Source organism: Benincasa hispida, chromosome 11 (assembly GCF_009727055.1).
Source record: "Benincasa hispida cultivar B227 chromosome 11, ASM972705v1, whole genome shotgun sequence".
Lineage (NCBI taxonomy): Eukaryota > Viridiplantae > Streptophyta > Magnoliopsida > Cucurbitales > Cucurbitaceae > Benincasa > Benincasa hispida.
This window is the reverse complement of record NC_052359.1, coordinates 10,067,409-10,139,497: the sequence shown is the minus strand read 5'-3', so window position 1 is coordinate 10,139,497 and position 72,089 is coordinate 10,067,409. Positions and strand designations below refer to the sequence as shown.

At 31.1% G+C, this 72,089-nt stretch overlaps 3 protein-coding genes across 3 annotated transcripts; all 3 read right to left on the bottom strand.

Annotated features, from left to right (window-relative positions):
* Positions 1-16,769: 16,769 nt before the first annotated feature.
* On the bottom strand, positions 16,770-27,389 carry LOC120090512 (subtilisin-like protease SBT5.4). Its single transcript, XM_039048226.1, has 11 exons — positions 27,293-27,389; positions 26,493-26,602; positions 26,300-26,397; positions 24,952-25,116; positions 24,755-24,857; positions 23,172-23,709; positions 22,121-22,218; positions 21,188-21,433; positions 19,980-20,094; positions 19,574-19,787; positions 16,770-17,442 (listed from the first exon to the last, which is right to left on the bottom strand). Exons 1-11 carry the CDS (start codon positions 27,374-27,376, stop codon positions 16,892-16,894), a joined length of 2,322 nt encoding a protein of 773 aa, XP_038904154.1. The 5' UTR covers positions 27,377-27,389; the 3' UTR covers positions 16,770-16,891.
* Positions 27,390-29,729: 2,340 nt separating this feature from the next.
* Positions 29,730-45,665, bottom strand: LOC120090550. Its single transcript, XM_039048275.1, has 22 exons — positions 45,582-45,665; positions 45,208-45,326; positions 44,737-44,834; positions 42,459-42,623; positions 40,773-40,875; positions 39,426-39,951; positions 39,227-39,324; positions 38,237-38,597; positions 37,942-38,155; positions 37,042-37,580; positions 36,691-36,823; positions 34,378-34,463; positions 34,171-34,280; positions 33,978-34,075; positions 33,664-33,828; positions 33,210-33,312; positions 32,593-33,130; positions 32,409-32,506; positions 31,976-32,221; positions 31,533-31,647; positions 31,232-31,445; positions 29,730-30,348 (listed from the first exon to the last, which is right to left on the bottom strand). The coding sequence occupies exons 1-22, from the start codon at positions 45,663-45,665 to the stop codon at positions 29,807-29,809; spliced, it is 4,755 nt and encodes a 1,584-aa protein (XP_038904203.1). The 3' UTR covers positions 29,730-29,806.
* A 5,031-nt stretch (positions 45,666-50,696) lies between these two features.
* On the bottom strand, positions 50,697-56,493 carry LOC120090549 (subtilisin-like protease SBT5.3). Its single transcript, XM_039048274.1, has 5 exons — positions 56,358-56,493; positions 55,982-56,043; positions 55,021-55,118; positions 53,372-53,406; positions 50,697-51,238 (listed from the first exon to the last, which is right to left on the bottom strand). The coding sequence occupies exons 1-5, from the start codon at positions 56,491-56,493 to the stop codon at positions 50,697-50,699; spliced, it is 873 nt and encodes a 290-aa protein (XP_038904202.1).
* Positions 56,494-72,089: the final 15,596 nt, after the last annotated feature.

Sequence of the window (72,089 nt, the reverse complement as noted above, 5' to 3'; positions counted from 1 at the left end):
AACAAGTAGCCACAAAGAATTAATCTTCTTCTTCCTGTCTTACAACATGTGTTCCTCCTTGCTGTCGAGTTTTTTGCTTCCTTACAGAATCATTCAATGTGCCCTAATAAATGACATCTTCTACATTTCACGCCTGACCTTCTCCAGCATCTGAAATGTGGATGATTCTGCTTCCCACAATGTTTGCATGTACTACTAGCATCCTTTGTAGCAGACTCTGAGCTACTGTTGCCACTTCCCTTCTTCTCTCTTCCACCTTCTCTGTAACACCTCAAATTTGGTTAGTAATGTAATTTTAGTAATTTCTTTTAATTGAGGGCATTTTTTGAATTTTGGACTTTAAGTGTAATTGCAGGAATTTAATTATTGACGTTGAAAATTATTTATGTTGGAAACGAATGGCTAGAGTTAATTCTTTTTTAAAGGAAGGGAATTTAAAGAATTTATGTGGATTAAGAAAAGAATAAAATAAAATAAAATATATATTTTTTTATTTTTATTCTTTCCTTTTCTTTTTCTTTCTTTTTCTTTTCTCTCTCCCCACGTGTCTCTCCCCACAATTGTGAAGCGTGGCCGACACCCCTCCCTCAAAATTTTTGCCTCCCTTACTGAATCCCTACCTTCAATCGTCATTTAACTCAACCGTTCATGACCACGCCGCTCGCCATTGCGTCGACCCCCCTTCGGCCGATCTCGCAAGTCAACTTCTCCTATCCAATGCCACTTCTCTGCGCATCACACGCCATCCATGAGCCGACCAATGCCGCTGCAGCAGTCGTTCCTTTTGCCAGACACATTTGCACCCAAGCCGCTGCCGCTCCTCTCCTTCAATTGACCAGATCTGCGTTGGATTCACTGCTAGCCGTTAGCTCCGCACGCCGGATTCCTTCTGTCGTCGCTGTCGTTGCTTGTTCCGTCATTAGATTTATCAATTTGGTTAAGATTTCTGTTGTTTGGTATTGTTTTCAGTTGATTCTTGACTGCCTATTTACTTTTGGCACCAATCGATTGAAGCCTTTATGTTTCAACTTTGGATTCATGTTCTTGAAGGTATTGAGGTGCTGTTAGGTGAAGTTGGAATTGTTTCAGCAGATTTGGTGCGCCTTATATCACACCTTGGGTGAGTTTACCTGGATTTATTTGGCGATACTTGGAGTATGTATGATTAGGCCTTGGTTTTAATTTTAAAACTTGGTTGTGTTCTTATGTTAGGGTCTTACTTGGAGTTGCTTGTTTCGTTTGGTTGTCTGATATTATCTGTGGATTTTCGATTTAGGTAAAGTTAAATTGAAGATCTTTAAATAACTTGGTTAATTGGAGTTAGACCTAAAAGTTTAATTTAAATATTGGATTTATTATTTTAGGTCTTGTTTCAAGGTCTTGCTTGGAAAAGGAAGGATAAGTTTGCTTGGGTTTATTTGGATTTAATTTTGAGGTAAGTAATCTTATTACTGGAACTGCTCATGGGCCAGACACTAGATATATACTAGCATAATAGACGAATATCATAACAGAACGATAGCATGATAAACGAATAGTATAGTATGACCGATTTATGTTCTTGTATGAGAATCTGAAAGATTTATTTGTGCATGTAGATACTTGCATGCTAGTAAGAGATGATACTTGATTCACTAAGGTTGTATTTGATATGAGGATATTGAGGCGTATATGCATGTTGTATAGCCATGATGTTGAGGTGTATATGTATGTTATGAAACCATATTGTGATAATTGTGATATTGGGATTGTGATAATGTCTTTATCGATTAGTTAGATGCCCACTAGGTATTGTGTTTCCTTCGGGATTCACCAGATTGTGTTTACTTCGGGATTCACCAGATATTGTGTTTCCTTCGGGATTCACCAAATTTTGTTTCCTTCGGGATTCACCAGAGGTTGTGTTTCCTTCGAAATTCACCAGGGGTTATGTTTCCTTTGGGATTCACCAAAGGTAGTAGGCATATTTAACTACAGTAGGATAGAAATCAGTTTTTCATGTATGTATGTGTCCAATGAGGACTAGATAGTTTTTATGTTCCATCAGAGGTAGGCATCTAGAAGACATAGATGCCTAGCCTGACCCCAGTAGTGGGGTTACTTACTGAGTATTTTATACTCATTCTTTCTCATGTTGTTGTTTCAGGTAAAGGTAGAGATGCACCGACGATTGACAAGCAGAATTCGTGATCGAGCCACTAGGACCAGTTTTATACTTCCGCTCATGAGATTTAGATTTCTTTTCATGTTTTGCTTAACTTTCAGTTTTGATGTTTGAAACTTACTATTAAGAATTGTTTTCAGACTTATTTATTAACATTTATTACTTATGGGTACCCTATTTTTGTTTTTAATATTTGAATTTAATGAAGGGCTTTTGAACTTACCTTATTTATTTAGCATTTATTTCACCATAAAAAGATGTTGTTTTAAGTTCCATGCATGCATGTATTTAGTAATGGCCTAGCTTGAGTCCTAGGGGGTTGATTCGTTACATTCTCCCTGCTGCACTCTAGCTTTCAATGCCCCCTCAATGCTTCCTTCTTGTCTCATCAACCTCCTATGCTCTTGTACTTGCAAAGCACTAACCATTTCTATCACCTTGAATTTTGAGAGGTATTTAGTATTTTCTAAAGAAGCAATGGTTGCTTCATATCTCTCAGGTACTGAAACTAAAATCTTCTGAACAATCTATTATCAAATAAATTGGTTCCTAATGTTCTTGCCTTGTTAGCAATCTCAATTAACTTATCTAAGTACTCTTTAATGGACTCAGAATCCTTCATTTACATTCTCTCAAATTCTTTCACCAAGTTCAACACTTTCATGCTTTTAATCCTCTCATCACTTTCATACTCACTTTTGAGGAACTCCCAGATCTCCTTTGCCGACTTCAAGGCCATAATTCTGTTGAATATGGCGGGAGACACAGCTGCATATAGGCAAGCTCGAGCTTTTTCCTTCCTGATGACCCTCTCCTTGTGAGTTTTGATCTGATGTGTTGTTAGGTTATCAAGAAATGGAGCAATCTCATAGTCTTACTCAATTGCTTCCCAATAATCACAATCCTCCATGTAGGCTTGCATTCTGATAGCCCATGCCTGGTAGTTTTCACCATCAAACACAGGTGGAGCCAATGAAGAAAAATTGTTTAATCCTAATTCCATCTCTAACAACTCTCATAGGTATCATTTAGTTTCTCTGAGAGATATTTCACTGATTCTCACTCACATATCCCTTAAGAATTGAGGGCTCTGATACCACTATTGTTCTAACTAATGAGAAGGAAATGAGAAAAATGGGAACTGTGTAAATTTCATTCTAGAAAACTCCATATAAATATATATCTTAAGTCTAAAAATAGATTCCACAATGTTAGCAACTAATCCCACTAACTCCACAAGAATAGGAACTTAGACTTGACTACAGCTAAAAATAACTTCAATTATTTCCTAGAAACTAGGAATTGACTAGACCAACTTAAAAACTAATTTGCAGTTTTAAGTTACTAACAAGTTCCTTTTTCCCTTCATCAAAGAAAGAGATGGAAGCCACGTAAGAAAGAAAATTGTAAAGAAACAAAAAAATAACTTGTGGACGAGATCCATGATTTTGGACTCATGACAGCCACGTTGGTGGTGACTGGTGACATGATTAATGAAAATCATATACCGGGTATACGATTTTTATCACATCCAAAATCACCCTATTTTTATTAATGTTTGGTCTTTAACTTTATTTCTAAAATTTATTTCTTCAACCATTTTATTTTTTAAATTCTTTTCTCTGGTATCCTATTTTTATCATTATTTTAAAAAATTATATTATTCTTGAACTTAATCTAAGAACCATTTATACCCTTTTTTTAATTTTCTTTCTTTTTTGCCCTTTTTTTATTATTTTTTATTTTTTACTATTTGATATATTGGAGATTTTCAAAAACAGAAAAAAAGAGGAAAATATTTATACAAAATAGTAAATTTTAATCATCTTCTCGCTTCCCCCTCTTCCTCCTTCTCTATCTTCCCAGCCTCTCCATCTCCTTTGGATTCAAACCTTCCATTCCTCTATCCAAAACCTTCATAGCCTCATTTCTCAATTTATCCCTAATTTCTTTAACCCATTTCAACTCCCTATCAATGACATCAATGCCTGCAAGATCAAACTCATTGCAAAGGCTCAAGATTTCATAGTGCAAATGGGTGACCTTAACAAGATCCAGCTTTCCCAGCTCATCAGCTGATGTAGAAGCAAGGTCCCTAGCTTCTTCAACAAACTAAGGGCACAGATTGTATGTTGAAAAAGCTCGATAATTTGATAAAGATTGGAGAACTGAATAGTCTTGGTAGAAACAACATTTCTAGGTTCAAAAAGCTCATATCAGACATGATGGACGGTGAATTTGAGGGAGGAGACACCAGATCGAACAGTGGAGAGGACATTCTTAGTGCGCTTGAGAGATGAGAGTTAAGAGAGTAGATCATTGTGGTGGGAGAAGACCTTACTGCGAAGTTGTGCTTGAAGCGAAGATGGATGGCCTTCTGAAGCTTCTTGACAGTAGAGGTCGACGAGTCGGAGGAGAGAACAGTGGAGGAGAAGGAACTGATAGAAGTCTATCAACGTCTACCAATGATAGAAACTGGTACCACTCTATCACTGATAGACGCTGATAGTGTTGAGGTTGATGCCCTAAATCTCGTGGATCCTATAATTTGTAATTGAATTGTACAAACATTTTATTTATTTAATAAGATATGAGATGTTTTATTTATCATCTAGTAGCATTAACCCACAAACCAATAAACTAATATCCAAGGTTAGTTTCTATATCTTAAACATGTATGTAGAGACATACAGGTGGATCATGTTTAAGTGATAACTTAAATGGTCTGTAGTAGATGGATAAGGCTGAGTATCTTATCCTGGTGACACTATCAATAAAACCCGCATTGTAGATATTACAATTGTTGTAAAGTGCTATAAATGAATTGATCCTGGTCATTAATGTGGAGACATGTGAGCAGAGGTATTCGATACAAAGGAGTTTGTATAAGACCGAACCACGAAATAACTAGTTTCATTATATAACACCGTTAATAATAGAGACTTACATTTCACTAGGATGACCATAGGTGATATAACCTAAATCCTGAGCAAGTTGTGAACTCTTGCCTATGAAGATGATTCTTTGATTTGTATGGGTGAGAGTAGCCAGATCGCTGAGTCAATAGCCTACCATTTTGGAGATTCGTCTGATTGGGGAGTTGAGAACACAGCTACATAAGACGGAATTCACTCTTTCCCTGATGTCGGGGTAAATAGATAAAATACTGCTCCCCGAAGGGCTGATTTTGGGGCTTGAATAATGTGGCATCACACCATCTCTTGGGTTGAGAAGGGTTTGGTCATAGTTGAACTACGACTTATTATTCATTAGAGGAATCAGTGGTACTTAAAGAGTTAGATGTAACTATAGAGACAAAATGGTAATTTTGACCCAGCTGTACTTACGAGCAATTTGTGAAGGGTCACCGCGTTGTTTGGTTATATCCAATGGACACAAAAATATATCTATAGTGTGAAGAGTGCAGTTGTCGATCTTTAGTGAAGTGACTGGCAGTTAATGAGTGTTGAATTGAATAATTTAATTAAAGAAGTTTAATTAATTATTTAAGTATCATTGGAGCTTCAATCTACAAGTCCATAAGATTCCCTCTGTAGCTCAACAAGGGCTAATGAGAATTAATTTTGGATTAATTTGAATTGTTCAAATTAATTGAGAGAATTAATTATATATGATATAATTAATTTAAATTAATTACATGTGATATAATGTATTTGATATATTATAATATAAAGTTTATTTAAGAGTAAATAAATATTTGAATATGCTTCAAATATTAATTATGTAAATTTGATTCATATAATTAAATTTAATATAAATATGATTTATGTTAAATATGATATTTTATTGAGAGAGTTCAAACTATAGGTTATATGTTATATTAGATATAACATATAATTGTATATGTTATATATTAAGGTAGTTAATGTATAATTACATACATACATACATACATACATACATACATACATACATACATACATACATGCATATGTATGTATGTATGTATGTATTATGTATATATATACATGTATGTATGTATTATGTATGTATATATATATATATATTAATAAATTGAAATCCGTTTTAATTTATTTAATTTTTTAAATTTAGAATGTATCCCCCTAATGTCTCTTTCAATCCTTGACGTGGTGAGGTGTTCAATTTTTTGAGGCTTTCAATCTTCTTTATATAAGATCTTAAGTGAGACTCTCTGGATTTTGCTTAAAAGATCATACAGAAGAAAATTGATCTTCCTCTCTAAAAATCTCTCACTCTCTTCCAAAAATCTCAGAGCTCACACCTCCTAAGAAATTCTCTATCCAAAAAAGAATACAGAGGAAACTCATGGTGGTGTTTAGGATCGTGATTGTTCATGATCGACGTGGAAGGATTTTGTGAAGAACTGTTCTTCAAGGGTAAGTCTTTCTTGAACTCTAACCCTATTTCCCTCTTCAATTTCATGTTGTAATTTTTCTGGATTATGCATATTGTGTTTTGTAAAATTTTTGTCATGTGAAAAAATAAAATTGGGCCGATCCTCATTTCCACTATGAAAATTCACAGTTCCTTTAAATAAAAGTCTATCAGTGTCTATCAGTGATAGAAACAGATAGAAGTCTATAATTGATAAAGGCTGATAAAATTCTATTAGTATCTATCACTGATAGAAATTTATCATTGATACTATCAGTAATAGAAACTGATACAAGTCTATCACTGATAGACGCTGATAAAAGTCTATTAGTGATTGAAACTGGTATAAATCTGTCACTGATAGAGGTTGATAAAAGTCTATCAGTGTCTATTAGTGATAGAAACTGATTGAAATCTATCATTGATACTATCCGTGATAGAAATTGATATAAGTCTATCAGTGATAGATGCTGATAGAAGTCTTTCAGTGTCTATCAATGTTTTTTTTTTGCTATTTTTGTAAATAATTTAACATTTTTTATATTTATGAAAATTTCTTTTGATATATATTTATCTAAAAAATTAAATAAATAAAATTGCTCAATTTAGTTAAAGGTATATGGATTATAGAAAAAAGAAAGAGAATAATAGAAGTACCAAGAAATTTTAGAACGTAAATGTTTTAACAAGGGTGTACTTGTACATTAGTAGTTGAGTGTGTTAACAACCAAATATAATTTTTTGAAGGTTGTTATCAAATGTAGTGATAGACTACTATTTATGTCTATCTATGTCATGATGGATGCAGATAGTAGTTTATCGCCATCTATTACGGTCTATCGCAGATAGACGATGATATTTTACTTTTGTTTGTAAATATTTTTAACAGTATTGTCATTTAAAATAATTTCACTTTTTATTTAATTATTTATCATTTAGTACATTTTCATAGGAGATATTGATGTTGAAAAGTTGTAAGATTTTGTGAGATTTTATGTTTTAGCTTAAAGTTTTGGTGAGAGTATCTATATTTAAAAAAGAAAAAATATCTATATAATTTATTTTAAAATTGGTTCTTTTCGAACTTAAGAAAACATTAAACAAATCGATCAATATACTAATGATAGGACAAATTTTGAACTTTTTTTTCTTGAAATTTTAGAGTTATCTTAACAACAAGGTATTAACCGTTTATGTTCATATACTAACAGTAAGGGCATTTTTAAATTTGTTAATAAAAGTTTTGAAAGTTCAGGAGTAGCTTTGAAACAAAGCATTAATGGTTTCCATCTAAAACTAACCATAAGGTATATTTTAACTATTTTTGGAAGTTTAAGGTTATTTTTGAAATTTTTGAAAGTTTTCGTATATTTTGACACAAAATATAAAGTTCAAGGATTTTTTTTATATATAATTTAACGTAACATTTTTTGTCCTTCAATTTTAATTTCAATATTTTTAATGGTGGTAATTATTTTGAATAAATCTTAAATTTTGTTTCTATTTCCCTATTACTACTTTTTTTTTTAAAAAAAATATATTTTTTTAATATAATAGCGAGGGAGAGAATTCAAATAACCAAATGCTTGGTTGCTACTTGTTAACATATGTTGTATGTTAGTTGAGTTATACTCGTTTCGACATGAGAATACAAACTTTTAACTTTAAGAAAATGAGTACATCTCAATTATTGTTGAACTATGCTCATATTTTATCAATTTTTTTTTATCACAATTTATTAGCTAAACATTAAAATATATCAAGTAATAGATGTAGCAAAAAATTTTAGGACTTAAATACTTTAACAATGTTGTACTTGTATATTATTAGTTGAGTGTGTTAATAACCAAATATAATTTTTTTTAGGGTTGTTTTCAAATATAGAAAGATTAACCAAAATATTTACAAATATATGATACACATGGGTAGCAGTTTATAATAGATAGATTGTGATATTTTACGATTATTTGTAAATATTTTTATCAGTTTTATCATTTAAAATAATCACTTTTTTATTTAACTATTTATTGTTTAGGTACATTTTAAGAGGAGATATGATTTTGGAAATTTGTAAGATTTTGTGAGATTTTATTTTTTAACTTAAAGTTTAGGTGAGAGTATCTGTATTTTAAAAAATATATATCTATATAATTTATTTTAAAATTGGTTATTTTCAAACTTAAGAAAACATCAAACAAATCGATCACTATAATAATGATATGACCATTTTAAACTTTTTTTTTTTTTTTGAAATTTTAGAGTTATTTTAGCAACAAGATATTAACACTTTATGTTCATATACTGATAGTAAGCGTATTTTTTAAATTTGTTGAGGTTTAAGTTTTATTTTTCTTTTGAAATTTTTGAAAGTTTACAATATTTTTGAAACAAAACACTAATGGGTCGTTTGGTTGGCAGACTTTTTACATGAGAATTGATATAGGTATCCAATTCCATGTTTGTTTCACAGTTTTCACCCATGTATTCTCATTTCCCACATATAATTGTTTTCCATTCCCTTAAAAAATTATAGGTTTTCTCATTTTCCACATATAACTTCATTTTTAATAATAGTAATTTATTACTTTATTGTTTTTTTAATAATCAAGTAATTTATGGAGATTAATTTTAATTTGATCATTCATTATGAACATATAATTATCACTGGTTATTTATAAGAAATTAATTATTTATTGTGATTATTTTTTATTACTCTGTTCATTATAAACATTTCATATTTACAAAATACTTTTTAGTATTCTTTATTAATATATCATATTTTTATCTCATTTTCTTCACCTTTTATATAATATATTGTCTATTTAAATATATTTTCTTATATTATTTAATTAAAAGTAAAATTACTAATGTTGAACTTAATTAATAATAAAAATGATTAAGTGTTAGATTATAATTAGTATGACGTTCATTAAATGTATTAATCGCTTAATTTTAATCATAAATTACTCAATCGTCAAATATTTATAATTAAAATTATTATTGATTCATAATTAATTAACTTTTTATTGATATACTGAATATTATTTATTCTTTAAATTATTAATCTATTACAATTATAATAAGATTTTCATGCTTAATTTCATAAATTAAATACAAACACAATTTATATTCAATAAATTATTAATCTATTAAAATTATAATAAGATTTTCATGCTTAATTTCATAAATTAAACACAAACACAATTTTAGTTCACAAAATTCTGATAACAGAACAAAACATAGTCATTCTTGATTCCCATAATTTTATTACCACACATCCTTAATTCCTGGACATTGAGAAAACCTCAATCCAAACGGCCCCTAAGGGGCTGTTTGGTTTGCGGGTTTTGCATTGAAATTGACACAGGTATCCAATTTTTGTGTTTATTTCCCCGTTTTCAACTAGAATAAGCTATTCCTAGCATTCTTATAGATAAGAGTTTTCTATTTCTTTCCAAAAATATGAGTTTTCTCTCTTCCCCTATCTATCTGCTTTTCATTTTACATATAATTTTACTTTGAATATAGTTAACTAAATAATTAATTAATATTAATTTAATAAAAAATCAATAATGATTTATTAAAATATTTACGTACCTTATTTTTATAATAAATATTTATTAAATAAACGGAATTATTTTTTTACATAAATTATTAATTTATTAACTAATAATATCTTAAATATATTTAATTAGTAAACTGGAATTAGTTAAAGTTAATTAGTATTAAACTTCATTTTTCAATAAGCATAATTTATTACTTTATTGTTTTTCTTCTTCTAATAATCAAGTAATTTATGGAGATTAGTTTTAATTTGATCATTCATTATGAACATATAATCATCACTGATTATTTATAAGAAGTTAATTATTTATTGTAATTAATTTTTATTACTCCATTCACTATTAACATATCATATTTACAAAACACTTTTTAGTATTCTTTATTAATATATCATATTTTTATCTCATTTTCTTCACATTTTATATAATATATTGTCCATTAAAATATATTTTCTTATATTCTTCTAATAATCAAGTAATTTATGGAGATTAAGTGTTAGATTATAATTAGTATGACGTTCATTAAATGCATTAATTGGTTAATTTTAATTATAAATGACTCAATCTTCAAATATTTATAATTAAAATTATTATTGATTCATAATTATTTAACTTTTTATTGATATACTGAATATTATTTATTCTTTAACTTATTAATCTTATTGTCATTATAATAAGATTTTCATGTTTAAATTTTGATAGCATTTCCATGCACAACCAAACATAATTATCTTTGGTTCCCAGATATCCTATTCCCAAATATCTTATTTCCAGACATAATTTATTTTCAGACATTTAGAATGTAACGACCTGACCCCTAGGACTTAAGTTAGGCCGTTACTAAATACATGCATGCCTGGAACTTAAAACGACACTCAGTTATGGCGAAATAAATGCAAATTAAATAAGGTAAGTTCAAAAGACTTTCATTAAATTCAAATACTAAACAATAGTAGGGTACCCATAAATCATAAAGGATAGTAAATGAGTCTTAAAAATAATTCTTAAAGTAAGTTTTAAACATCAAAACTAGAAGTTAAGAGAAACATGAAAAGAACTTTAAATTTCATGATGCGGAAGCGTAAAAACTAGTCCCAATGACTCGATCATGAATTTCGCTTGTCCATCGTCAGTGCATCTCTACCCTTACCTGAAACAACAATATGAGAAAGAATGAGTATAAAATACTCAGTAAGTAATCCCACTACTGGGGTCAGGCTGGGCATCTATGTCCTCTAGATATCCACCTCTCATGAAACATATAAACTGCTCTAGTCCTCATGGGACACATATGCACATGAAACAAGAAAGAGATTGAGTCCTATCCTATTGTAGTTAAGTATGCCCACTACCTTTGGTGAATCCCGAAGGAGATACAAACTGGTGAATCCCGAAGGAAATACAAACTAGTGAATCTCGAAGGAGACACAAACTGGTGAATGCCGAAGGAAATACAAACTGGTGAATCCCGAAGGAAACACAAAATCTAATGGACATCTAACTAACCAATAAGAATATTTGCACAGTCTCAACATCATAATCATCACTGTACGAAACTATGACATACATATAAACCTCAACATCATGGCTCAACAACATACACATATACCTCAACATCATGGTTCTATGACATACATGTGTACCTTAACATCATCAGATCAAATACAACCATATGGAAGCATATACCATCTCATACTAGCATTCAAGTGTCTATGTGCATAAATAAATAATTCAAATCTCGTATCAGAACATATTTTGATCATGTTATACTATCAATCTATCATACTGTCATTCTGCCATAACATTCATTTATCATGCTAGCATACATCTAATGTCTGGCCCGTGGACAGTTCCAGTAGTAAGATTACTTACCTTGATATTAGGTCGAACTAAAAAGTAATTGAATCTTTGTGAAATTCTTGAATCCTTAATCAAGTCTAAACATAAACCAAGCTTTAAAATTAATAGTTAAAGCCAAATTCCAAACATTCAAATAATTAACAAAAATTTCCAGATAACCTTACCTAAGGTGTGGTCCAATTCAAATTCACCTTCCAAACCTCCAATTTAAGCCCAAATAATTAGCAAACCAAACTCTTTCATCTTTGAAGAAATTCTTGAATCAACCCCCTAATCATAATTTGAAATTAGGCTTACATGATTAAAGTTTAAATCAAATACATACTTCACTACCAATGTCGTAAATAAATTATCCACATGTAGCTTCGTCAAAAAATCACTTCCAAATGACTTTACCAAAATTTCTCAACAACCAAAATTAATCCACAAAAGGGTCATCAAAGTATAAAACTTACCAAGACTCACTAAAGCAAACTCCAACTTCACTAAACAATACCTCAATCACTTCACAAACTTGAATCCAAAGTTGAAACACAATGGGTATCAATCAATTGATGCCAAAAGTAAATGAGTATTCAAGAATCAACCGAAAACAAACCCAAACGGCTTACCCAAATTGATAGATCCAGTGACGGCAAAAGCAAACGAAGCTTGAGCAGTGGTGGACAGAGGTCATGAGGAAGAAATTGACGCGGCAACTTTGGGCGGTGTCGGATGGGCTTATGAACGTGAGGAAGAAAAGGGGGTGGGGTTTGACTTTTTATAAAAAAAAACAATAATAATAAAACAAAAAAAAGGAAATAAATATAATTACATTTAATTCATTTCCGTTTTATACTATTAAATTCCTTTCCGTTTCAAAAGAAAATTAATTCCTGCCACTAATTTCCAATTTGAATAATTTCACACCAACAATTAAATTCCCGCACTTATATTTGAAGTCCAAAATTCCAAAAATGCCCTCTAACTAATAACAATTACTGAAATTCCAAATAATAAAGTTATTGAAATTACATTATTACTAAAACAAATGTGTGGGGTGTTACATTCTTCCCTCCTCAACGAACTTTCGTCCTTGAAAGTTCATTCTTGAAAAAAAAACTCCAAGGTGTTACATAGAAAACCTTAAACCAAACGACCCCTAATGATTTACATCTAAAACTAACCGTAAGGTATATTTTAACTATTTTTGGAAGTTTAAGATTATTTTTGAAACTTTTGAAAGTTTAGGTATATTTTTGACACAAGATATAAAGTTCAAGGATATTTTTTTTATATATAATTTAACCTAACATTTTTGTCCTTAAATTTTAATTTCCATATTTTTAATGGTGATTATTTTGAATAAATCTTAAATTTAGTCTCTATTTCCCTATTACTATTTTTTTTTTAATATAGTAGCAAGAGAGATAATTCAAACAATAAACCTCTTGGTTGCTACTTATTAACACATATTATATGTCAGTTGAGCTATACTCATTTTAACATGAGATATATGAACTTTTAACTTTGAGAAAATGAATACATCTCAATTATCGTTGAACGATGCTCATATTTTATCAAGCTTTTAATCACAATTTATTAGCTAAAAATTAAAATATGTCAATTAATGGAAATAACAAGAAATTTTAGGACTTAAATATTTTAACAATGTTGTACTTATATATTAGTAGTTGAGTGTGTTAATAACCAACTATAATTTTTTAGGATTGTTTTCAAATGTAGAAAAGTTAACTAAAATATTTACAAATACAGCAAAATTTCACAAATCTATCTGCGATAGACCGCGATAGACTACTATCTGTGTTTATCTGCATTGCCTATCGCGGTCTTTCGCACATAGACTGTGATATTTTGCTATTATTTGTAAATATTTCTAGTAGTTTTGTCATTTTTAAATAATTTCACTTTTTTCATTTAACTATTTATCGTCTAGGTACATTTTTAGAGGAGATATTGATTTTGAAAATTTGTAAGATTTTTTGAGATTTTATGTTTTAATTAAAGTTTTGGTGAGAGTATCTATGTTTAAAAGAACAAAAATATTTATATAATTTATTTTAAATTAATTCTTCGAACTTAAGAAAACGTCAAACAAATCGATCACTATACTATTGAAAGGACCATTTCTATTTTTTTTTTTGAAATTTTAGAGTTATTTTAGCAATGAGGTATTAATAGTTTATGTTCATATACTAACGATATCTTTAAATTTGTTTAAGTTTAAAGGTTCTTTTATTTTTTATTTTTTAAAAGTCCAGAAGTATTTTTTTAAACAAAACACTAATGGTTTCCATCTAAAACTAATCATGAGGGTATATTTTAACTATTTTTGGAAGTTTAAGGTTATTTTTGAAATCTTTGAAAGTTTCCGTGTATTTTTGATACAAAATATAAAGTTTAAGAATATTTTTTAATATATAATTTAACCTAATATTTTTTGTCCTTCAACTTTAATATCAATATATTTAATGGTAATTTAGTCTTTATTTCCCCATTACTATTTTTTTCAAAAACTTATTTTTTTTTTAAACATAATAGCGAGGGAGAGAATTCAAACAACAGAGCTCTTGGTTGTTACTTGTTAACACATATTATATATTAGTTGAGCTATACTCGTTTTGACTTGAGAATATGAACTTTTAACTGTAAGAAAATGAGTACATCTCAATTGTCGTTGAATTATACTCATATTTATTCAAGCTTTTAATCACAATTTATTAGCTAAAAATAAAAATATGTCAAGTAATATAAGTAGCAAGAAATTCTAAGACTTAAATATTTTAACAAGATTGTACTTGTTCATTAGTAGTTGAGTGTGTCAATAACCAACTATAATTTTTTTAAGGTTGTTTTCAAATATAGAAAAGTTAACCAAAATATTTATAAATATAACAAAATTTTACAGTCTACCTGCGATAGACTACTATTTATGTTTATTCGTTTCATAATAGATATATATAGTAGTAGTTTATCACCGTCTATCGTAGATAACTGTGATATTTTGCTATTATTTGTAAACATTTTTAGCAATTTTTCCATTTAAAATAATTGTACTTTTTTTTATTGAACTATTTATCGTTTAGGTACATTTTAAGAGGAGATATTGATTGTGGAAATTTGTAAGATTTTGTGAGATTTTATGTTTCAATTTAAAGTTTTGGTGAGAGTATCTATATTTTAAAAAAACAAAATTATCTATATAATTTATTTTAGAATTGGTTTTTTTGAACTTAAGAAAACATCAAACAAATCAATCACTATACTAATGATAGGACCATTTTTTAACCCTTTTTTTAAAAATTTTTTATTTTAGTAACGAGTTATTAACAATTTGTGTTCATATACTAACAGTAAACATATTTTTAAATTCGTTAAAGTTTAAGATTTTTTTTTGAATTTTTGAAAGATAAAGGAGTATTTTTTAAACAAAACATGGTTTCCATCCAAAACTAAGGTATTTTTTTTAAAAAAAAACTATTTTTAGAAGTTTAAGGTTGTTTGTGAAACTTTTAAAAGTTCAGGTGTATTTTTGACACAAAATATAAAGTTCAAGAATATTTTTTAATAGTGTAACTTAACATTTTATATCCTTCAATTTTAATTTCAATATTTTTAATGGTAATTATTTCAACTAAATCTTAAATTTAGTCTCTATTTCCCTATTATTATTATTTTTTTCAAAAACTTATTTTTTCTAATATAATAGCAAGGGAGAGAACTCAAACAACAGACCTCTTGGTTGTTATTTGTTAACATATATTTTATATATGTCAGTTGAGCTATACTCGTTTTAACATAGGAAGATAAACTTTTAACTTTAAGAAAATAAGTACATCTCAATTATCGTTGAACTATGCTCATATTTTGTCATTCTTTTAATTACAATTTATTAGGTAAAAATTAAAATATGTCAAGTTAAAAAAAATATGTTTGTAGTCATTTAATTTAATGTTTTATTAATGCTAAAAATTAGGATGATTGAAAATGAGATCGTTGGGAATCAGAATATTACTATACTTATGGTTCTGTGCATGGGAATGGAATAAAAATCTTATGAGATTAATTATGATTGCATTTAGTTTTGTAGAATGCCAGAAAAAATACATGTTTAGTCGTTCGATTTTGGATCTATTTTCTATTTGGTCCAAGACATCGAAGTTGATAGTATAACTACTATGTCAATTGAATTTTTTTTCAAAAAAAGAAAATAAAAACAACATGTTACAATTTTATCATTAACGTCTTAGTTATATTTCATTTAGTCTTTAAGTTTTAAGATTTATACATTTAACATTAAATTCGACTAAATACTTACTTTCAGTCTTTAGTGTTAATATCTATTAATTATTTAGAAAAATTAAAAAATAATGAATAAAGTTTCATTATTTTTTTCCCCACTATTTAAATTAATTTTAAAACTTTTCATATATTATTTTAAATTAATTAATAGACACTAAAGGTCTTTTTACTTTCTGGTGGACAATAATTCAATTCACATTTCTCAACTTCAATTTACTAGATGTTTTGCAAGGATGGTGATGCTATGGATTTTTTTTGGACAAAGCATTCAAAATGTGGATCGACTAAAGTAACATAGTGGTTGTATTATTAACTCTGAAGTGAAATATACATCTCAAAAAGTCTTCGTGTTGTACTTTTTTGATTTTACATGTACTTGGCCTCAAGTGGCTTTATGCTGCAGTTTCTACAAACAAATTGTTTCAAAATATTTCTTAATTCTCTCTGTTGTTTCCATTACTCTGTTTGTAAGCCATAGAAAATAATAATAACAATAAAAAAAGTGAAGCAAAGAGAAATCCATTATCATTAAACATAACAATACACTGTGAACAAGACAAGAATTTCCTAAAGGATGTGCTAACACAAGTTAAATTTGACCCAATTCGACCTAACTCAATCCAGATCAACCACCTACTCTCACTACAATCGGACTTTTAACACGATGGTTCCCATCAGACCATTCAATTCTCCCAAACACATACATTTGACGAAAATCATTAGGCACACTACTCTTCAACACAACTCTAAAACTCTTCTCTTCATCAATTCCAGTGAACTTCAAACTAGTCGGCTCAACAAAAACCGAAACCCCTGGTGGTGCGTTGACTTGTACGACATACGTGCCTGGACTTCCCACATTCTTCAATCTCCTTTTGATCTTCACGACGGCCTCCGATTTCAGATCCGGTATCGAGATCGACGGGTAGTTCAAATCTGTTGTTTTGAATGATTTTGAACAAACAAAAGAAGTGTCATTGGAGAATTGTTTGATTTGTGTTTTGTTGTAGCCTAAAGCACATAGGTAGTTCAAGTAATCTTTGGTGGAAAGGTCATAAACAAGGCCTGGATTTGCTGCTTTGTTTGGACGAACATGGCCTGCACCATATGCAAATGCGTTTGCTTTCTCTTGCTTTGTGCTCAGTATTGGATTCAAGTCATTGGCTTTTGTTCCAGCTGCCAAGGTTCAAGTCAAATGTTTCTTAATGCAAAATTATGAAAATACCCAAAAGTAGGGGTGTACATAGGATGAGTTGGGTTAGGTTCAGGATATTTTTTGGACCAACCTGATGGTTAGGTTCAGGATATTTTTTGGACCAACCCGAAAATTCAGGTTGGTTTGATTGGCTACCCAAATGACCCAAATAAAGTTCTGTTAAAATTTGGATTGAGTTGGGTTGTCGGGTTATAACTTATTATTATTTTTTTTAATGAAAAATATGTAAATTTATATACAACACATCACTAATAACTAAAATCTCATAACATTAAGATGCTAAATAGCAAATATCTATGATATTTATTGTAAACTTTAAACAAATACAAATAACATAACAATTTTAAAAGAAAAGTATTAAAAATTCTAAAATTAATCAATACAAAAAAACCAAACTTTAAACAAAAAAGAATATATATATATACATATATAATTCGGGTTGAGTTGGGTCAACCCAAATTTTTTTTAGCCAACCCACAACCCAATCCAATGCAATAAAAATAGAAAAATTCAACCTAATCCAATCCAAGAACAAAATTAACCCAATCCAACCCAACCCTTACATTTTAGGTTGGGTAGTCCGGATTATTCATGTTGTCGGATTATTTGAACACCACTAACCAAAAGTTTAAAATGTTGACATCGACAGAAATATCGATAAAATGTTAATTTCGAGGCATGTTTTTGAAAACATTGTAAAAACATAAAACTAAACAAATATATTTAAATTAATAATAACCATTTTAGGTTCCTTAAACAAGTTAACATGTTTATTATTAATTATATGATATATAGTGACATTGTGTTGCTTATTTTATTATATTTCATAGATTTTTCTACGTATAACAAAAATGTTGATTTACCTCTTATGTCGATGTTGAGCATGTGAAAATATCATATCGAAAGTCGACAAAAATTCAATACCATGCAAATATACAATAATCCTACCATTTTACTAGCCTCCTCGAATAATTTCTCTATACAATCGGTAAATTACAAGTTTAATTAGTCCCTAGAACATTGAAAATAGTTTAATAGATCTAAACCTTATAGAATCAAAGTAGTATATGTAGTGATTTTATAGGCTTTGCCCTATATCTATATTGGTTTATGAAAATTTTATTTTACCTCATTATTGGATTCAACATAGTATGTTAATCTAAGTAATCATTTTAGATCTTTGACATATTCCAAGTTTTTAAAAATTAATTGGTCTTCTATTGGATATAAAATTTGGGCCATTTGGGCCTTTTTTTTATAAAAAAATTATTATTATTATTATTATTATTATTATTTGTATCTAGTAGAGACTCTAATTTTAAACAAATATCAAATAAATCAGGATATTATTGACACAAAATTAAAAATTTATTAAATTAAAAGTTTAAGGATATATTAATCATTTTAAAAGTTTAGAACATGATACAATATTGAAAATTTTAAAAGGGATTTTTTTAAATATTTAAAAATATTTACGTTTTTGGACTTTTTTGCTATAAAGTGTAAATATTTTTGGGATTTTTCTATTTATAAAAATTTTCCTTTTTTTTAAAACCAAATAGAAACAAATTTGACAATTTTGACTCCATTTAATAAGGTATTTAGTTTCCAGTTTTTGAAAATTAAGTTTCTAATCACATTATCCACTTATCTATTTCTTTGTTTTATTATTCACTTTTGTATACATACATTAAAGACCAAGCCAAAATTTGAAAACTAAGAATTAAAAATTAAAAACAGTTTTAAAATTTCATTTGATTTTAAAAATTTGATAAAAAAACTCAAGAAACGTGACAAATTATAGTAAGAAAATTGGGAAAAAAGAGATATAAATTAAAAAAAAACAGAAAACCAAAGTTAAAAGTCTCGTTTGATAACTATTTCATTTATAGTTTTTTGTCTTTGAAATTTATGTTTGTTTCCTCTCAATTTTCTTAAACATTTAACATTTTAGTTAAAATCTAAATCTAACAACAAAACAAGGTTTAATTACACACTATATAAGTAAAAAAAATGTTACTTTTTATTTTTAAAAGTTAAAAATCTGAAATTAAACAGTAATCAAACAGGACGGAAATGGTGATAATGTACCTGTGGTCATGATAGCAGATCTAATAGCTGCAGGACTCCATTTAGGATAAAGTGTTTTGAGAAGTCCAACAATCCCAGAAATATGAGGACATGACATTGAAGTCCCAGATTCTACGTTAAATGCCACCCTACGTTTATCAAAACTTGAACCTGATGGTGATGCATCTTCAGAGTATGCTGCTAATATATTCACACCTGGTGCTGTTATATCTGGCTGCAAAATTCATAAACGTCTCATCCCGGTTATCGATAAACAAAAAATCAAACAAGAAAACTGATATACAGATTCACGTGATTCACTAACGATATTCACACAGTTGATTATTGAAAGCGTTAGATAACAGATTTAAGATATTTCAACAATGGATCAATTACTCGAACGATATTACTATTTTAGTTAACCAACCTTGAGTATTGATGGATCGATCGTGTTGGGCCCTCTTGACGAGAATGAAGCCATAACTGGTGCTGGTTTGACTCCCAACTCTGTCCTCACGTGAGTCAGGTAAGCCATTGGAATTCTAGTTTTAGCACAAAATGAGTTGTGAGTTTTACGAGTTTAATCGTACTTGAACTTTTAAGTTTGTGTCAAGCTAATGAATCTTTGAACACATTAAAAAAAATGTCGTATAATGGGTCTTTTAAGGTTCTGTTGGTAACTATTTCGATTTTAAAAATTGTGTTTGTTTTCTTACACCTTTCTTACCATGGTTTTCATCTTTTCTAACTAAATAATATTTGAATTTTTAATCAAATTCTAAAAACAAAGATAAGTTTTTGAAGCCCCTATTTGATAAGCTTTTGATTTTTAAAAAATTAAACCTATAGACACTACCTTGCACCACTTATTGATTTCTTTGTTTTGTTGTTTACATATTAGGACCATTTTCAAAATTCAAGTCAAAGATTTCAAAACTAAAAGAAGTAGTTTTTTTTTTTAATTTTTTTTTTCTTTTTAGAATTTTGTTAAGAACTCAACTACTTACTAAATTAGAAAAAGATGAAAACCATGATTACAAAATTATGAGACAACAAACATAATTTCCAAAAATTAAAAACTAAAAACCAAAAGGTTATTAAAGAGAGCCTACAAACTATTTCTTAACTCTCCAAAAAAGGTAAAGTACATAACAAAACAAAGAAATCAATAAGTGAAAGTAACATCTATAAACTTTATTTAAAATCCCAAAACCCAAAAACCAAATGATTATTAAACGAGACCTAAACTTTTAAGTTTGCGTTTAATAGTCATCAACTTTAAAAGTGTCCAATAAATCCTTAAAAGATTCGATTTTGATATATATTTTTAAAAAAATTTAAACTAATTGATTTATTTGATGATGGCTAATAAGATCCTAAACTTTCAACTTCACATCTAATATATCCGTACATTTTATAAAATATCAAATGGCCTATAAGACACATTTTAAAGTTCCAAAACTTATTGACACAAAAGTTGAAAGCCTTAGACACAAAAATAGACGTCCATAGGTGAAATCTATGAGACACTTTCTAACGTTGAATGACTAAATAGATAGAAACCTAGACGTATAACTTAACCGACGTACTTCATGAATAAAAATAGGAGAAGATGGAAGGAGGAGTAAAAATTACTTGGTAGAGTTGATGTATTGGTAGACTAGTTGACCATCAGAATAGGTTATATGGGAAGCAGGAAGTAAATGTGCATCAGCTAAAAGTTCATCTCCATTTTCCTTGTCATTAGCAAGAATCATCCCAACAGCACCTGCTTCAGCAGCCACAAAACCTTTGTCCACTCTTGCATTGATCCCTCTAAGACAAACTACAATCTTCCCTTTTACCTTTTTTGGATCAAGAGACCCTTCTTCACATATTAGCCTAAAAAACACACATTAAATTTTGCTTAAATATCATTTTGTTTTTGTTTTACCATCAAAATATTGGTTGAGTTGTACAAAAAAATTTTCTCGAACTTTATCGTAGGCTTCAGTCATAACTTTAGACTTTGAAAAGTTTCATTTTGATCTCCTGTTAAAATGAAGGATATAAATGAATGTGTGACTACTGATTGTAAAAGTTGGAAGGCTTACCTAGTAGCATCATTTATAAGTTATTTTCAACTATATCGAAATTTAATTGCATGTTTGAGAGTACTGATTCTAAAATGGTTAAGAACACTTTTGTCATTTTCAAAGTCGCTTGGAAAATGTTTTTGACCATACAAAATCAATTTTAATAGTATGGAAATTGTATTTAGAAATTGAAGTGATTTTAAACATGATATAAGTGAATTTACTTATTTCAAAATTACTCCCAAACATGCACTAATATTGATTTTTACTATTCATTTCAACTCGAAAGATTTTGTCGTAAATGATATCTGTATATTCCTTCCAATTTTTAAACATCAACTACCATTAAATTTTCATTCATGGTTTCAATGAAAAAAAAACTCCATTATGGGTAATTTTTGGACAATTTCAAAGTTCAAAATTAATTAAATTAAAATATTCAATGTTTAACAACATAATTGAAATCTATTCAAAATTACAAAAATATACTCACGCGTGGTAGTTAGAGACATTGTTGGCTTTTGCATCTAGAGAACTGATCAATGGATAGAACTTCTGTTCTGGCAATATTTTATCAGAAAGGCTTGCACCCTAATATTGATATAATTGAAGTTCATTAAAGACAGCAAGAACATGGGAGCCATATACTCAAATGAATAAAGATGAATAGATAAGAAGCACGGATATAGATATAAAATACAAACACGATAAAATATAAAGACATTGCACACGGATATTATATGTTTATTCATATAAACATCTATCAATTATATACTCGAAGAAAATTCAAAATTCAAAGTCAGATGTGTTTATGAATTTATATGCTTAGAAAAATGAGTTTGATATATGTTGCTTTCAAATTTATTGTTTTTGTCCTATATTATTATAATATCCTAAATAAGTGTCCAAACACTATACAAAGGAATCTATGACTTTAGTTTCAAATTGTCCGAGCTAGAAACATTTTAAGTTTGGTGTATTAAATCTAACTAGATTTCCCTTTTTCATGCTCTCGTTTGAGACTAAAGAAAAGGTGTAAGTAGTACAAAAGTTTTTGAGAAAGTGTCCTTGTAATAATTGTGATCGAGGAGAGAATTTTATGTGATTGTAATAACTTTTCACATAGTGAATTCCTTTTTGGTGGATCGTGGGTTTTCTCCAGGTTTGAAGTTTTTCACGTAAATTGTTGTATTTCCTAGTTTTGGTAGTGGTCGAAAGTTTTTTCCAACAATAACTAGTATCCTTATATGTGTCAACACTAGTGAGCCAAACATAACATTTTTTTAGAGAACAATACTAAAGGATATGAGGTTCAGTAGGTGCACTAAAATATCTTAACTAGGTTGACACATTCTTAGCGCCATCATCATACCCCAACCCTAAAGTGATTCATTCCATAAATAAACAGTATAAGGAAGAGTTGGAGAAGAGTTCAAAAAAGCAGATACAGGTAGCAATCCGGATAAAGGAAAGCCACGTTAGAAAGACATAAGAAACAAAGTAGATAGACAAAACTAAAGTGTTTGTGTTTCTTCAAAGTGTACCTTAATGTGCTTCTTATCTCCGAGTGCGACATAACTCGTAAAAAGCCTATCAATTGTGCTAGCTCCCACAGTTATGATCCATGGTGCAACATTAGAGACAGAGCCAGGAATTGGGCCAGAGTTTCCAGCAGAACAAACAACAGTAATACCATTTTGAACAGCATGAAATGCTCCTATAGATATTGAATCTTGGGCAAAATCACTAGGATCTCCACCAAGTGAAACAGACAGAACATCAACTCCATCACTAATGGCAGCTTCAAAGCCAGCTAGAATGTCTGCCTCAAAACATTCACCAAACAAGAACACTTGAGGCCAACAAACTTTATAGGCAGCAACAAGGGCTTTAGGTGACCCTCCTTTTGCAGTGCCATTACCATACCCAAATATATTAGCTCCTTCAACAAAATGACCACCAGCTGTGGATAATGTGTGTGTTCCATGCCCTTCATGGTCCCTTGCTGATTCATAGCTTGAGTTTAGAGGTCCCACAATGGCTGCATACCCTTTGTTGAAATACCTTGCTCCGATCAGCTTCCTGCATTTTTTACGAGGTTTGATACGAGACACTCATACGATACGACAACTAGGTAGATCACGGAGACGTGACAGTGATAAGTTTATTGGCGTTTTTATCGAAGAAGGAAATTTTAAGAAAGTTTATGGATTTGTAGTACTATGCTTAAAAAAGACGATGTTAAATTACAAATTTAGTTCATGAACTTTTTGTATCTATTTGATCATTTGAACTTTAGAAAGTGTATAATGAGTTTTTGAACTTTAAGGTTTGTGTTTATTTGGATCCTAAAACTTGAACAAGTGTGTCTAAAAAGTCTTCACAGTTTCGATTTTATGTCTAATATGTCATTGAAATTTAAACTTTGTGTCTAATAAAAGTCTTATGCGACAGTTTTTTCTAAATCCACAAGCCTAGGAGTCAAGTATAAATCCACAAGCCTAGGAGTCAAGTATATAAATTTTATGTTTATATAAAAAATTTACAACATGTTAGAGGCCAATTTTGAATATGTTTAAAACCTATTAGACAAAAAACAAATTGAACGTTCAAGGACCTATTAGACATTTTTAAAGTTAAAAACCTTTTAAACATAGAACTAAAAGTTCAAAGACCTATTAGATATTTTTTAGGGTAAATTACAAATTTGGTCCCTATGCTTTGGTGAAAGTTAGCATTTAATCCCTATAGTTTGACAAAAACTCATAAAGAGTTCCTACGGTTTTGATAAAAACTTCATAAATAGATCCTACTGTAGAGATTATTTATGAGAGTTTTATCAAACCATAGGGACTAAATTTTAATTATAAATCATAGAGACTAAGTTCTAACTTTCTCCGAACCATAAGGATCGACCAAATTTACAATTTTAACCTATTTTTTTACATGTTAATATAGTAACCTTAACCATTGTTCAATATGCATCAATATTTCACTTTGTACAACTAACATCAAACACGTGTCTATTGCACATAATGATGTTTAATACGTGTTAGACACGTTAATCAAATCAAAGTGTCCATGCTTCTCAACAAGAAGCAATGGAGTAAAGATTGATGTTAGGGACCTGTTGCAATGAAATTTGGAGCCACCTTCACAACTTCCCTTCCACCTTGTTGGGATAGGTCCATATCCTTCATCATTGAAACTCTTTGATTCTGGCCAAACACCTGTGTATTGATTCCAATTATACAAATACAAATATACACAAATTACAAAATTATAACCAAAAACTTTTAAAAAAAAAAGTGAAACAGAACAAACCTGTGTCAAGGTTGGCAATGATTGTAGATTCACCAAAACTTGCAAGATTCCAAATAGAGTTTGAAGGAATTGCACCATTATTCTCAACTCCAAGAAAGTTCCATGAAAGTGTTGTGTGCAGTTTTTTCCCTTTGTTTTCATGTACTGATACCACATCAGGATGTTCTAAAAAAAATGGACAAGAAAATGAGAAAACACCATTGGATTAAATTTTGATGTGGAATCTTCTGCACAAAAGATCTACGTCTGGTTTGATAACTATTTTTAAGGTTTCCTTTGGTAATCATTTCGTTTTTTGTTTTTGATTTTTGAAAATTAAGCCTACTTCTTCCCTATTTCTTATAATGATTTGTATCTTTTTTAAGTACAATGGTTGAATTCTTATCCAAACTCCAAAAACAAAAACAACATTTTAAAAACTATTTTTTCTAATTTTCAAATTTTGGCTTGATTTTTAAATCATTGGTAAAAAATAGATGGCAAAAGAAGACATTTGGAGGTGAAAGTAATGTTTATAGGCTTAATTTTAAAAAAAAATGGTAATTAAATGAGATACTAGTTATATACTTTTTAGCAACATTTTTTCAAATTTCAATACTAAAAAAAATAGGTCCTTATTGATAACCATTTCGTCTTTTGTTTTTGGCTTTTGAAAATTAATTAAGTTATAAACTATATTTTCACCTCTAAATTTCTATGTTATGTTGTTCACATTTTCTACAAATATTTTCAAAAACTACACCAAATTTTGGAAAGTAAAAAAAGTAGTTTTTAGTTTTAGATTTTTGACTAAAAATTCAAATGTTTATTTAAGAAAAGTGAAAACCATGTTTAGAAACTAAGAGAAAACAAACATAAAACTAAAAATGGAGAATGATTATCAAACGAGATTGTAGTTATTACAAACATATTATTGTCTTTTAAATTTGTCTAAAAATCCAAATATTTTTTTTTTAAAAAAACGAAAATCATTATAAAGAAGTTGCAAAGAAATAAACACATTTCAAAATAGAAAAAAAAGGAAGGTCTTGTTCCATACCCATTTGATTTTTAGTTTTTTATTTTTGAAAATTAAGTCTATAAATATCCTTTGCATCTCTAGGTTTCTTTGATAGGTTATCTAATTTCTAGCAATATTTTCAAAAAAAAAAAAAAAAAAAAAAAGAAAAGAAAAAAAAACTTTTAAAAAACTTGTTTCTGTTTTTAGAATTTAGCTATGAGTTCGACTATACGAAAATCATTGTAAGAAATTGCGACAAAATTGAATTAATTTTAAAAAACTAAACGGTTATCAAACAGGCTGAAATCGTTATCAAGTAGGACTGTAGAATTGGATGAATGAATTTACTTGTGAGATCGCTTGCAACTTTTTGATCTAGCACAGCTGCAAAGCCATTGATATGTCTATTGTATGAGTAAAAAATTGCTTCCTTAGCTGCTTCATTGCTGTGCTTGGAAACACAGAAAAAAACAGTGTAAATATCAAAAGTGAGAGTTAAAACAAATATTAACTTCATGATTTTAAACTAAAAAAGCTTCACCTTCCTAACAAGGATCCAAGTAAATTATAGTGAGATTCTGTTGCAAGTTGGGCATCAATTGCAGAAGGATTCAACCCATGTGAATGTGATCCCAAATAAACAATATAAGACTGCACAAAATAAAAGAAAAATTTTAAGTGTCTTACAGGAAAAACCCCAAACGTTCGGTAACCATTTCGTTTTTTTGTTTTTGGTTTTTAAGAATTAAGCTTTATTTTCTCTCAATTTCTTACCACGGTTTGCATCTTTTTTTTAAGTACAAGAGTTGAAGTTTTAACGAAATTCCAAAGACGAAAACAATTTTTTTTTTTAAAAAAACTATTTCTTTAAATTTTTAAAATTTGGTTTGGTTTTTTAAATATTGGTAAAAAGTAGTAACAAAGCATGGAATTTAGGGGTGAGATGAGTGTTTGTAGAAATCAAAGAATAAATTAGTTACCATACATGGCTTGAAAAATATAGATATCTCAAAAACAAAAAACCAAGAAACGAAAAGGTTACTGGACAAAATGGTTACAATGATTTGCATTTTTTTTAAGGACAAGAGTTGAACTCTTAGCCAAATTCTAAAAACAAAACTAAGTTTAAAAACTATTTTTTTAGTTTTCAAAATTTGGTTTGGTTTTTGAAAGTGCCGGTAAAAAGTAGATATAACAAAACATGAAATCTAGTAGTGAGGTGAGTGTTCATAAGCTTAATTTTCACGAACAAAACACCAAAAAACGAAATGGATTCCAAATCAGGCTAAAAAGACGTAGAATTTTTACAAAAGGGACATTTAAGAATGATCATTGACTAACCTTCTTGAATGCAATGGTGGATGTTTGAAACAGAGAAAAAAGAAAGAATGAAAGAAGCAATGAAGAAAGATTCAAAGCCTCCATTGCCTTTTCTCTCTTAAAATAATGGCCAACTGTTCTATGTTTCTTATTGGCTTTTATAAGAATTGAACAAGACTTTGGCTATTCATTTTTATCTATAGAAAGTGATGGGAGATTCTTTTTCCATTTGAAGAGAAATCAGAAACCCAAGAGGCAAAAATGGTGGGAAATTATGGTCTAATGAAGAAATTACAAGGATAATTATGGTTAGGAAATGAAAAATTATTTAATAACATACCTTAGCACCAAAAAAAATGGAATCCAAAAAGTAATTATATCAAATTTGGGTAGGAAATTAAGATAATATGGTTATATGGTTATATGATTATGTCTCATTTCATAGCACCCAATTCATCCCTTTTATTTTTGTTCATGGCACATTCCAAAAACAGGTATTTCTCTTGAAACTACTTAGCTTTTTAAGCATAGGAATATTTGCATCTTTGTATCCTTCTAGTTTTATTTGAAGTTTGAACTTTTACAAATGCCAACTCATTGTTACATGGCTGAACTTATCAAATAATAATAATAAAAAAGTAATGTCGTAATTTAGTTTGTTAAGATACATATCATTACCAATAGGTCAGGTTCGAATATCTCACCCTATATGTTGTTGATCTTAAAGAGAAAAAAAAGTTCAGGACATTGTATTTCATTTTTTAAATTTTAGACGATCTTAAATTAGTTGAAGTTAATTGGAAAAAGTTACACTTTTGGTTCTTGGGTTTTCGAACCCTATATTTAAAATCTTAGGTTCCATGTTGGTATGTTAATTTTCCGTTAATTAGCTAATAGAAAGATACGCGACACTTTTTTTTACTCTCTCTCTTCTTTCTATCTTTTCCATCTTTCCTCTTCTTTCTATCTCTTCCTCCTCTCGTTGATGTTGGGAGGAGGACGGGAAGAAAAGGGAGAAAGATGAGAGGAAAAAAAAGAATAAAAATAGTGTCACATCAAATTTTTTTTAGTAATTAACTGAAAATTGGTGATAGAAAACAAAATGATATCAAAATCAAACTTTAGGGATTGAAATGTCGAGTTTGAAATTTAGAGATCAAAATGCTACTAAACTCAAATTTAGAGATCAAAAGTGTAATTTTTTTCAAGTTAATTTTAACATGCCACACTTCAACATAACAAAAGAAAGAAATTCCTACTAATTTCACCATTGCTTTAGGTTTAGGTTTAATTTAATGCAATCAAAATTCTAAGCCTAAATTTTATTGAATAGGGTAGTGTAGAGTAAAAACTAATTATTTTTCTAATTATTAATTAGTTGAAAATTTTAAGATATTAATTATATACATGCATGTTACTTTAAGGTAAATTAATTTTTTCCAACTTTGTTTTAACACCCTACTTTCCGGGTGTGTTCGGTTGAAGAGAATTTAAATTTGAAAATAAGTCATTTTGAAAACAATTTAGAATGTTTGACAACTACTTGAAATAGCTTTTGAAACACTTTCAAAGTGTATTTTAAATAGTTTTTATCAAAAGAGTTTAAATAAAATTATTTTTTAAAAAAACTCTAGTCAATCCAAACATGCCCTTCAAATGGGTCGCCTCTCCGTATGAACTTTAATGGGATGATAATTAATATAATTGAAAATGAGAGTTGAGAATCAAACCTTTTTATTTTTCTTCGGTACAAGATAATTAAACTTGTGACCTTACTATATGGATTTCAAAGTGGCACTTAATTATATCAATTGAGTTATACTTAAATATGTCCTTAAGTAGTTCCTTTTCTTAAGATGTACGAATAATTTTTTTCTTATTTATAATGCAATTTCTCTCCTTTCAAGAAAAAAATTTGCCGTGGGGAGAATTTTCATATATATATTTCTCGTATATCATGAATCTCTCATTCTCTTACATTCAATTGTGTAAAATGACAAATAAAGTAAACTACATTCTTCGTATGCATTAAAGAATTAACTTAAAAATATATGGTCATTGGAACACCGAGTTCAAAATAACAAAAATTCTATAGTTTCTTTAAGGGAGAACAAATCCTCCAACATATTTCCACAATGATATAATATTTTCTATTTTGGACATAAATCTCATGACTTTACTTTTAGTTTTACCCAAAAGGTCGAGATAGTTGTCCTTGATTATTTACCCTCGATCTTCCCATTATTTAGCCAATTAATAGTTTCTAATAATGGTGTGTATAGGGTATGTTAACGACCTCTCAACTCTCGACTCTGGTTCGAGCAATTTTAACAAACCATAATTGTTGCAGTTTCTACAAACTAGTTTGCATTTGCATCAATCTATTTTAGATAATTTAAGGTGAAAGAGAGCAAGAAAAAAAGAAAAAGAAGAATCCATTATCATAGGACTTGTAAACAGTAGAATTTAGGTAGAAAAAAACTTGTTCAAAAGAAATATAATGATCCATCACCATCATGTTTTTCTTTTACCAAATCATCCCAAATTCACTACAATTGGGCTTCTAACATGATGCTTCCCATCTTCCCATACTAAAGACCCAAATACATAGCCTCTACTATGCTTGTTATCTGCAACACTCCCCACAATAACTTTGAAACTCTTCTCTTCATCAATTCCAGTAAACTTCAATGTACTTGGCTTAACTGAAACTGATGCTCCTGGGGGTACCTTCACTCTAGCAACATAAGTGCTTGGCTTTCCCACATTCTTAACTCTTCTTTTGATTGTTACAAGGCCTGGTTTCATGTTGGGTATGGAGATTGATGGGTAGTTGAAATCTGTTAGTTTGAATGACTTCGAACAAACGAACGACGTATTCGAGAATTTGCTGATTTGTGTTTTGTTGTAACCTAGAACACATAAGAAATTCAAGTAGTCCTTGGTGGTAAGGTCATAAACAAGCCCAGGGTTCATTGCTCTGTTGGGCTGGACATGTCCTGCACCATATGCAAATGGGTTGGCTTTGAGCTCCTCTGTATTTAGTATTGGATGTTTGTCATTGGCTCTGGTTTCAGCTGCAGAAAGGAAATTGAAAGAGAGATTTTAGTTTGCAAGATTTTATTAAGAGAGGTTAGATGAGTTAGGTCCAACTACTAGTACTTTGAAGCCAATGGGTTACGATAAATTTAACTATATTTATATTATGACAAAAACAAATCAACGAGCAAAGAATAAAGAACAAAGATTTACCTGATTAACTAACAGCGTGTTAGTTACATCTACGGGTAGAGAGAGAGCATTTTTTATTATTAGAGAGAAATATCAAATAACACAGATGCAAATACGGTAATAGGATAGAGGGTTTATATATAGCATCCCTCTAAATCCTAAGGTAAGACAACAGATTCAAGGCATTCCAACAATTAATACTTTAACATTTCCTTTGATTTATAGGCTTAGAAATATGCAAAAGATCTAATAAGGTAGGAAATGACATTACAGGAGTTTGAACATAGAGGACTTCTTGAATCACTACTGAACTCAAAAGTTTAGTTAATGAGTTACGGTAGATTTAATTATATCAATACTTTAACATAGCCAACCCTTCATCTCTATTTACGTAATGATTTAATCTAAAAAGTACACAGATATAGATATGAGACAAGGACATGACACCGTTAAAGTTTTCTAAAATCTTAGACACCAACACTAATACATTTATTAAAGTACACATTTTTATAAAGTATATATCATTGCTATACAAGAAGGAAAGTCGAAGTCAAGGGGTTTACACATTTACGTGCTTAAAAAATTAGTTTGATGTATTTTACTCTTAAAATTTATTATTTTTGTCACATGTGCCTCCATTTAGTATACTTGAATAAGTCTTCGTTGCATATCTAATCAACGTTGGTCCTACTTTTACATGCTTGTTAAGATTTAATATTTAGAATGTACCTGTGGTCATGATTGCAGATTTGATAGCTGCTGGACTCCATTTTGGATAAAGAGTCTTGAGAAGGCCAACAATACCAGAAATGTGGGGACATGACATGGAAGTTCCAGATACTATATTAAATGGAATTCGACGATTATCAAACGACGAACCGCTTGGCGATGCATCTTCAGAATAGGCTGCTAGGATATTGACACCAGGTGCTGTTATATCAGGCTGCAGAAACAAGAAAATATGAGAAACAAACTCAAAATATGATGTGTTGTTGAACACTGAATGTTATACAGTTTTAGGAATGAAAACCTTGAGTATTGACTCCTCCATCGTGTTGGGACCTCTTGATGAGAATGAAGCCATAACTGGTGCTGGTTTGATTCCCAGCTCTGTTCTTGCATGAGTCATGTAAGCCATTGGAGTTCTGGTTAAGGTAAAGAAAACATAAGTTTTGTGAATAAGTATGCTATGTAATCAATAAATACAAATAGATAAAAAAGTGTAAACAATAACGAATCAACATTGAGATTTACGTGGTTCACCAACAGTGTGTTAGCTACGTCTACAGGCAAAGGAAGAATAGTTCAAATTACAGACTAATGATGTCTCTAGGGTTAGAGAGTTTATATAGTGAGACTCGTGTATTTGATCGTTCGAAGCATCAGATAAAAGATTCAAGGGATTCCAACAGGTAAAAAATAGGATTTTTGTAATAAGTATGGGAATTGATGAGAGTAGATGGAGTTTCTTACTTGGTGGAATTGATGTATTGGTAGATTGATTGGCCATCAGTATAGCTTACATGGGAAACAGGAAGTAGGTGTGCATCAGCTATAAGTTCATCCTCATTTTGCTCAGTGTTAGCAAGAATCATTCCAACAGCACCTGCTTGAGCTGCCACATAACCTTTATCCACTCTTGCATTTTCCCCTCTAAGGCAAATTATAATCTTCCCTTTTACCTTTCTGGGATCAAGTGACCCCTCCTCACACAGTTGGCTGCAAGGATTCATCAAAGTTTGCTCAATCTAATATGATTACTGTCATTGTTTAAGAAGTACGAATACAATATGAGACACGAATACGATGAGGACATGTTTATTAAAATATACATTTTTCTGGACAAGAAACTATTAAAATATACATAGAAAATATAGTAATCAAGCCAAATTGAAACTATACTCACGCGTCATCGAAAGAGACATGGTTTGCTTTTGCATATGCAGCACTGATCAATGGATAGAATTTCTGGGCTGGCAATATTTTATCAGAAAGACTTGCACCCTTGTATCAACAATTGAAGGGCATTAAAGACAGCAAAAACAAGGTAAAATAGAGCCTTTGAGTTAGAAATGAATTAAGATGTGTACCTTGATATGCTTCTTGTTTCCAAGGGCCACATAACTGGTAAACTCTCTGTTGATTGTGCTAGCACCCACAGTAAAGATCCAGGGTGCCACATTTTCTACAGTCCCTGGAGCCGGTCCAGAGTTTCCTGCAGAACAAACGACGACAATACCTTGTTGAACGGCATGGAAGGCACCGATAGCTGCTACGTCGTCGGAAAAATCTTTGGAATCTCCACCAAGTGAAAGTGAAAGAACATCAACTCCATCACTAATAGCAGCTTCAATGGCTGCTAAAATGTCAGCATCAAAACAACTACCACCAGAATCCACTGGAGGCCAGCATACTTTATAGGCAGCAACAAGGGCTTTAGGGGACCCTCCTTTTGCAGTGCCATTACCATTCCCAAATACATTAGCTCCTGAAATGAAATTGCCTCCAGCAGTTGATAAAGTGTGTGTTCCATGTCCATCATGGTCTCTTGCTGTTTCATAGGTTGCATTGAGAGATCCCACATAAGCTGCATACCCTTTGTTGAAATACCTTGCTCCAATCAGCTTCCTGTGTTTTTAAAACTTTACAATTACAGTGGTAGAAAGAAATGAAGAAAGACAATGAAGCAGCATTTTGTGTAAGTTACCTGTTGCAATGAAATTTGGAGCCACCCTCACAACTTCCTTTCCATCTTGTGGGAACAGGTCCATATCCTTCATCACTGAAACTCTTTGATTCTGGCCAAACGCCTGTACCGATACCAATGAGCAAAGAAGCATGAACGACACAGACACGGCATCGCACCATTTTTTGAAAATTTTGAACATGTATATGACAACAACATATTTTTTAAAATATGTATCACTATCAAATTATATTGTTTTATGTGTCTATTTAGTATATGAAAAAAGTGTTTGATGCATGTTTGTCTACCACATATGTTACTAAACAAGGGTGTACAACAAATGTCGGTGTGTTCAAGTGGTCAACACGTGTCGGATATGAACACGCTAGCCAAACTAAAGTGTCTATACTTCTTAGCCGATTAGAGAAAGAAAATTGCAGAAAGTTCAAAAACTTGGAATAGAAACAGGAGCAACCTGTGTCAAGGTTGGCAATGATTGTAGATTCACCAAAACTTGCAAGATTCCAAATAGATTTTGTAGGAATTCCATCATCATGCTCTACTCCAAGAAATTTCCATGAACTTGTTGTGTGCAGTTTTCTTCCTTTGTTCTCATGAACAGATGCCACAGCAGGATTTCCTGTCATGATATGCAAGTCATGTATTTTGATTACCAACAAACACACAAAGAGAAAAAAATGGAGGAGTGTTACTATAAGGGATTAAAATGAAGAAACAGAGGACAAAAGTCAAATAAATTCATATTTAGCATTGGATGAATTGTTTTACTTGCTAAATCTTCTGCTACTTTATGGTCAAGCATGGCTGCAAAGCCATTGATATGTCTGTTGTATGAGTAGAAAATTGCTTCCTTGGCTGCCTCATTGCTATACATAGAAACGAAAAACAAGAGTGAGGATTAAATAAATTGGCATTAGAGAAATCTTGCTGATTGTATGACAAAAACTATAATAAGCTCCACCTTCCTAACAATGATCCAAGTAAACTATAGTGAGATTCTGTTGCGATTTGAAGATCGACCGAAGAAGGATTCGACCCGTGTGAATGTGATCCCAAGTAAACAATGTAAGACTGCACAAGATTAACAAGAATTTTCATTTTAGATTGAAAATTCAAAATATATAAACATATTTTCTCAAAGCAGATTCATCAATGATCATTAGCTTGCCTTTTGGGTGGCAATGGTGGAAGTTTGCAACAAAGGGAAAAGAAAAAACAACAAAAGCAATGAAGATAGATTGAAAGCCTCCATGGCTTTTTACTTGAAGAATCTTCTGAATGATGAACTCCTTCCATTCTTTTCACCTTTATAATAACAAATGTTTTTCAGATTTGACTGTTCATTTTACTTATAGAAAGTTTTGAAATGGTCATTAAATTTCAAGAGAATGGGGAAGATCAAGAGGCAGAAATGGTGGAAAGTCTTGGTGTGATGAAGAAGTTACAAGAGGATGATTTGGATAATTATGGAAAGAAAATGAAGAGAATTTAAAAGCAGTTATTGCTCTAAAAGTGTGGAATCCTTAGCAATGATCATGTTAGATATAAGAGGGAAAGAAGATGATTAGATGATATTTTTTTCATATTTGGCCATTACAACTTCCAAAAAATAGGTATTTTCTTGCAGCTGCTTAGCTTTTTTAAGGATAGGGATGGAATCTTTGCATTCTGCAAAACATTCGAGTTCTCTTTTTAATTTTGAAGTTCGGTCAACCAGAGCTTAACTCAACTGGTATCTGTATGTACTAAGGACCAAGAGGTTCGTAGTTCAAATCCCTCTACATCGATTGATACTAAAAAATAAAAAATAAAAAACTTCATCCTTTTTGCAAATATCTGATCATTGTCTTGTATTGCCATTGCACTTTTTTTTTTCCTTTTGTCCCATGACACATTATCTATGTTTTTTTTAGGTTAAAAATCACTTTGGTCTCTTAACTTTCTTGAGAGCAACCATTTAGTCCTTAAGGTTTAGTTTGTAACGATTTAATATCTGTACTTTCAATGTTGTAACGATTTGGTCCCCGAACTTTAATATGTAACAATTTAGTCCTTATACTTTCAAAATTGTAACAATTTTGTCCCTCATGTAAAATATTTAATCAAAATTCGATGACAATTTTTAAAAATTTATGATGTAGACCTTATATTTTGCAAAAATATTAAGTCTCTAATCGATTTAACGGTTTATTTATGCATGAAATCTCATTAAATTTTATCATTAATTGTACAATAGGGACTAAATTGTTACATAGTAAAAGTTTAGAGACTAAATTGTTATAAATCAAAGTTTAAAGACTATATCGTTACTTCTATGAAAGTTTAGGGACTAAAAGTTATTTTCAACCTTTTTTTAGTGCATTATTTATGTTATCTTAACTAATCAAATTACAGTCAATGCGAGTTGAACTCAATAGGTATATTCTATGCATTATCAATCAAGAGGTAAATTTCTAAAAAATCAACAGCCCAGTTTTTTTTTTTTTTAAACAGCTATTTTTTTTATTTTTATTCTTGTACTTTAAATCGTGCTTTAATTTAATCCAACTTATTATTTTTTCCTTTCTGAAACAAAAATATCCAAATTAGTACACGTACTTTAAATAGATTAGCTTTTCTAAAAGGAAAAAGAAAACATTGTGTGTGAGAGGGATTATACTATATATATATATAGAACGTACAATAAAATATGACGATAAAGATTGAATTTTTGATCTCATGAAGGATAATACATGATAATCACCATTAAATTATGCTCACTATATATACACACGTCTTCCATATATATCTTCCTTTTCAATTTTACTCTTATTCTTTCATGGTTAATCCTTCACGTTCCTCATTAGACTACGTTACAATGCTACACCATGAATCCAACAACTATAATTAGTATTATTAATTATTTATTTAATTTAATGTTACAGATATTATTTAATTCAAATCTTATTAAACTCTATTATTTAATTTATTATTGATATAAGTTACAAATATTAAATTGGTAGACTAATGTTTTTTTTTTTTTAATAATCAACTTAAAGTTTGAATAGAAAAAGTTGTTTATTTATTTCCATAATCTAATTTTAAAATTTATGTCTTCATGTTAAATTATACTTGTTTTTAGACAAAATCATACCAAAGGAATTAAACAAGACAACAACGATCCATCTAAAAAATTGACAAATCCAATGGAAGAAATCCTCTCACCAAAACAAGCCTAACTCATTGACCATTTAACCAACCGACCGACCAGCTGATTCTATGAACACTCTACATGACTGAATTATCAATTATCACACTCTTCCGTCCTTATTCAACTCCTTAATCTCCTCCACCAAAAAATGAACATTGGTCAAATTGACCTCCTAATAATCGGATTGCATATAAGCTATCAGACTCAACAATGATGTGAAATAGCCCCCAGAAAATTAAACCTTCAACCCCTCAACTATAACTCAAACCTCCACCATCAATAGGTCAAAACCCAACCCAATGCCCCCACCCCCATCGCAGGATAATCTAAGGGTAGGAGGAGGAATCCAACGAGAAACCACTCCAATCCCTGAAAGATTATCCCAACGATCCATAACTGCAGCCCCCAACAGACTCATAGACCCCTTGAACTCAGTTTAAATTATAACTTAGAATTAAACGTCAAAAGTTTTGTATTCATCTTCCACTCCTACAACTATATGAATGTTAAAAGTTAGGGTTTAAACCAATATAATCATTTGTTAATGATTTAAATAGATAAAACTCCATAATTTAGGGGCGAAAATTTAAAATTTCCATCCACAACTTAGTTTCAAATACTTAAAAACAATTTGATCAATCATGGTCCCAAATGTACTGCAATGGGACTTCTAACAAAATGCTTCCCATCAGACCAAATCAATGTTCCAAACACATCTCCACGTTTCACTTTCCCTGTGTTTTGCAATACAACCTTGAAGGCCTTCTCTTCACCCACACTACTAAACTGCAACGTCCTTGGCTCAACCAAAACCGCAACTCCAGGTGACACCTTGACTCGTGCAACATATGTGCCTGGACTTCCCACACTCTTAACTCTTCTATTGATCGTCACGGGAGCACCAATTCTCAGTACCCCAACCGAGATCGACGGGTAGTTGAGATCTGTGGCTTTGAATGATTTAACACAATTAAATGGCTTAGCATAGAATTTTTTCATTTCCATTGCATTATAGCCTCGAGCACACAAGAAATTTAAGTAATCTTCAATAGTGGTATCATAAACAAGGCCAGGGTCCCTCGCATCATTTGGATGTACCATTCCTGCGCCATAAGCGTACGACGTGGCTTTGAGTTTCGTCGAGTCGAGAATCGTTTGCAAGTTGTTGCCCCTTGTTTTGGCTGCAAAAGAATAAATCATTAATCTAGAAAGATCACCGATTGACCCAAACGCTCAAGTCGATAGGTTATGGTAAATTTAATTATATCAACACTTTAACACTTTCCCTCATGCTTGAAAATTTTGTAGAAGATCCAACAAGCGAAAATCAATATTAACTAGAGGAGGAAATGACATAGCATTTGAACACAAAACCTCCTACTTTGATACCATATTAAATCACCAACTGATTCAAAACCTTAAGCTGATATAGTAAGTATTCAAAACCTTAAGTGGGTTATAGTAAAGTTAATTATATCAACACTTCAACCGTATAAAGGAGGAGACATAACTTGAGAAAGCACAAGGAGGCAGCAAGCTTACCAGTGGTCATAATAGCAGATTTGATGGCAGCGGGGCTCCAATCAGGATGAATGGACTTAAGAAGGCCGGCAATACCCGCAATGTGAGGGCAAGACATGGAAGTGCCAGAGATAACATTAAAAGGAATGCGACGTTGGTCGTTGGAGGAGAACGTCGGAGCATTTCCAGTGGAATAAGAAGCCAATATATTCACACCAGGTGCTGTTATATCAGGCTACAACAGAGAGCCAAAACAGAGTAATAAATAAAAGTTCCAAAACAAGAAATAATAAGAAGAATTGGGAAGGAAACAAACCTTGAGAATGAAGGGATCAATTGGGTTGGGGCCTCTGGAAGAGAAGGTAGCAATGATTGGAGCTGGTTTGATATTCAGCAATGTTTTGACCTTGGTTAAATGAGCCATTGGTGTTGTGGTGGAGTTGAGGTATTTTTGGAGTAATTGAGCATCGTTATTGGTAATATCAGAAGCTGGAATGAAGTGTAATTCGGGATAAATTTCGTCTCCTTTTTCAATATCGTTAGCCACAATTACTCCCACAGCACCAGCTCGAGCAGCTTGATAGCTCTTTTCTACTCCTTCAATCTCCCCTACTTGGCAAATCACTATCTTTCCTTTCACCTTCATCGGATCAAGCGTCCCCTCGCCGCAAAATCGGCTGCAAATAAACGCATTACAAACTCATAATCTACATCTATACTTCAATATCTATATCTACATCTATACTTCAATATCTATATCTACATCTATACTATATTAAAAGTGGCTATGACGGAGAACTTCTCTGCCTTTTTTTTTATCCTTGAAGCTTCTAACAATTCCCATTTTGTCCTCATATCGTTTAAGAAATATGTAAAGTCTTTCATAGAATATCTATATTTTTTAGTTTTTTCTTGTATCCTTTCACATTTTATCTTTTAAAAGATGTGTTTAATGTCTTATTTCATTTCACTCAACAAAATTTAAAATTAGAAACGGAAGTATCTAACTTCATTTTATCTCTTCTATTACTTCTATTACTTTTGAACTTTATGTCCAATATTTACAATTTAAAATCAATAAAGATTATATTAGTTCAACTATTTATAATTCAACCTAGAAAACTATGTTTAATAGATTTTCAACCGCGTCTAACACATTTCATATTCATTATAAATTAACCAAATAAAACATATATGTATATATATCTATTTAAAAATTTATGTTATAAAGATTTTTAACCAGGTTCTCAAACTAGTCATTGAAAAGAAACAGTTACCAAAACTATGAAAAATCTCAAGAACTCACGCATGGAATTCGGTGACATTGCTGAGTTTCGCATTCACAGAATCAATCAATGGATAGAACTTCTTCGGTAATGGAGCAATTGAAGAAAGGCTAACACCCTACCAATGGAAAAAAAAATGGCCTAACATTAGGGCAGAAACTGGTAAACATTTTCTCAAAATTATATGAAACCCTAAAAGATGAGTATACCTTCAGATGCTTCTTTGTTTCCAAGCGCCACATTACTGGCGAAATCTCTGTCCACGGTGCCCGCCGCGACGGTGTTTATCCAGGGGGCAATATTGGTGACGGTCATCGGAAAAGGACCGGAGTTTCCAGCTGAGAAGACGACGACGACGCCTTGTTGAACGGCGTGGAAGGCGGCGATAGCAAGTGGATCGTTGAAATATTCATCAGCAGCTCCACCAAGGGAAGTCGATATGACGTCTACTCCATCGGCGACAGCGGCTTCGAAAGCGGCGAGAATATCGGCGTCCAAACATTGTGAGCCTAAGAATGGAGGCCAGCAGACCTTGTAGGCGGCGACCCGGGCTTTTGGAGCACCGCCTTTGGCCGTGCCGCTGCCGTGGCCGAAAACGTTGGCTCCGGTGACGAAGTTTCCGGCGGCGGTTGAGAGAGTGTGGGTTCCATGACCGTCGTGGTCGCGTACGGTGAGTGAAGTGGCATTGAGAGTGCCTCCGGCGGCTACATATCCTTTGTAGAAATATCTTCCTCCGATGAGCTTTCTGGATTTTGCATCAAAATTTCAAAATTTCAATTTATTTAAATAATTCTTTTGAATAAATTGAATAATTTAAAAAACCAACTCGAAAAATTCCATCAATGATTCATGGTTCAAAAATATAACCCAAATCATCAGAACTAATCCGAACTCATTATTAATATTTAAAAGTATTTTCTTTTACTTCCAATACAATTATATAGACATATATTTATTTTAATTTCAATGATTTTTTTAGATTATTTATTATCCATCAATAATTTAAAATAGTTTTTGAATGGGACAAAATTTTCACATTATAATTAAAATAAATTTGCTAATCTTATTTCAATACGTGAAGATAATTAACCAAATTCTTTTACATATTAACATATTACTTCGCCAAATCCAAAATTTTCAAGGTCGGATTGGGTTGAATTTATTATTTGATAAGACTTGATTGAATTGAATAAATTCCCACGAACATCCCTATAATTGACATATATTGATAGTGACACTTTATTATATTTGAAAATATTTTCAACCGTTTTAAAATAATTATCTTTTTTTTGTTTGTTTTTTATGATTAAAGAAAAAAAATTTCATTATCTTAAATAATCCTTTTTTTCAAAAAGATATTTGAATTAAACGAGAATGCATCAATAGAAAATACGAGTAAGAAAGAATATAATAACATAAAAGAAATGTATGTTGATTGTGATACATATGCACATATATATATATATATTGTTTTAGCTATGGTAATATTTGAAGTAAATAATATTGAAAATAAAGTGAAAAATAGAGTGAAAATATTAAATTATGAAAGATGAAAATAGATGAAACCTATTGCAATGGAAGTTGGAGTCGGTTTGACAAATTCCCCTCCACTTTGATGGCACAGGTCCATACCCTTCATCACTAAAGCTCTTTGATTCTGGCCAAACACCTTGACACACACACACACAACACCAAATTTTCCAATCATATGAAGAAATCAATGAGTACGATCAAAGAAATTTGAAATTTGAACCATCTTTTCGAACATGAATGTCTTAACCAATATAGTTATACTTCGATTTCCTCGTATTTTTTATATTTAGTTGAACATCAAATTAAATCAAATCTCTTAGTTGTGAACATATATCTAAAACTTTGACTATTCAATTGATAAGAACTTTATATTTCACATTTAATTTTAATTTAGGGAATAATATCTTTTTGGTCCATTGGTTTTGACTATAGTTTCTATTTGGTCTCTAAGTTTTAAAAGGTTATACATTTAGTTCTTAAGTTTTGAGTTTTGTTTCAATCTATTTCCTAAGTTTCAAAATATTACAATTTTACCCTTGAAATTTGAATTTTGTTTCATTTTGGTCAATGGATTTCAAGATTTTACATTTTTAACATCAATTTTTCATTAAGTACTTACTTTCAATCATTCATGTCAATTTTTATTAATTAATTAAAAATAACTAGAAGTACAATTTTAAATTTAATGTTAAAAGTGATAAAAGTAGTGAAACTTAATTCATTATAATTCTTTTAACGATTTTTAATTTATTAACATAAATTAACTCTAAAAGACGAAAAATGAGTATTTAGTGAAAAATTGATGTTAAAAGTGTAAACCTCGGGACACAGGGACCAAATTGAAGCAAAATTCAAATATCAAAACTAAAATTGTAGCATTTTGAAACCTAGTTACTAAATTAAAACTAAACTCAAAACTTTAAGAACTAAATGTGTAATATTTTGAAAATTAGAGACTAAATAGAAACTAGACAAAAAAATTTAGAGACCAAAAAAGTATTTTTCTATTTAAGTTATTAGTTTGTAAAGTAGTTTTTTGGAATTGCTTGCCCTTGGCTAGGATTGATTAGAATTTGGTTTTTTAGGTCTTGTTTTTTGTTAATTTTCTGTTTTCCAGTTGTTTCTTTTCTTAGGTTTGTTTTCTTTTAAATTTCATCCTATGATATTAAAGAAATACTTGAATTCTTAAATTAATTCTATTTTCTAAAACTTTTTTTAGTCTTCAAAACTAGATTTGGATTTTAAAAATGTTAGTAAAAAGAAGGTAACAAAAAAAGTTATGAAAATAATGTACGCTTAAATTTTTAAAAATAAAAAACAAAATGATTATCAAATGAGACATTGATCAGTTTTCTATTTTTGAGAATAACAAAATGATTATCAAACGAGACCTTAATCAATTTTCTGTATTTGAAAATACATACTTGCATTTCTCACATTTTATTAAATACATTTTTTGAACTATCTGTTAGATAATATAATTAAATTTGCTTATATCCACTAGTTTAAACTTTTAGATCAATTAATGATTTAATATGGTATGAGAGCAGGTGGTCTAAAGAAGTCATATGTTTAAGTCCCGTTACATTTGACTTTTTAACTAAATTCTATAGAACTTAATTTGGATATTTGAAAATACGTCAAAAACTTGATAACAATAATATATATTTTTTTAATGAAAAAGTAAATAGTAAAGGGAAAATTGAGGTAAAATAAAACCTGTGTCAATGTTGGCTATGATTATATCTTGACCAAACTTTGCAGCATTCCAAATGGAGTTTGAGGGAATTCCTACATCGTTCTCCACTCCAAGGAAATTCCATGACCGTGTTGTGTGCAATTTTCTTGCCTTGTTTTCAAACACTGATATCACCTTAGGGTTTCCTATCAATGTTTTTAAAACAACATCAACAACAAAATACGACGATGAAATAGCCGATCTACAACATAGACATTGCTACACACTATTAGACTATTATCATCATATGTCTATTATAGTGCATACACTGATAGACTATGACATTTTGCTATATTTGAAAATATTTTCAGCAGTTTTGACATTTAAAACAACTTCTCTTTATTGAAGTTCACTTTACAAACCATTTCGGTTCTTCTTTCTTGTTTCTAGGTTTTTGTCACAAAAACGCTTGTGTCAATATTATAATATTGTAGTTTCTTAAACTTAATTAGAAAAAGTCATATTTGCTTGCATATTCCACTCTAATTACATACATAACCACACAAAATTCAAGAATATTTTTTTAAAATAAGTAAGAAAAGTTTTACCACATAAAAGTTAAGATCGAATAATTGAATGGGATACACAAAGATGCATAATATTATAGTTTTCAAACTACTTATTTAACTATGGTAGTATTAAATATCTAGAAATTTTTTTGTCTATTCAACAAATGATCTTTGTGAAAAATTTAAAATCCTAGGGTTGGTGTGGTTGTCGAGCACGTGCTCCTTCCTCCTACTACTACATCTACGTATGAACCCCAAATATTTAAAACAACAATGTACTTTTATAAATAGCTTGAAAACCATAATATTTGGGGCAATTGTAACTTTAATAAAAAATAAATTGAAAATTGGGCGCGTGTTTTTAAGTTCTTTTTTTTTTTTTTTTTTTTTTTTTTTTTTTTTACAAATATGACAAAAAACTTCCGTCTGAAAATTTGATTGCTATCTGATTTCTATGTGATTATTATGTGATTGCTATCTGATTTGTATGATCACTATAATTGCTATGTGATTGTCACACCTGCAATTACAAAAAAATTGAAGTCATGATTTTGGTTTCTTAAAATGTATTTGCCATATAATGCAATTTTAGAAAAAATGTTTTGAATGACAAAACTGATGAAAATATTTACAAATATAGTAAAACATCACAATCTATCAGTGATAGACACTGATAGACATTGATAGACATCTATTAGTGATAAACATTGATAGACATCTTTCAGAGTCTGTTAGTGATAGATGATAGTAGTCTATCCGTGTTTAGAATATTTTACCATATTTATGAAAATTTTGATTATTTTTCTATATTTAAAAACCGTTTATATTTTTATAACAAGTTAAAAAAAAAAAAATACAATATTAGCTTTTTAAATAGTTTGAAAAGTGCGATATTTATTACAAGTTAAAAAAAAACTACCATATTAAAGGAAATAATGTCCCTTTATTGACATACAAAATTGCAATAAATACAATCAATTTGTGTATATATATAAACTTTTTTTAAAGTCCCTTAGTAGCTCATTTTTTGAGAAAAGTTTTCAAAGTTGTGTATACAAATTTTGGAAACAACCAAATCAAATTTATTGTTTTTTGTATTCATAAAAAGAAAAAAATTATTGTTTCTTGTTTCCGTTTCCATTTTTAGTTTCAAAACATAAAAATAAGTATTCTTTCTAGCCTTTTTTTTACTAATAAAATGCATCATCAAATTTTCAATACTTACTTTAAAAACTTATTTTCATTTAAAATCTTTACATTTTCAATTTAAAATGTTATAGAATGAAAATGAAGAACTGATTACCAAACGGTCAAAAAAATTATATATAAAAAGCAATAACAAAAAATCTTATCAAACGAGCTCTTAATCCTAGATTATACAAATCTAACATATGAGCAAATACCTATGGCCCTATTTGGTACAATTTTTGATTTTGGATTTTGAAAATTAAGCTCATTGATACTACTTCCGCCTCTAAATTTCTTTATTTGTTATTACTTTTTTCCAATGGTTTAAAAAACTAAAAAAAATAGTTTTTAAAGACTTGTTTTTATTTTTGAATTTGGCTAAGAATTTAATTCTTGTATCTTAAGAAAGATGCAAATAATTAATTATAAAAAATAGGGAGAAAATAGATTTAACTTTAAAAAACCAAAAATAAAAAATGAAATGGTTATCTATATAATTAAAATTTAAATAGGAAAATAATAGGCATAAACAACGTAAAAGAAAGATGTAAAGTATTTTTACTTGCTAGATTTGCGGCTTCTTTCTCATCAAGTTTGGCTGCGAAACCATTGAAACTTGTAGTATAGGAGTAGAAAATCGCTTCCTCAGTCATCTTTTGACTATTTACAAGTGAAAGAAATCAAAGAAAATTAATTATAAGAGATGAAATCAAAATATATTAATTCATGCATGAGAAACAAATTGAACTGGTTCATTAAATTTGGGTTTTATGATCGTACGAGCATAACTCAATTGATAAACTACTAATTAACATCTTAAATGTTAATAGTTTGATTATTAAACTCAAACATATGTGATCCTGAAGAAATCATAACGCTAAGGCAATAATTATTCATCAAATATAGATAATTGATTTCTTATCTATGAATTTTACCAATTCAATCCAATCTAAATAATTAAATTAAACAATTCTTCATTCTATTTTTTAAATTTAGGAGTGTTATTTCAAACGTAAAACGACTATTCTCTTACCTTCCCAATAAAGTTCCCAACAAATCATAATGAAACGCGGTCACTTGTCGGGAATGCTCCGATAAAGAGGAAGGATCCAGAGAAGAGGAGCGTTCCGAACCCAAGTAAACAATGTAAGACTGCACCACACACCATGTAAAAAGAAATAAATGATCAATAAAAGAATATAGAGATTCGAACAAACAAATATGTCCAATATTTGGGTGTATCCTGACTGCATCTACCTTTATGCAAAACACATTCAATCACACAATGAAAAAACAATTTCTTTTAAAAAAAGTTTATCACGTTACAAACTGAGGTTGAACAATTGGATCGATTATATAAAGATGAGTGGAACTTAGGATAGATGAAATTTATCAAACTTATCGAACCTTTTTTGTGGCAATGATGGAAGTTTGCAATAGTGAGAAGTAGAAGAAGAACAAAAGCAATGGAGAAAGATTGGAAGCCTCCATTATTATTGCTTTTGTTTGAAATAATTTCTTTTGGTTTAAAAGGGTTTTTTTATAGCTTAATTTAAGACCTAAATTTTATTGTTCTGTTTCAACAATAATGGAGACAGAGAGTTCATTTTAAGAAAATACAGAAAAACAGAAGAAAAAATTACTTAATGAGAGATCTTTCGGTTCAATAAAATTAGCAAGTTTTTGTTGAGAATGGCAAGGATAATTATGGCTAAGGTTATAAGAATGGAAATTTGGATAGGTAGTTTCAATACATAAAAAATTTGCAAATATGTCCTTTATTTTTATTTTTATTTTTTTAATGTAACAATAGTGAAAATAAAAGATTAAATCATTCACTTTTGAAATGAGAATGTGCGTCTTATTTGACCAATGAGTTGGGTCAGAAAAAATTAACTACAAAACTTCCATTTTAGTGTTTGGTGTAAGAATCCACTTGATTTTTCTTGAGTAAAAATTAAATAAAGATTTTAATTTAAAATTAAGAGTAAAAGAGAGAGAAATTGAACTAGGAGTCAAGGGCAAAAAGGAAAAAATTAATTACATGAAGGGTAAATTTGTCATTTCTAGTTCTTTTTAATACAAAAAGAAAAAGAAATTGGAATTGAAAGTTAAAAAAATAATGATAAATAAAAAGGAATTAAAAAATTGAAAAATAAGATAAAAGTTGGAATTTGGATTAAATTGAGGTTAAGAAAAGATGAGTGCACGTTTGCATGGTGGTGGTGAGTGATTGGCTAGAATTTATCGCCAATTCTAGATCAAATAATAGTACAAGTCGAATCCACGGGAAACTGAGGTATTTCTCTAATAAATTGCTTATAACTCAAGGTAACTGGGGGGAGGGGGAGTTGATTTAGTAAATCATTGAAAAGATAAGCTTCACATTCAACACTTGTGAAACATATTAAGAATAACATCTTTAAACAAAAAGAAGTAGAAATTGATAAAGGAAACTAACATTACAACCATTGGACTCACATGAGGATTAGATCAACCTAATTTTACACGCAAAGAAGATCCATGTGTCGAAAGGAATCATGAAGAAAAAAAATGACAAACACATAGGCACAGGCAGTGACATGTCCAATCAAGATGCAAGTTGAGAACTGATTTGAGACAGATGTGACAGAACCAATGAATTTGTGACGCAATGAATTCGGCGCAATAGAGCATGGAATTAAATGCAAAGCTGTTAGATAATTATTGGAAAGAAGTTGAGGAATTTCCTTTTGACGCCTATAAATAGTCCAAGTTCCACACGTTAAAAAGTTAGATACATCAGTCAAGAGACTGACTGAAACTTTGCCTAACTCTCTGCTTGATTCTTCATCATCTTCAACCTCTCGACCTTCTCTTTGAGGAATTCTGGATGAAAGCTTAGTCTTCTTCTCTGATTAGCGGCATAGTCCATCATTTTCCTTCACCAGCACAAGTGAAAGCAACCAACCATTAAAGTCAAAGGAAGCAAGAGATTGTGACCAACGACTTAGCATTTCTATTTCTTGAACTTTTATTCCTTTGTTTTTCATTAAGTTTGTATTAAGATATTGATATTGTGACATATTCATTCTTAATATAAACAATGACCTTCATCAACTCCATTTTATCCATGTATTCTCTTCTCTCCATCATGAGCAACTAATTTCTTGATGGGTTGGAAAGAATAAACTAATATCCTCACAAGTTTTGCATAAGTTGAAGTTCATCTTGTTTAATGTGTGCATAATCTAATGCTTAAATCCATATGATCAATTGGTTTAAGTAGAAATAGCTAACTACTTAAGAGAGCATGTAGCTGTAGAATTTATTAAACAAGGCATGAAGTAGCGATAGAGATAAAGTTAACATTTTGTCCAATATTGACTTAAACATACATCTTAGAGATAAGATTTATGTGACATAAAACACTGAGAGGTGAGTTCTTCATTTTGTAAGTCAAAGATATGAATGGATACTTGTGCATCACTTAGGTGAATGTTAGTGAACATTCTCAACCCTACCTTATTAACTGATTTTCAACCCATTCAACACACGCTATTTTCATTTATGCTACATCTTTACCATCAACGCAACCCATTCTCCATCATTGAACACATCACACTTCCACTATCATTCTTCTAGTTCACCTTCATCCATTTTCCCTTTGTTTTAATTAGATATGTATTTTATTCACGCAAACAACATCATTCAAATTAAAGTATGTTCTTACTCTGTAAAAATCATCTTAACCAATTTAGTTTAGTTCAAAAGTCCTTGTGTTCGATCCTAATACTTATCAAGAATTTCTAAAACTTACACTCGGGTTTAATTAGAAAAAATTTATATTCATTCAAGATAATTTGATTAATCAATATAGCACCTACATGAAATGCAACAAAAGTAAAGAAAGCAAGTTGTGATAATCAATGAGAAAAATGCCTAACTTGATTTTAATTTGGATTTCTCCAATTCGTTTACTTGATCACAGAAGTCTCCTTACTTGGTTTCAATCATATATTTGCAATTAACCTAATTAATTAGATAAGCTAATTAATCGACCTAATTATCTAATTAGCCCAAGTTGAATAGATGAAAAGCATACATCCAATTGGCCTAATATCATTAAGATCTATGGCAAAGATAAGTTGAATATCTAACAGGAAAAAATATGATTAAATATTCATACGATTTCTTTCTAGATTGATAAGAGCAATATTAAATCATAACATGCCTTAATGGAGCTTTATCCATCGTGTCATGCTCGAAAATTTAATTAAATTTTTATAAGTTTGCTAATTCATCCCATTTTTGTCCTAAAAAAATAAAAATAAAATAATTCTCCCAATTTGTTTTAGTTTATGAGGGATTCAACCATCAACTTTTAGAATGATAACTAGTGTCTTATCTACTAATTGACTTCTTAAAACGCCTCAATAAATTCTATAGTTTTCTTATTATACATTTTAACATGCCATGTTTAATTTCTTTAGATGAGGTAGGGAGGAGATGAGTTGGTGCCTGAAAAACATGATAGTGAATCATGGGACGTTTTAATTAAGAGGACCAACTAAAGTACTTAATATTGAAAAAAAAAAAAAAAAAAACTAAAGCACTTACAGAAACCAAATTTAAATAACTCAAATTAATTTGATAACTACCATTTATAAAATCAATTACTTAAAAAATCGAACAGTTATTATGTTCACTTATAATAATAAAGTTCATTTTTATGCAAAAAAAAAAGAATTTTTTTTTTTTTTTTTTTTTTAAAGGAGGAAAAGAAGTCTTTATGAGGATTTATTTTTTACTGACGACCTTTTCCCAAGCGTTGATGACTGGCCCTACAAAAGTATTAATTCTAATCTTTTGCTTACGTCGGATTCCATGATCACTTTTTGTATCACATCAGAGATGATCATATCTATTGTAGTCCTAACGCGATGGCTATCGCTATTGAGATCTCTAATTTCTTTATCAAACACAATAAACTGTGAGTAAAATGGAAAAAGTTGAATAAATTAACCGTACACATTCTAACGTATTGTGTTAGGGATAGCCATGTGTAGCCCTAACATGATCTATCTCTATCACGATCTTATTTTCCTCCCCAAAACACAACCATCTTTGAGAAAAATGAAGAAACACAATAGAAAAACAAAGATCGCGATATAAATGGCTATCGTGTTGGGGTATAATAGATATGGTCATCCTTAACACAAAAAGCGGCAACGGGGTCTAACATAAGCAGAAGTTAGAATTCATATATTTATGGGGTATGGGTCATTAGTCATCAAAGTACTTTGAAAATGGTTATCCATACAAAAATCTCCTTTATTAATGGTAATCATATGTTTTCAATTTTTTGCCAAAGGGGCATAACTCAATTGACATATAGCCTAACTTTATGATTCTATCAAATAAGAACTAAATTTTAATTATAAATCATAAAGAATAAATTTTAACTTCCAAACTAGGACCATTGCAAATATTTCAATCAAAACCAAAGTATTAATAGATATAGTACAATAAAAAAATATTACATATGGAACAAAAATTTAGTTCTAGATTTTAGAGTCTATCTGTGATAGGCTATATCGCCGGTAGGATTCTAGTATTCATGAGTTGGGTTGGATTGAGTTGAAAGACCTTTTAGATCCAACCCAATTGTTCGGGTTTTAAATTTCTTCAACACAAATAACTCTTATTAAAAATGAACCCAACTCAACCCAACCATGAAATATTTGGGTTGGGTTGGTTCGGGTTAATCGGGTCATTTGTTTAAAATTTTGTTCTAAAAAGAAGCACAACGTAAATATGTAAGAATCTTATTTAATTATTTTCATATATTGAATTAAGATTAACAACTCAATTTCAATTTATATAGTGAAAATATTCTTTCTAAATTAGCAAAGAAACTATTTTAAGAGTTGTTGAAGAATAAATTATTAAAAAAAATATTGGATTAAATAAAATTGAAATCAATATATGTATAAATAATTGTGTTATATGTAATAAAAAATATATTTTAAAGTTAATAATAAATTTGGGTTGGTTCGGGTTATATTGGGTGAACCCATGAATCAACCCAACCCATAAAATTTTTATTTATTTGAACCCAACCCAAATGAGTTGATAACCCAACCTAAACCGCACGGGTTGGGTTGGGTTGAGTTGATCGGTTTTTTGGGGTCATCAGGTTTTTTGGACACCCCTACTATCAGTGAGAGAGCATATCATTAATAGGCTGAGTCTATCTGCGAGAATTTATTTGCAATTCTTTAAAAATGTTGCTATATAATTAATTATTAATCTTAAAAGTGGTACTTATTACAATTACTTAAGAAAATGGCCAAATATTTGGTAATCTAAGGATGCTCTAAAATTTTCTACCAAAATCACCCAACAAATTGAAGCCACACACAACACAAGCAATGAAGTGTAAAGTTAGTAATAACCCCTACAAAATTCAACAAACAAGTACGTTTTCAGATCATATATTAGAATAAAACGAAATGAAATTACTATACAAAATTCATCTTATCATCCCAATTTCATTGCAATTGGACTTCTGAGGAAATGCTTCCCATCTGACCATATTAATGTCCCAAACACATAGCCTTGATGTTGTCCTTGTCCTATGTGTCGAAATACAACCTTAAAAGCCTTCTCTTCACCCACATTGTTAAATTGCAACGTATTCGGCTCGACCGAAACCGCAATTCCCTCAGGCACCTTCACATGTGCCACATACGTTCCTGGGCTTCCCACATTTTTAACTCTTCTATTGATCGTCACGGGGCCATCGATCGTCAACTTCGGTATTGAGATCGATGGATAGTTGAGATCTATGATTGCGAATGATTTGGCGCAAACAAATGGTTTGTTAGAAAATTTCTTGAGTTGGGTGTTGTTATAGCCCCGAGCACACAAGAAGTTCAAACAGTCATCAATGGTCGTATCGTAAACGAGACCGGGGTCTATTGCATCGTTAGGGTTAACTTGTCCTGCACCATAATCAAATGGGGTTGCCTCTACGTTGGTAAAGTCCAATATTGGATGCATGGTGCTGTCTCTTGTGTTGGCTGCAAATCGAAAGTCAAAACTTCAATTAGTAGAGAAAGGATAAAGACAAAGTAGGAAAATGTGTTTTACTTATTTTAATAATTAATTAATTAGATTTGATTATCCAAATCAAAATTATGTATATATATATATATCAAATAATTAATTCAAAAAATTTAAAAATATTTGGTTGGTTTAAATTGAAATGGTTACTTTTTAGATTTTTCCACAATTACTTTTTAGAATTGCGGTATAGGTCTAAAACAAATCACGTTTAAGATTTCAGCCCTTGTTTGGTGTGGCATTTGATTTTTGATTTTTCATTCCGGAAAACTAAGATATTTTCCCTCAATTTCTTACCACTCTTTTCATTTTTCATGAATAACGAGGAGTTGAATTTTCACCAAAGTTCTAAAAATAAAACAAGCTTTTAAAGCTAGTAACCATCTAGTTTTTTATTTTTAGTTTATGAAAATTAAACATATGAACACTCATTCCACCTCTAAATTTGTTGGTTTGTTGTCTACTTTTTCAATGTTTTAAAAAATCAAATCAAGTTTTGTAAACTAAAACAAGTATTTTTTAAGACGTAGTATATATATATATATTACTAGTTGTTCTTAAAATTAGTTTTTGTTTTGAGAATTTAGCTAATAATTTAGGCTCGTCTGATAGTCATTTAAGCTCCATTTGGTAACTATTTTATTTTTTATTTTTATTTTTTAAAATTAAGCCTATTTCATCCACATTTCTTATAATGATGTGCATCTTCCTTAAGTACTATGATTAAATTCTTAGTCAAATTCAAAAAACAAAAACAACTTTTTCAAAACAACTTTTCTTAATTCTCAAAATTTGGTTTGATTTTTTTAAACCATTGGTGAAAAGTAGATAACAACGGAAGAAATTTAGATGTGGAAGTAGTGTCCATAAACTTAATTTAAAAAAAAAAAACAAAAAACAAAATGGTATCAAACAGGGCTTAGTTTTTTGTTTTTATTTTTAAAAGTTAAGCCTATTTCCTCCACATTTCATACAATAATTTGCATACTTCTTAAATACAATAGTTGGATTATTAGCCAAATTCCAAAAACAAAAGCAACCTTTTGAAAACTACTTTTTAATTCTCAAAATTTGGCTTGTTTTTTAAATCATTGGTAAAAAGTAGATAACAAAGAAAGAAATTTGGATGGGGAAGTAGTATCCGTATGCTTAATTTTTTTTAAAAAAAACAATGGTAACCAAACGGGACATTAACTTCTTTATAACTAGAATTCAACTCTTTAATAGAAAAGTGCAATCCATTGTAAGAAATTGAGAGAAAATAAGTTTAATTTTCAAAAGCCAAAAACAAAAAACAAAAAACCAAGGTCCCGTTTAGTAATTTTTTTGTTTTTTGTTATTGTATAAATTAAGCCTATGGACATTGCTTCTACCTCCAAATTTCTTCCTTTGTTATTTACTTTTCACTAATGGTTTAAAAAATCAAACTAAAATTTAAGAACTAAAAAAAGTAGCTCTCAAAAAAGTTTTTTTTTTTTGTTTTTGAATTTGATTATGAATTCAACCATTATACTTAAGAAAGATGCAAATCATGATAAGAAATGTGGACGATATAAGTTTAATTTTCAAAAACAAAAAATAAAAAACAAAATGGTTACCAAACGGGATCCGAATGATTATCAGATGGGGCCTAACATTTTTTTTTTTAATTTTTAAAACTTGACTTCAAACTTTTGTAGCAAGTAGATAAAAAAGCAAGAAACTTAAAGGTGCAATATTTGTTTATTAGCCTAATTTTCATATACCCAAATATCAAAAATCAAATGTTGTAGATTTTGAAAGGGGGAGAGAGAATAATAATATAAGAATAATATATATATACAATAATTCAAGAAATTAAGATGTTTTAAAATAAAAAATAATTCACGTTAGCTTTCTGTTAAGAATTAATTAAAAAAAAATCATCTTATCCAACCTAAACAAAACCACAAGAACAAAAATATATATGGTTAAGGTTTTAAGATTTAAATGAAATGAAACCAATCTAAAGTTAGACCCAAATAAGATTTAATCCCAATTCTTTTAAAGTTGTTCTAAGATAGAAAAAAAAACAATAATAAATAAAGCTTAGACCAATTTGAATAATGAACCTGTAGTCATGATAGCAGATTTGATAGCTGCAGGACTTCATGTTGGATAAAGTGTCTATCACTGATAGACTGTGACATTGCTATATTTAAAAATATTTTCAGCATTTTTTTCATTTAAAACAATTTCCCTTTACTTTGTTTAGTTTTAGAAAACATTTGTAGACAATGAACAACAAAGCAAAGAAACGTATAAGTGAAAGTAGTGTTTATCAATATTAAATTTCAAAACTGAAAACTTAAACCTCAAACGGCTAGCAAACGAAATCCAAATGATTATCAAATCGTCTAAAATTTTCTCATATATGAAGCAACAATGGCTTAGAAAATAGGTTAGAATCCATACTTGGTAGAGTTGATATATTGGGAGATTGAAAGTCCATGTTCATAGTTTAAATGGGTAGCAGGAAGTATGTGGAGATCGATATCGACATTACTTCCATCTTTCTTGTCATTTACAATAATCATACCAACACGAAGAACCTCGAAACCCTTATCAATTCTTGAATTTCTTCCTATGACAAACTATAATCTTCCCTTTTGCCTTTATAGGATCAAGTGATCCGTACTCACAAATTTGGCTGTACAAAACAACAGTGAAAACAATTCAAACTCAAAGTTCTATATATATGAACAAAAAACCTTTCAACTTTAACTATTTACACTATTCCTATTAAGCGTTTGTAAATGTTTCAAAACTACTATTGAAATAGAAATCTTTTAAGATTTCATACGGAAGTTGGGACTTGGATAGTGTACATGACGGTGATCAGGTGATGATATAATTTTTTCGTTCTAGATTACCGTTACACAATTTTAGGTCCCCAATTTTCGTTCAAAAGCATAAAGAATTTCTACTTCAAGAGTAATTTTGAAGGGTTTATGAAATGTTTTTTTTTTTTTTAAAAAAGATAATCTCCGTCAATAATCTTTTCCCTATAAATTTTGAAAATATTTTAACATCATATCTTTTCTTACATATATAGACCCTTTTAGACACAAACTTAAAGTTTAGGGACTTAATTTGTAATTTAACGTATTATTTTGATCCCCAAACCAAGCTTGAAAGATTGGGAGTAAAATATATAAGTAAATTATAAAAAATACCCTTGAACTTTGTACTTTGTCTAAAAAATACTCCTCAACTTTCAAAAGGTTGAATGATAACCCTTGAACAACTTTAAAGAAAGCAGTTAAAAATACTCTTATTATTAGTTTTAGATGGAAACTGTTGGTAATTTGTTTCAAAAAAACTTTTAAAAGTTACAATGATACTCTTAACCTTTAAAAAAATAAAAATAAAATATCCTTACCATTTGTAAATATATAGAAACCTTCAGTTACTCATTTTATATGGTAAGAACATTTTAATTTTTTTTTAAAAATTAAGGATACTAATGAAATATTTAAAAGTTTAAAGATATTTTTGAAATAAGGTATTTACAATTTATGTTCACATACTAATGGTAAGAATTTTTCTTTTTTTGAAAATTTATGTATATTATTGAGCTCTAGAAAATCCAAGGCATATGTTTATACTAAAGTACTAAGAGTTTCAATCCAAAACTAACGATAATGATATATATTTATATGTTTAAAGATATTATAGAAACATTTGAAAATTGAAAGATATTTTTACGTATAATACTCACGCAAGGTTATCAGAGGCATTGACAGCTTTTGCTTCTACAGCATTTATCAAAGGGTAGAATTTACCCTCTGGCATTTCTCCAGATGAAAGACTTGGACCCTAATATTAATTAAAGATGTAGGTTAATCAACAAATTACATAAATAAAGTTATTGGTAAATTTGAGACAAATTATCGTTTCTAGTTTCTAGGGTTTCTACACATATACTTGTTTCAGTTTGACACAAACTTCCCTATTTTTAAATATAGAAAAATAAATTAAAATATTTATAAAATATATCAAAATTTTAGAACTATCAACGATAGATGCTGATAAACTTCTATCAGTGTCTATCAACATCTATCAGTGATAATTCGAAAATTTTACTATATCTTGTAAATATTTTCAACAGTTTTACCATTTGAAATAATTTTCCAACTTGAAATCTGAAGGACCAAAAATATAATTTACCCTTTAAAGTAGCTATCTATGATGATGACAAACTATATAAATTATATGTTAAGGATGATGATCTCTACAATAGGATTCTATATGTCCTTACTTTTGGTTTTGCACCCAAAAGTCCTTGTACCAACAGAGAGATAATTGTCTTCATTTATTGTTGGAATACTTTGAGCCTAAGTTGTATACGTATTTATGTTATTTCTTAATTTGGCTCTAGGGGTTAGGGGGTTTGTTATATATAAACCCTTTAGCTGTACTGATGCCTTCTTAATTTGTATTATCTGATATTTCTCGATAATAAGAAATTGCTCTCTCCTTCTGCCTGAGTACGTGGCTAATACAATGTCAGTGAACTGTAAATATTTGTCATTTTCTCTATAATTGTTTATGTTTTTTTTCGCTTTCTTTGATTGCTAATTTCATAACAATTATATATCATGGATCTAGCTCTCGCATTTCTATCCAATATGAGACTTTGTTTTCACGTAACAAATTTCAAGTCGACTAATTAAGAGTACCTTGAAATGCTTCTCATTTCCGAGGACCACATAGTTGACGAAGTCTCGGTCGAGGTAACTAGCTGCAATAGTGAACATCCAGGGGGAACCTATGGTTTTTTTTGTTTGTTTTTCTGGTTTTCGATGTGTTATGTGATTGGAGATGAGTAAAAAGAGAGAATGTGATGGAGATAAGTGAGAGCGATACCGGAGAGAGCGATGCCAGCGAGAGCGATTCCAGCGAAAGCGAATCCAGCGAGATTTAAACAGAATGTTGTTTTACATTTTTTTTCCTAAAGGAGTTTACTGATTGAATTTTTTAATAAATGCAGGAGTGATTTAAGATGGCTATAAGTTTCAAAATAGCCAAAGCCGACTGATTTCTCGATCAAGTAACCAGCTTGGCCCACATTGCTAATGCAAACAAGATTGTCAAAGAGAAGCTCACGCCAACGTAGTTGGCCATGTTCAAGAGAACAGTTTTTGGGTGATTTGTAGACGTTGATATGGTGTTTAACAGCCCAATTGTCCATCACATGTTTCTTAGAGAAGTGAAGAGGACAAAATCAGACTCAATGTCATTCTCTATCTGTAGGAAGGTTGTCGCCTTTTCGAAGGATGACTTTTTGGTAATGACTGGTTTGTGGCAATCCCCATCACGAGTTGATCGGAACCAGCAGTCCTCATATGAACTTGCTATCAAGTATTTTGGTAATCGAGTGACGAAGGACACTTTACACCTCTATGAACTTGAAGAAAAATACAAGGATTTAGAGTTTGAAAATGATGATGATGCTATGAAGATCAGCCTAGTTTACTATACTGAGGTCACAATGATGGAGAAAAAAAAAAAAAAATGCAGTCGACCTCAAACGTTTCAAGGACGTTCAAAACTTGGAGTACTATAATAGTCTTGATTGGGGTACCATTATTTGGGAGAGGACATTGGATGCCCTAAAGACTACCTTGAATGATAAGAATAGTCTATACAAGACGAGGGTCAAAGCAAATAAAAACTACGTTGTGAAGTACTCCTTACGTAGATTTCCCCAAGCGTTCTAGGTAAATTCGATTAACATAATAATCATGTTGTTTGATCTAACATTACTATTGTTCTTAATATATTTTAAATTTTATTTAGGTATGGACGTACGAGATCCTAGCTTCATCAATAGCTAGGAACATTGCGGAGCGACAAAGCAAGGTGACTTTGCCCCGCATATTACGATGGTCATGCTCCCACTCAGTATCCTTCAAAGTATTCGAGAGAGAGATATTCGAGTATAACAATGTACGTTTACTCTATGCATAATATGTTTACCTGGTTTTTAAATTGACACTAACCAGTTTACTGGGTTGTTAATGCAGATAAAGGTTAAAGAGGGAACTGTGATGTCAGATGCTGAAAGGGAGTTTCAGGATACCCTAGTGGAACGACGACCTATATTTGAGTTAGGTGCGGATGATGATAGTTCTGAAAGTGGCAATAGGTTGACAAGTGAGGGGGGTAGTCCCAAAAGTGAAAGTGACGATGATGACCATCGTGGAGATGACAATGATGAGGTTGTCAGGGTGGAGGGAAGGGATGAACCCGAGCATTCTGAGCACGAGGATGCTAAATATGGAAGGGTGGAAGGAGGGACATACACACGTAGTGATGATATGTTCCATGATATGATAGGGGATGTACGCGAGGAGGACGAGTTGAACCAAGTTGATGTCTTTCTTGCGGACTTCGGTACAGAGCGACCTGTGGATGAGGAGTGTCTTGAGTGTGCTGCCTGCCGCAGGGAGGGAGCCAATGCCAACGAATCTATTTATTCATACTTGTGGTCCATTGACAGCTCACTATCGAGGTTGGATGGCCATATATGGGGTTTAGATAGTCGTGTATCCAGTATGGAGGAAAACATGACTGACATGAAAGGGCAATTGTCGGCCATTCTGTCATTGTTGCAGTTTATGTGCAAGGTTTGCATCATTTTATATCTTTATGTGTTTAACTTTTACGTGTTCGTGAACTCACCATTTTACTTTACTAATTGAAGGGTTCCACGATGAATGAGGAGACGACCAGGTCACCCATATATACTTTATTTTATTTTATGAATACTTTATTTTTTGAACTTTGAACTTTGAATTTTGATAAAAAAATATAGGTTCAATTATACAATGAAAAGAGCAGTAGCTCCATTATACATAAAAAATGCATGTTCTAATAAAATTCTGATATTGAACTTTGATAAAAAAATATAGGTTCAATTATACAATGAAAAGAGCAGTAGCTCCATTATACATAAAAAAATGCATGTTCTGATAAAATTATTTTTTCGTGCAGACCATAAATACTTTATTTTATTTTTATGAAAGATAAATTTTATACCCGGCCCGACATGTGCATGCACAAGTTCACCATCTTGCCAATTGGTGTAACGATAAATTTTGATATTTCGTTTCTTAACTTCTCATTTCGTTAAGTTTCCTGGTCTTTACTTCTTTACTTAACTTCTCATTTTATTTGACAGAGTCACCTTAATGCTCGTGGCGGAGTATTTAAACGAATAAAGAATAAGTCACTTCTGGAGGTTGCCCTAGCTTGGAAAGATGAAGACACGTATAAGGACTACGTCACTGGTAAATTCGATGTCAAATGGGCAGATGTGGATTTCATTTATACGGCGATGAATATCAGTGACCACTGGATGGTCTTGGCAATGGACATTAACAGAGGCCACATATTCGTGTTCGATTCACTTCCGTCATACACGCCAATGACAAAGCTGATAAATTGGCTAGAGCCATTGACAGTCACAGTACCATCTCTACTTCACTACTGTGACGTGGATCGATCGAAGCCGGACCTATCCATAGCCTGTTGGAAAATCTCATGACCTATGAACGCCGACATACAACACGAGTCGCTTGATTGTGGCATCTTCGCAATCAAACTACTGGAACACCTGATGACTGGTGCTGATCCATCTGTAATCACTCAGGAGAAGATGAGTGAATATAGGATGCAATTAGCGTGTCAGCTATGGGCAAACACTCCATATTTTTGATATGTATAGAACATTGTATTTTTTATTGTATTTTTTATGTATGTAAAAACGTTCATTTATTTTTAGCGCATGTAAAAACATTCATTTATTTTTTATGTATGTAAAAACATTAATTGTATAATTGAACATATATTTTTTTATGAAAGTTCAAAATTCAATATTAGAATTTTATCAGAACATGCATTTTTTATGTATAATAGAGCTACTGCTCTTTTCATTGTATAATTGAACCTATATATATATATATTTTTTTTTTTTTTATCAAAGTTCAAAGTTCAAAGTTCAATATCAAAATTTATCAGAACATGCATTTTTTATGTTATAATGGAGCTACTGCTCTTTTTATTGTATAACTGAACCTATATATATATATATTTTAATCAAAGTTCAATATCAGAATTTTATTAGAACATGTATAATTGAGCTTGGAACATTATATGGTTAAAGGTTCAAAGTTCAAAGATTGAGAGGCGAGATGTTGAGAGAGGGGCGAGATTGTGTGAGAGAGCGAGATTGAGAGAGCGAAATTATGAGAGAGAGCGAGATTTTCAGAGAGAGCGAGATTGTGAGAGAGAGCGAGATGTTCAGAGAGAGCGAGTTTGTGAGAGAGAGCGAGATTCATGGAAAGCGAGATCGTGAGAGATGCGAGATGTTCAGAGAGAGCGAGATTGTGAGAGAGAGCGAGATTCATGGAAAGCGAGATCGTGAGAGGAGAGCGAGATGTCAGAGAAAGCGAGATGTGAGAGAGAGCGAGATTGAGAGAGTATTTGTTATCCATTTTTGTTATAAGTTATGAGATTGAGAGAGTATGAAGTCATTGTTTTTTGTTACAAGTATGAAGATTGAGAGAGTATTGTTATCCACTTTGTTACAAGTATGAAGATTGAGAGAGCATGAAGTCATTGTTGTTACAAGTATGAAGATTGAGAGAGCATGAAGTCATTGTTGTTACAAGTATGAGATGTGAGAGTATTTGTTATCCACTTTTGTTACAAGTATGACGATGGAGAGAGTATGAAGATTGAGAGAGTACGAATATTGCTATTATATAAATACTCCAGCTTGTTATTGTTTTTTGTTGACAAGATGAAAGTTAAAGTATGAAGTGTTACAAGTATGAAGTATGAAAAATAATGAAGTATGTTACAAGTATGAAAAAAGTATGAAGTATGTTACAAAGTATGAAAAAGTATGAAAATGTTACAAGTATGAAAAAGTATGAAATATGTTTACAAAGTATGAAAAGTATGAAGTATGTTACAAGTATGATGTATGAAAAAATGATCAATGGTATTTATAACTAAACTGGATGAGGGGAGTGTTTTTGTCTCGGTCTTTTGAAATTTTTGGCACGTCGCACGGTTGTAAGCGGTTCAGTACAATTTTGACGGTTATGTTTATAATTCCCACACCGACCACATTTTCATTTATCTGCGAAATTTCCTCTGGATGATATTCTTCTCACTCTCCATCGCCCAGCTTGTGGCACAAACCTTCGGAAGGAAGGGATATTTTCTACGTATCCAGAAGGTCTTTTCCATTTAGATATGTGGCCAAGTGGATTTATAGGCTCCGCATATGTAGTCATTAGAGAGTCCACTGTATAAAATCGACTGCAAAGACTATGGATGGATATATTTCTTTCCTTGGCAGCAACAATTGCATGGGAACACGAGATACCAAGAGAGTCGAATTCCTTACACGTGCATTCGTTCGTGTGAAGATTGACAATACCGTCCAATCGATTATCTCACACGTGTACCCGATAACAATCAATAGGCTCTACTCGATATCGTCTGCCCTTATCAGCTTCACTTGCCAATCGGGTTTCACAGTAGTCAGAGTGCAATGTCGTTCGAGATGCCTAGTAATTCCTCCATTCGTAGAACCACGATTGGAACATTCCTTTAACATATTTAATCAAGCATACTATAGGCATCAATCGATATTCTTTAGTTAAGGAATTGAAACACTCTACACTGTTGGATGTCATGTTATCATAACTTCGTTCTATTTGGTAAACCCGTGCCCACCTTTGAAGATTGATGTCTTCCAAATATTTCGTGATGGCACCGTCTCTAAAACTGGGAGTTCGTTCCATTTTGTCTGAAACTCTGTCATGCGAAATGCCCTTGCTGCATCTCTAAATATCCCAACAACCGTGCTATCCTTAAAGTTTGTAACCAGATTCTGTTCAATATTCCATGTGCACAATCCATGAAATGCTGTGGGAAAAAAATACATGAATAGCATTGTCGATAGATACCATCCGATCAGACATAAACACCAGATTATCAGGTTTTTCGATACTGCATTTCAAGTTTGACATAAACCATTTCCATGATCGATCAATTTCATTGTCCACTATTGCATATGCTAGTGGGTATAATTGATTGTTCCCTTCCATAGAAACCGCAACCAACATGGTGCCTTTGTATTTTCCTTTTAAGTGCGACCCATGAACAATAATACAAGGCCGACAGCTTGTAAAACCTCTAATATAAGGCCCTAATACCATAAACATATACTTGAAATGTACCTCATCTTCAAGTTCGATCTCAAAGGCTGTACTCGGATTCTCTATTTTTAACGTTTCTCCATAAGGATGTAGTATGGAGTATGAGTATTCTGGAGTACCTCTAGTGAGATCATACGTGGCTTCCCTTGCACGCCACGCTTTATCATAACTTATGTTCACGCCATAATCTCTCCTCATATCCTCAATGATATGCAAGGTTTATAAATACGTCCTATGCCCGTGAACTTATCTTTGATGAGTTGACCAATAACCGTAGCAGTTGCTTGTCTATGGTCATGATTCAAAATTCCTATGGAACATGTGTGCGAACTGCAATACTTTGTGATCTTGAATATATCAGACCCTTCCATTTTGACTGCACGAAGGCTCCACTTACATGTCTCCCCAATGCATTTGACAGTGAACAGAGATTTGGTTGATTTCCTGACCTTAAATTCAAAATTTTTGTTGATGGACAAAATAGGTAATCTCATTTTCAAGTCCTTTTTGCTCAAAAATAGTTGACCAACTTCAACGTCCTCTGTCCTAGATGAAGAGGTGTCAGACATAATCAACTCTATCTTATGACTTGAAGACACATATGGTAGAACCACTGAAGCTGCTGTAGAACGACGCACATCTCCATGATCACGATCCATTTCATTCAATTCTGCTAGTTGCTCATTCACATCCACATCCACTGAAGGACCACAATCCATATAATCGAATGTTGATGGTATAGTGTTGGTAGATAACGGAATATCAGTGTTGGTAGACAATGGAATATCATCTTCTTCCCGACGGAACTGATATGATTCCTCGTATTGTCTGTCCACAACCGTATCATCATAACTCACATTTCCAAACCCCATTCCAACCCTTTCGTTCTTTTAGGCTTCAACGTTACAGCTATCTGAAGTCTTCTAAGCTCTTCTTGCAAAAGAAGGAAGTGAAGATCATCATCATCCGTTATGCATTGTGAAGGGGCTTCAAATTCAAGATTATATTTAACTTTCAGGATAGGATCAAACTTTGAAGAACTGACTTTTGTAGCCCTGTAAATGTGAGACTTAAGTTCTTCATAATTCACTGTAGGGAGCACAATGATTCCTTTCAACTGTCCCTCAATATACGAACTTTCATTCTCATCCCAATCACCTCCAAATCGAATAAATAGACACTTTTCTATCATCCTACACAGCAAGAGAACATTTGTCATTAAGCTGTACAAGTAATTGAAGTGTACTCTCGCTTTCTCTCAAAATCTCACTCTCTTAATCTTGCTCTCGCTCAAAATCCTGCTCTCGCTCAACATCTCGCTCTCTCTCAAAATCTCGCTCTATCAAAATCTCCCCCCTTTCAAAATCTCGCTATCTATCATAATCTCGCTCTCTCTCTTACTTTTTCTCTTTCTTACTCTCTCCCAACACAAAATTTCATAATGCTACCCTTCCAGAAATAACACATAAAAAATAATTAAACAGACTCAAAATAATTCACCTTTCTGAAAAAGCTGTTCCTCTCTGAGAAAGTATCGTCTTGGAAATCCCCATTCGAAAAATCTCTGTTCAACAAAACACCGTCGAAAACCAGAGAAGTAATCACCTTTGAAATGGATTTTAGAGTTTAAAGACATCATTATTGTATTGTGTTTAGGTATTATTGATTTGATTTGAGGCTTCCGTTGTGACATTTTGTCAAATCAACAATACACTGACGAGCAATCACATCAAACCAAGGAATTTCAAGCGAGAGCAAGAGCGAGAGCGAGAGCTTTTAATCAGACAAGAGTGAGATTTCCCTCGTGAGGCCGATGTAAGGGTAGTTTACGTAATTTGGTATGAGGATGATGTCAGCAGAGGGTCAATTGACATTATTTTTTAAAAATGGGTCATTTGACATTTTGGGCCCAATTTTTGGGTCATCTGTACAAGTTTCCATACAGACTGAGCTAAAAGTTAAAAAAATGCATTGAGTATTTTTCTTGGGTTTGGGTGTTTTCTCTTTGTTGTTAATCCTATGATGTTGTGTTGTGGCATTAGAAATTAAATAGTTTGTATTAGGCTATTTGGAGAGATATGTAGCACGAGTTTAAGGATATTTTGTAATCTCTATTATAGTAGAACCTATAGTTGTAGAAGACTAGATAGTCCTCAGTTTAGGGCTAGCTAGTATATTTTTCGATGTCGTTTTATTCTTTTTTTTCTTTCTTATCTTCTACATTGTTATTTTGTCATCATTAATCTTTTTTGGATATGACCTATGAAGTATGAGATAGAATTTAGTTTATTCCACAAATTATTTAGATCTTGTATAAATTCTCCATAAGTGGTATCAAAGCTATTTGATTTAGGAGTCATGGGATCATTCAAAGCTAAAAAGTTTTGAGGAAATCATAAAATTTGATGCAAATTTTTTTGGGTATTGGAAGATGTAGGTTAAGGATTCCTTAACTTACGAGAAATTGCATAACTCATTAAAAAAGAGACAAAAAGGAGTGTCATATGAATATAGGGAGATTATGAATGAAGAAGTAGTCGCAACCATCCTAATGTGTTTGTTAATGAATGTATGTGGTGGTCTTGTAGCTAGCGAGACGAGAGTGCAATGAAGTTGATGGAAATGTTTAATATTTAAAATAACTTTTGTAAAACTTCCTTTAAACCATATAAAAGTCTCGAGCTCACAACAAATCCATTAAGAATGCGAGATTTATAAAACATTAGAAAATTCATAAACATTCTCTAGAATCATAAACACAAACTTGCAAGGGATCTGAGTGGTGGTGTCGTCCTCGTTTCCTTTTGTTCGTTTGGAGACTGCTCGAGGTAGACGATTGAGAGTTGCTGAACGATAGCTTGCCGTTCCAGTGAAAGTGAGATTTGCTGTGAAGAAAAAGTCTTCAACTGGTATGATCTCTTGGTCTCTTATTTATCGATTCTTTAATCTTGCCAGCAATTTAGTGTTGTGAATGCATATCTGTATGTTTGAATGTATATGTGAAAATTCTATCACAATGAATTAGAAAGATCCGCTTTCACTCATAAGAACTCTTAAGAGTTTTTTCATGTCTATGAGCTGAGTAACTACAACCAACTGCCCGAGAGGGTAAGTAGTGGAACACACTAAGTAAAGTAAGCAGTGTTTCTAGAGATAAGAATGATTTATGCTCAACGCAACCATGCGTTATAGAGATATAAACATGTGGCTGACCATCAAGATATTAGTGTGGAGAGCTGGGATTACTCTTGCGACCAAGCTTAGTGACATGGTGAATTTATCCCGTCCACAATTCTATTTCTCCATGCATCTTATTACGCGTTAACAGTTGCTGCATCTCTACCAATTCTCATAGTCAAAGTTCCATTGCTCAATCTGTTTAGTTAGGAGTAAGAGTAGCGCATAACAATTTAACTTTTTTTTTTTTTTTATTCACCGCCTCAAACGCATTACTTCACAAATATCATTTAGTTACAAGTCCTTGTGTTCGACCTCTGATCATCCCGAGAAACCTCGTTATACTTGGCGAGAGAGCAAGAAAACTTGTGACATGAACGCATGGTCATCACATATACGATTAACGCATATTCTTCAGTTCAATGCATGACCATCAACGCATAGAAATTAACGCATATAAAAAACAGTGCATTTTCCTTTCATCAACCATCACATAGTTGATTGATTATATCTAATGGACATTGAAATTTATTTATACTGCGAAGAGTGTAGCTGTCTGTCTTTAGTAGAGTAATCGACAGTTAACGGATGTTGGGTAATATAATTAAAGAGTTTAATTATTTATTCGAGTACCGCTGGAGCTTCAACCTACATATCCATAAGGCTCCCACTATAGCTTAACAAGAATTTAGTCTTTGGATTGAAGTGTTCGAATTAATTAAGGAAATTAATTATGTTTGATATAATTAATTATAATGTATTTGATACATTATGAGAGAATTTGAATATGATTCAAATACCAATTATATGAATGAGATTCATATAATTAAATATAAATATGATTTATATTGAGAAGATTACAATATTTGGATATGATCTAAATATCATTTATATGGATGAGATTCATATAAATGAATTCAATATAAATGTGATTTATGTTAAATGTTATGTATAGTTAAGAGAGAATAAAATCTATAGTTTATGTTGTATTTGATGCAATATAAAACTATAGTCTATGTGTTATATTTGATATAACATATAATATACATATAATAAAGTAATTATTATATATTTTATTAATTTATTTGAAATCAATAAAAGGGAAGGAGTTATAACTCCCTCCCCACATTCTCTCAAAGACTAACTAACAAGTGATAAAAGAAGTTGAGAGATCGTCTTCTTTATACGGTTCACAATTACAGAGAAAAGTTCTCTGTGAAAAACTTTCTCTAATCCTCTCATTCTACTTCCCTCTACCAAGGATTCAAGCAAAGTCCACAACTCCTGCTTGAATTCTTTAATCCCAAAAGAGAATACAGAGGGTTCTTGATTGGTAGTGTCCCTGCGTGAAGAAGAAGGAGATCCACGAAGAAAAAGTTCTATTCGTGATTATTCGAGGGATTCGTGAAGAAAGGTTCTTCAAAGGTGGTATCTCTTGAACTTGTTTCTTGTTTAAAAGCATGCTGTAATTTAATGTTAAATGTATACATCTCTTGTATGTTTACTATAAATTTTATGTTTAATAATTAATGGAATTTGGACAATTCACTTTCGTTCAAGGATCTCATCATGCCTAGATTTCCTTCAACCTTATCCTGATGACACTACGAATACGACCCACTTTGTAGATGTTACAATTTTTGTAAAGTGCTACAAATGATCTTATCCTGATCATTCATGTAGAGACATGTGCGCGAGGGTATTCTATACAAAAGAATTTGTATAAGACCAAACCACGAAATGAATAGTCTCATTATATAACACCGTTAATAGTAGAGACTCACATTTCACCAAGATGACCATAGGTGACATGACCTGAATTCTGAGTGAGTTGAAACTCCTGCCTATGAATGTGGTCCTTTGATTTGTATGGGTGAAAGTGGCCAAATCATCGATTCAATAAGCCTACCATTTTGGGAATTCATCTGATTGGGGAACTAGGAACACAACTACAAAAGATGGAATTCATTCCTTCCCTTATGTCGGGGTAAGTAGATAAATTGCTCTCTTAAGGGCTGATTCCGAGGCTTGAACAATGTGACATCACACTCTCTCTTGGCTCGGAGGGGTTTGGTCATAGTTGGACTATGACTTATTATTCATTAAAGGGATTAGTGGTACTTAAGAAGTTAGATGTAACTATAGGAGAAAAATGGTAATTTTGCCCTAGCTGTACTTATGAGCAATTTGTGAAGGGTCATTATACTGTTGACTGGTTATATCTAATGGACACAAAAATATATCTGTAGTGCGAAGAGTGCAGCTGTCGATCTTTAATGGAGCGATCGACAATTAATAGATATTGAATAATTTAATTAAAGAAGTTTAATTAATTATTTAGATACCATTGAAGCTTCAATCTACAGGTCCATAAGATCCTCTTTGTAGCTCAATAGGGATTGTTGAGAATTAATTTTAGCTTAATTTGAATTGTTCAAATTAATTGAGAGAATTAATTATATGTGATATAATTAAATTAAATTAATTATATATGATATAATTAATATAATGTATTTGATACATTATAATATAAAGTTTATTTTGAGAGGAATTAAATATTTGAATATGATTCAAATATTAATTATATGGATTGGATTCATATAATTAAATTTAGTATAAATGTGATTTATATTAAATACAACCAAATGATTGAGAGAATAAAAACTATAGGTTATATTATATTTGAAGTAAAAAACTATAGTTTATATGTTATATATATATTATTTAAATTTATTTTATTTTATTTTATTTTAATTTTGAATTTAAAAGGAGGGAAATGGGAAAGTTAGTTCTCCCAGTTTTTACGTGGTAAGTGGGAAAGTTAGTTCGATTGATCTGTTTTTCATCTTCTTCACAGAGAGGATCTTTGAGAGTTGTTGTGGTTGCTTTTTGATCTCCCTGAAACTTCCTCTCTCAATTTTTCATTCTTCCTCTCCCAAAACTTAAAGCCCACACCTCCTGAGAATTCTCATTCTCTACAGAGAATATAGAGGTCTCACTTGTGATGGTGTCCTGTGTTTTTCGAGGAAGGTTCGTGAAGAAGAAAGATTACGTGAAGAATGGTTCTTCAAGAGTAAACACTTTCTAACTCTAATTCTTTTCTCCTTGCATGCTGTAAAATATTTTTGTTGAATTGCATAATTTTTTGTTATGCAAAGTTTGTATTCTGTGATAAAATTGAAATTGGGACAATCCTCGCTTCCACTGTGGACCTTTGGGTTATTTCAAATCCAATATTTTTACACTATTCACATATATATAAGTGAAGGAATCGAACGGTTCGATCCTACAGCTGAAACGATTGAATCGCTTGCTTTGGTTCTTTATTGAATTAGAAAAGTAGTAATTAATACAAGAAAGAAGGTTAAACATACTAGAAGTTTATACATTTGTTGAAAACTCCTTCGAGTAAACACTTCTTTGATCGATTAATGTTCTCCAACAAACCTTCCTTGCTATGTCTCTTAGTAGGGATCGACTTGTGGGATCCTTCATAGAAAGAACGTGAGTAGATGGGAGAAGGGAGAAGGGAGAAATTTTCAGAGAAATATTCTCTGTTACTTTGAGAGGGAGGCAGAGCAATATGTAAATTTGCGTTCTTTTTTGTGTTCCTTTATAAGTTTCTATTTATAGGACCTTATTAGGTTAAAGCCTAATTATAATTACTTAAGAATTTTTCATATCTTATATTAAAATAATAAATTATTTGAATCATATTCAAATGCATTAATATCCTCTCATATCCTATAATTCTAATTTAAATCGTATTCAAATTAAATAATTATATATATTTAAATCGTATTCAAATACAATAGTTGTCAGACCTCTTCCCAGATTACCTTTTTAACCTAGAAGAAGGCATGAAGATATTAAATACCACCCTTTTGTGATACTTTTATTCGCATTGACCTATGCTATCTGACAACTTCCATAACTAATTAAACAACAACATTCAAGACTTGATTGAATTAGATTCACTGACACCATCCTTGAATATAATACAATTTAACCAACATAATTTAAATATTACTCAACAATCAACTTAAATGTTCATGCAATTTATGTTACAATAGTTCTCCCATATTGTATAGTTTAAATTTAAATCTCAATAAAATTTAATGGTTAATAATGTATTTAAATCATATTTCAAAACATTAATTCTCTCATATTCTATAGTCTTAATTAAATCTCATTCAAATTAACTATAAAATAATTATGTATCTATATTCATTAATGCTTATATTAAGATGGGTATCCAATACAATAAATATATGCTTCCTTAGTTTATATAAATTTGCACATTTCAAATTATTCTTTCAATACCTTTGATCCGTTATGAGCTAGCACGGAGGTCTTATAGACCTACAGATTATAAGCTCCAATGATACAAGATTAATTAACTATTTTAATTAATTAATCTTCCATTCATTAACTATAGGGCAAACTACTATAGACCCATAGTTGCACTTTTATGCACAATAGGACTTGTCGCGTTCATGGATATAACCATTGCACAAATATTGATCTTTCGTGAGTTGTTGCAACTGTGTGAAAAGCCGGTTTTACCCTTGTAATCTCCTTAAGTACCACTGATTCTCTAATGAACAATTTGTTTATGATCCAACCCTAAACCAAGTACTTATTAGGCTAGTAAGAGGGTGAAGCCCCATTGTTCAAGTCCTAGAGTCATCACTTAAGGGAACTATCCATCTACTTTCCCTATATGGGAAGGAGTAAATTCCATCTTATGAAATTATGTTCTCAGTTCCTTATTTGGTCAAATCCCCAAAATTGCAGGTATATTGAGTCGGTCATTCTCATCTTTATAAATTAAAGGACGAGCCCTAACACGTAAAAGTTCATAACTCACTTAGAATTAAGATCAAGTCACATATGATCATCCTGTGAAATATTAATCTTTTCAATTAATAGATTTACAAAGAAAGATTAAATATTTTGTGGTCCAGTCTTATACAAACTCTTTGTATAAGATAACCTCCACACATATGTCTCGACATGAATAATTTGGATCAAACTATTTGTAACAATTATAAAGTGGGTCGTATCCATAGTGTCACTAGGTAAAGGCACCCAACCTTATCCATATACTATAGATCCTTTAAGTTATTACTTGAACATGATCCTGTTATATGTTAGCCACATACTATGCAAGATTACATTTGATAACCTTGTATTTTTACTATATTGAATTTTTGCTATGTAAAATATATAAAACACAAAAATAAAATAACAACTTATTTTATCAAAAAAATAATTAATAGATTATTTATGAAACTACAAGATTTAGGGTATATAAAAACCCAAATAAGAACATTAGTTCATCAAAAGAAAATTACCAACTACAAAACAAATAATAATAATAATAATGCATAAATATCTGTTTGTGCCACCATTGACATAAAATTAGTAAAAACGACCACCTCATTTAAAATTTGTTAACCCAACATGTCACAACTTTATTTTTTCGTTAGTCAACTAACGATCATATTAACTCAAGGACCATTAAAAGAATTTTCATAACATTAGGGACTAAGCCGTCTCTTTTGAAATTTCTAGGACCAAATAGACACTAACATTAAACCTTAAAGACTAAAAATTCATTTTGCCCATGTCACACAAAAAAATTTACCACTTCTTTTTGAATTTTTTTTTTAAAATAATGACAAAAATAGGGTTGGGGGGAAAATATTCCAAAAAATAGGTGTTTAAATCGTGTACCGGTGTAACGTCCGGATCCTTACACATTATGATCCGACCGCTACGACATGCATACTTAGACTTTTCTATCATGAGATGAGTTTTAGTAAAAATTTCAAAGAACATATCTAAATTTTATTAATTAGATAGAAAAACTATATAAAAAGTTTGTTTATCAAAACACCAGGATCCATAAAACATTAGCGTGGTGGTACAAAATGCATATGCCTATAATAGTGAGTTTGATAGTTGGCCATTTGAGCGACGTCCAATTCTGCCATCTACGCTATGTCCTTACCTACAAAGTCTGTAAAAATATAGGATGAGTATATAATATACCCAGTAAGTAGTTCTCACGTAGGGTAGTGACCAAATGCACAATCACAAGCAACATGTCATGAAAACATATGGTTGGGACCGAAAACGTATAATAACATGTGGTGGTCGGTTATGCTTCCAACATAAATCTCTCCGCCCTGATAGGAAGATGAGGACCTAAGCGAAAACTAACCCATCTGATGATTAGCGGGTCATGCAGTCAGTAGGGCCAGAGTCGCATCCAACATCAACCATTAACATAAACGTAAGATTAGACTGGAAGCATAATTTACACCTAATTAAAACTTGATTTTAACGTAATCGTGAACAAACATAATGCATGGGGTCCCTTGTAGAGAAACGTGTTCTAAACATGTAATGCAATATAACAATTAACATAATCATGCAACATAATAAAGGTACACTACCATAGAACATTTAATGAGAGGGTGAGATAAACTACTTACTCTGATCTAGTTATTCCTTATTATTCTATGATTTGATCAGTAGAGCTTTCTCTTTTTAAACTAGAAGGAAATTTGGGCAGCATCTTACCCGAGCTTTTCTCTTTTAACCTCACAGAACTTCTTCACTCATACTTACTTTTTCACACGATTCTTTGTTATTGAGATTTGTTTGAGAATGGGTTAAATCTTCAGGCAAAGGGTCCTATTTATAGTAGTTTTCAGCTCTTCTCAGTGTGATAAATCATCGTATGGTGGCTTCTTTAAAATTACTTAGGGTTTAAGGATTCCTCTCAATAAGACACCTAATATTGGCTAATGTTTGCCCTTACGTCATCATTCTTTGTTTGTATTCAATTTTAGGGTTTTTCCATGTATAATCTATAAGATCGTGGCCAAATTCAACGCATAATTCGCGCTTCTGTCCAAATCTCGCTCTTTCTGTTCTTAGAATCTCGCTCTCTCCAGCCTTCTCGCTGGTTTGGCTCTCGCGACTCTCGCTGTCGCTGGTCTCGCTCTCGTTCTCGCTCCCGCTCTCGCTCTCGCTGGTCCCGCTCCCGCTCTCGCTTTCGCTCTCGCTCCCGCTCTCGCTCCCACTCTCGCTCTCGCTCTCGCTCCCGCTCTCGCTCCCGCTCTCGCTCCCGCTCCCGCTCTCGCTTCCGCTCCCGCTCCCGCTCCCGCTCCCTCCTACTATCTCGCTGAGAATCTCGCTCTCTTTACTCTCGCTTTCTCCAATGTTCTCTCCAATCTCACTAGTTTTCACACGTGGTTGCCTTCACTGCTTGTGGATTCCACTTCCTCGTTTTAACTCTTTTAAATTTTAAGAGTATATGGGCAATTCACCTCCAATTCTTCCAATGAGTAATGTCCAA

Excerpts from the sequence above, each read along its gene's own strand:
- LOC120090512 (XM_039048226.1), bottom strand. The coding sequence starts at position 27,376 with ATGGAGGCTTTGAATCTTTCTTCATTGCTTCTTTCATTCTTTCTTTTT. Across the intron at positions 26,398-26,492 it reads CTTGGATCCTTGTTAGGAAG|CAATGAAGCAGCTAAGGAAG; the intron begins GTGAAGCTTTTT and ends TTCCAAGCACAG. Across the intron at positions 20,095-21,187 it reads CAATACATCAACTCTACCAA|AATTCCAATGGCTTACCTGA; the intron begins GTAATTTTTACT and ends TGCTAAAACTAG.
- LOC120090549 (XM_039048274.1), bottom strand. The coding sequence starts at position 56,493 with ATGGACAATTGGGCTGTTAAACACCATATCAACGTCTACAAATCACCC. Across the intron at positions 55,119-55,981 it reads GAAATGAGAAGCATTTCAAG|GGTCCAAGTCTTTCATCTGG; the intron begins GTACTCTTAATT and ends AATTAATATTAG. Across the intron at positions 51,239-53,371 it reads ATCTGCTATCATGACTACAG|CCAACACAAGAGACAGCACC; the intron begins GTTCATTATTCA and ends TTCGATTTGCAG.
- LOC120090550 (XM_039048275.1), bottom strand. The coding sequence starts at position 45,665 with ATGGAGGCTTCCAATCTTTCTCCATTGCTTTTGTTCTTCTTCTACTTC. Across the intron at positions 34,281-34,377 it reads CCACCATTGCCACCCAAAAG|TCTTACATTGTTTACTTGGG; the intron begins GCAAGCTAATGA and ends AATCTTGTGCAG. Across the intron at positions 31,446-31,532 it reads TGGAGGAGTCAATACTCAAG|CCTGATATAACAGCACCTGG; the intron begins GTTTTCATTCCT and ends TTGTTTCTGCAG.